At 36.1% G+C, this 72,089-nt stretch overlaps 2 protein-coding genes across 3 annotated transcripts in view; one reads left to right on the top strand and one right to left on the bottom strand.

Moving 5' to 3' along the window:
• The window catches only part of LOC145686694 (uncharacterized), a 37,747-nt gene extending 29,493 nt beyond the window's left edge, over positions 1–8,254 (top strand). Inside the window, exon 7 of the mRNA XM_081760242.1 lies at positions 7,685–8,254. Within this exon, the coding sequence (XP_081616368.1) occupies positions 7,685–7,751 (67 nt within the window). The 3' untranslated portion in view covers positions 7,752–8,254. The remainder of the gene's footprint in view (positions 1–7,684) is intronic.
• Positions 8,255–12,857: 4,603 nt separating this feature from the next.
• Positions 12,858–64,639, bottom strand: LOC145686693 (uncharacterized). Of its 2 annotated transcripts, none has more exons than XM_081760241.1 (10): positions 64,489–64,639; positions 56,738–56,909; positions 49,801–49,986; positions 47,920–48,069; positions 44,189–44,368; positions 36,686–36,895; positions 33,481–33,582; positions 28,672–28,796; positions 25,074–25,255; positions 12,858–16,720 (listed from the first exon to the last, which is right to left on the bottom strand). In XM_081760241.1, the coding sequence occupies exons 2-10, from the start codon at positions 56,879–56,881 to the stop codon at positions 16,383–16,385; spliced, it is 1,617 nt and encodes a 538-aa protein (XP_081616367.1). In that variant the 5' UTR covers positions 56,882–56,909; positions 64,489–64,639; the 3' UTR covers positions 12,858–16,382. The 2 variants fall into 2 exon arrangements, with proteins under 2 accessions (XP_081616367.1, XP_081616366.1); XM_081760240.1 differs by having other exon boundaries at positions 64,403–64,518.
• Between the last annotated feature and the right edge of the window lie 7,450 nt (positions 64,640–72,089).

The raw sequence follows: 72,089 nt of genomic DNA, 5'->3' as shown, positions 1-72,089 counted from the left end.
ACGGCGAGGGAAACATATGGTATGCTAGGGAATCGGAATTATTTAAACACTGTAGTAGCGCAAACAATAGTGAAAAGAATACAAAAACGAAACATTCTGTAACTAGGAAAGTGAAATGCAAACACTGAGTACAGACGATGTTCAATAAAGACGTTTTGATACATTTATCGTGAAATGGAAGGGCACTAAGTTGGCATAATTACCAGTTCTCCCTATCTATTTCTTCCATCATATTATGGAAACAGTTTATATTCATTTTATAAAATTCGGCAGGCTACGACTGGGTCCTTATCTGCACCTGAGTAATCAGCACATCATCATCTAAGCGTTTTTCAAAAATAATTTGATGGAGGGAACGATTTCACGCTAGATAATGTCTCATTCTGTATAATCATCCTTGCAAAAAATCCTGTGGATTTTATCACATGTTTAGAAGTTCACTTGTGGTAATCATTCTGAAAAAAGAGTAAGCAAACAAGGAACCTACACTGTTGACACCGTCAGCATATGCTGATCGTTATGGGTGGGTTTCTGCCGGCTCATACACCAACTTTAACTCTGTCAGCTGATGTCTATGGAACATTAAATATATATTTGTGTCTTTGACTCTATGTAAGACTCGATATATATATATGACATATTATTACAAGATGAGATTTAGCAAAGCTACACATTTGAAAATGAAATGAAACGAAATTTTTTAGTTTTACGGCCCGCGGTTATGCCGATTAGGCTAAAGGAGACGGTGATGATGAGTAATGAATGAAATGGTGGAATGAAGAAAGAGGGAGGAAACGGGAGTACCCCGAGAAAACCCACGCACACGGTAGCTACACATTCGAATCGCTTATGTCAGTATTTTATGACATACGCAGAATAGGGATCTGCCCATGCATAGTTAGTTTCATCTGCAAAATTTGATAATGGGGTGGTTGTCTTTTAAAAGCAGGAACCTGATAACAGTTCTATACCCATTCATTTCATTCTTCTTTCCTACATCCTCGCCCATGTGAGAAACAAATAGGTTCAGAGTTCAGGGAAACAACTGCCACTGTAGTATATTAGAGAAGAGTTTTTACTCATGTGCAATTTCATTATCCTAAGACTACAGAAAGTGGGGCAGTTAAACATTTCCTTGAACGCCACTCGTATTTTACGAGTCATAGAGAACTTTCTGCAGTAAAAAATTCTTTATAATAATATAAATCTACAAAATAGGTTAGATTGAAGTTATTTATGAAGATTTTTTAAAAAATTAAATACACTATTTCTGTAGTTATAATCCAATGAATTATTTATTACTACAAGTTTATTTGTTCTCCTGACATGAACAAACAAATCAACAATCGATGAGTTGAACTACTTTTTCTAGATGTTTAATTATCAAAATTGCGACGTTACATGAATTTAAAATATTGTATAAACTTCTAATTGTTATAATGACTACCTAGATACGGCTCAACAGCTTGGAAGAAAGTTGATGTTGCATCAGATTTTGTAAGTAAGATTTTTTTTTAATTTCATATACTCAATTAATTATTTCTGTGCATTTAAATGTTCAACTATAACAATTGAATACATTAAATAAATATTAATATTTTATAAAGAATGCTAATTACAGAAGGTCGGTCCACATTTATAGAAACGAAGTGGAACGTTCGCCAGGGGCGCTAGAAACGCACAGACAGTAAGCACAGCAGGGCAATCAGAAACCAGTTGTGTGGAGAATTCGGTAGCAGGAAATGAAGTGCTCCGAGTGTAAAATGCCTCCAAAAGTGACCCCATTCTGGGAGGGGTACATCAACTCTCTTTCCAACACTGGATACAGCTACAGTGCAATTGTGAAACAGTGTTCGTTCAACTGTTTCGTCATTTCTAAGAAGGGTATTGCCAATGCACTCAAACGCAACAAAAATGCACAGCCAGAGGAGACGGGTGTGCTCACATTGGCACGAAAATAACACCCCCGTCCCAAACATACAATGGATGTGGTTCGACAAGTGCAGAAGTTGGTGAACCAGGAGAATCCGTCGCCACAAAGAGACATTTCCAGGAGTGTTAGAAGATCCAAATCAACTGTGCAGAGGATAATCAGCCAGGATTTACGCCTGAAAGTGAAGCATAAGCGACGTGTTCACACACTCACAGCCAAACACATCCGGGAACGCAGGGTCCATTACAAACGGTATTTAGGGGGTAACAAATGGAAATATGTGGTCACGTTAGACGAGGCCTGGCTCTATTTGTCAAACTCCACGCGGGTTCGAGCAATTTATTATCATCCCAAGGATGCCAAGGACCAAGAGTTGCACGAAATGTGAAAATTAACGCAGTATACTATCAACAACACGTTCTGGAGCCATTATACCGGCAGCATATTCCGTCGTTGTATGGTGCTGAGCTGTCGAAAGTCTTCATTCATCAAGACAAAGCAGCCAGCCACACGGCTCGAACAACTGTGGCATACATGACCCGCAAAGCGCGTGAAACTGGAATCCATGCTATCCCATATTCAGACATCTCTGTCAAGTCCCCCGACGCTACACCAATGGACTTTCGTGTTTTCGGGTGTTTGAAGCGAGCGATTTCGTTACGTCGCCCACGCACAATGACTGGTTTGTGGAAAGTTTGCAAGGAGGAGTGGTCCAAACTGGATCAGATTTCTCTGAACAGAAGCCTACTCCAATGGAAACTTCGGTGTCGGGCTATAGTTTATAGTCAGGGTCGTTATATCGAGCACAAGCACTTGAAATACGGCTTTACGCCCTAGAGTAGGGGACACAAAATCGTTTCTATAAATGTGGACTAACCTTCTATACAAATAAAATACTTAAAAGCAATTAAATCTGGTGACTTTGTGTGTACTGAATCGAATTAAATCCCAAATCTCCAGTGCTACATATTTCCAGAATCCCAAATTTCCAGCTGACGAAGAAAAAAGTCTATATTCATCACTAGAAATATTCTATATTGTACTTTTCTAATATGTATATGGTGTTACAAAGTTGTGTCACAATATTTTTGGGAACAGATTCCTCATTATCAAAATTAGAAAATAAGTTCATATGGACCTGTGCTCAAAAGTGGATAGTTTCGGAATTATACGGTGCCGAAAACATGAAACAAGTGAACTTTAAAAGTTCATAGCTCCACTATTATGGGACCTATCGTAGTCGGGTCAAGACATCACTGAGGAACTGGTACGTGAACTATCCAAATATTCATGTTTAAGAATGTTCCAGTATTTGCACAATTTTTAGACGTAGGTGGAAGGTGATCAAATACTCCCAAACAGCGTCTCTAAAAATGATTGTGCAAGTACCGGAGTTTCTGAAAGATGGATATTTGGATAATTCATATACTAGTTTCTCAGTAATGTCTTGACCCTACTACGATCGGTCTTATAAAATAGTGGAACTATGGATCTTTAAAGTTCATATTTTTACGTTTTCGACACCCTATAACTACGAACTATGCATTTACGACCACAGGTCCATATAATTTGTTTTTCTTACTTTGATATGAGAAATGTATCCTCAAATATTGTGACACACTTTTGTAATACCCTATACATAGAAAGGTTAAATATCAGTTAACAACTTAACGAGGCATTATTTTATTAAACGCATGTAAATTTAAAATTTTGTAAATTAACGCTTACTTCTGAATTACTAACTTCAAACTATAACAAAATTAATATTAAAGCTAAATGGATAATCGTAAATGTTGAACTAATAATGAATGAACACTAAGAAAATTTCATATGTAATAATTTGGATGTTTTATTTACTGTTCCATAATTTTAGGTAGTAAACGAAATCATTTTTAAAAAGATAGTAAAGTTTTATTGAAGAAAATATGAAATCAACAATCGAGATGTACTGTTTTACACAAATAAGTCTATATTATTTTACTGTCTGGCATTATTATTTCTAACAGAATTCTTTAAAATATTTGTTTTCTAAAATATACTTTGCATTGAAATAATCTTTTCTTTGATATTTCTTCTTTAGTTTCTTAACAATGTTAAATTCGTTTTCCAGTTTTCAGCATTTTCTAACTTAACAAAACTTCATCTTGATAATCTGTTTAAACTCAATATAAGTCCACATTAAAACGTAATTACATGATCTCTCTAAATACGATATCTGGGTAATGAAGTTGTTGCAATTGTGAGCTGTGTTAAGTTACTAGTCCACCTCAAGAACCACATTTCCAGAGTAGCTTTCAAAATAACACGCTGTCACTATTTGTAATAGTTTCTATTATCTTCGTTATGTTTGCCAGTTTTGCTGGACTTACATTAATGCTAATGTAAGTTTCATTTTGTTACAAATACTCTTAAATAATTGTTTAAACACATTTTCTCCAAATATAATTTAACCATTGATCATAAATCTTTTTATTCCTTTAAACGACATGCAAGCGGATGCTTAGTGAACTTTTTTACTTTTTTAAAAAAAAAAATAAGCAACCAGCTACAGCTAAGATTATATCAATCAAGTGGTTAAAGATAATAAGATTACTGATTCTAAATGATGGATATTAAGCCAGATATTGTAAATGAGATCTTTCTGTTCTTCAAAAATTCGCTTCAGATTCTTAGTTGGTCAGTTAAAATTATGCGAAGATTTCTAAAATAGAAGAATTAGTCGAGATTTGCAGTAGTAACATACGTCCACGGTGGCAGCGTGTATGTTACTGACTGAAGCAGTTTCCAAGATTCGCTCGCTAGCAAGCATATACATAGTGGTAATTTATTCTCTGAAAGGTTGTGCACTGTTGAGTTCTGTGTTATTTGACAGCCTCAATGATGGAAATGCAACCAAGTCTAATTTGAGAAGTTTTGCTTTACGAGCTCGAATTAGATTGTGATGCCGCCGAAACAACCCAAAATATTCATTGTGCGAAATGTGAAGAAACAATTGACTGCAACACAGCAACCAGATGTCTCAAGAAATTTCGCTCACCCAAGTCACACAGTCCGAAAACCGTGAATTACGAATTGTGCAAGGCCGAAGCAAATTCTACAATTAACGCTCGGAGGTTATCAAATAAGCTCCGTATCTCATAGTTTACTGTGGTTCATCTTCACATTTTCGCCAAAAACATCCAGAGCTTCCAAATTGTACATCACGAATTAACCTCAGCTCAGGCACACGAAAAAAATAAATAAATAATGGAAAACCGAGTGATCTGCGTTCCCTGGAAAGAGAAATAACGTGCGACGAAAAGTGGATAGTTTTTCGAAATCTAACGTGTCTACGGAGTGGTTAACCAAGAATACAAAAACCTGTCGCAAAACATGGACGTTTCGAACACAAGGTAGTGCTCTACTTCTGGCTGAGTTATGATTGGATAATTCACTATAAGTTCGTCTCAAACGGTGTAACCACAAATGTCAACTTGTATCCCGAACAATTGGAGCGGATATATGTTACTCTGTCCCAAAAATATTCTGCATTGGTGAGCAGAAAGCGAGTTCTTTTGCAAGCACGATAATGCATACCTCTCGAAAACTCTAGGAACGTGAAACAATTGAACCGATGCTCCACTCAGGATACAGAGTGATTATAAATAATTCAGCGGGTTTGAAAAGTTTGTATTAAAAAATAAATAAATAAAATAACGAATGATACATGGAAATATACATATGCTGTCCAAGTTTCATACATATTGTTACAAATGTTCGATCTGGCTTCCATTCGTCATACGGAACACATTTAAGCGATAGCACGTGCTTTAGCGTGTTCTTAACAGCCGTAAATGCAACTGAAATGCAATCCAGGAGCTCACCCAATATTGTTGGTAATTGCAGCATACACATTGTTTTTCACATACCCCCAAAGAAAGAAGAAAAAAACGAACTGTTGGATCGGGAGATCTAGAAGGCCAGGGGAAAGGCGCTAAGTAATCTTTAGCAAATGGCCAATCCAACGGCGTGGGTTTTTCGTTTTTTTATATAGGCGGCCAGTGAATGCCCTTAAACTGTCGATACCGTCTCAGAATGCTTTGCTGATCTGGTGATACAATTGCAAACTGTCTACGGAATGCATGTTGTACCGTAATAACGGAAAAGCAGTTATCATATTCCAAAACACAGAATGCTTTCTGCTGCACAGACATCTTTTCGGACACCAGGTTTTTGCTGCCATCTGTCACCAATATTACAAATACGAGAAATTAAGCTTTTAAATGTTTTCTTTCGTTTCATCATTAGCACAACTGTATTGTATTCATAGTTTTCGACATATTTCACTTTAAAACCGATGAATAATTTTATAATCACTCTGTGTTATCCGTACTTCATAACTTCGGATTATTGCTTGTTCCGATCTGTGACTAACTTTCCGTGCTAGCGATAGTCCAACAACAAAGAGGTGTTGAAACCTTCAGTACAGAATTTCTTCGCCTCGAAGTCAAGAATTGATATCGGATTGGAATCGAAGAATTCATACGGTAATTGACTTTAAGTGTTACGCAGCTTTCGTTGTAACTTGACAACTAAAGCAAGTAAGTGACCGAAATATTACAAAATTTCATTCATCTTGTATTTGAAGTCTTCACAGACGGAACAAACTTTCATGATCAAAACTAGAGAAATATACATCAATATATTACGAGAATGAATAGTTGCTTATTTTCAGGACACACGAAAAATTACGAAATAACAACATAAACTTTATATATATTATAGAAATAAGACAATAGGAAGCACTGATATTTTTATAATTTGTACAAAAGTTGGTGATAATTCTCGTTACATGTTATTCCATTAATATAGTATATTCTTATACACATTTCCTTCTTGTTATGCACTTTACATATATTTTCTGTAATTTCTCGTCCTGGAATGAACACAGATTTTTGCTCTGGTTTCAAAAAATTGACAAGGTTAACCTGCACTGTCGAGAAACATGTTACATCGTCATTACGGAGCCTTTGGTTATTTTATTCGCTACCTACCAGAAAAAAGTTCACTTTTTTGGTTAGGAATAGTTTTGTATTTTTTATTTTTAAAGAGCTTAACGACCACATGATGCTTTGGTTAAAAAAAAAAAAATGCCTAAAGATACTGTTTATATTATTATTTTTCCAATTTTCTTTGAAAACACGAATATATGTAAGTGAATTTACTGATATCATCAATATTTGAAACACGAAATGACCTTGCATTATTTCTCTAATTCTTGGATTACTACAGACGAATTCGAACAATTCCATTGTTTCTTTTATAACAATAATATTTAGTTTCCATGGACTTTGTTGTAAAACAATTGGTGTTTGTTCATAAGCTCATTTCTATAGATAATGAATAACTTAAGAACAAATAGAAAAAGTGTGGGATGAAGTTTAATTTCGTAACGGATTGCATATAGTAACTTCATAACATATGGCAAAGTAGTGCATTATCAAGCATAAGCAACATATTATTATGTGTAAGTTTGTTTTAAGAATATGGATACCTTAAATTTATTTAGCATATTTCAAAAACCTTAATTAGATTTTAAAAAAGCTAAATATCCGATTCCTAGTAATCATTGCCTAAATTGAGAAAATAGAAAGATCACATTTTTTAAAATTACTCATTGTAAGAGCTTATTCTTGCCTTGCACTTCTCTCTGCACTTGCACATTAGTTCATTGGCTATATTGTAAACTTTATTATTACTATTATTTTTCAGAACTACTTTACGCCAGCCAAGTAAACGGACAGGATCAACAGATGCACAAGAAAAGGAAGAAGAATAAAGCATCGTTATACTATAGAAAAAAAAAAAAAAACTGCCAAGATGGTATGGTTGATTTAACCATACCACTCAACGCTTACAATCAAAGGATTATTACCAGGATTAGAAACTTTGACGAATTTTAAAAGGACGAGATTAGAAATATTACTAAATTGAACGAAAACGACTATAGTGTTTCCAGTTTCTTTCAAAGAAAGAAAATTAGGGAACACAAATTACACTTAATTTGACTTGTATATTTATTACATGTATGACTAATATATACGAAGCTTGGGTAGGGCAAAACGGGAGAGTAAATTAATTAGTGTTTGTATTATATAATTTTCCTGCATACCTATTTATAGACAAATTGGTCTACCTTTATTGTCTCAAGATGTATTATTTACAAAGCCTTTCAAAACACCAAAAACGGTTTAGAAGCTGTTGATTCACATGTATGCAAAAGTTACATAAGAATTGTGTATTCCACCGATTCTTGTTGGTTTGAATAAAAACAGAACAAAGTGATAATGTTTCATTTTTAATTAAGAAACCCCACACTTCATTAATTTGGGCATCAGCTGCATTAGGCCTCATATTTATCGAACCAGTAGACATAACCGTATGTTTACGTAATTTAGTCACTTATGTAAGTCAGAATTTTCTGTAAAACCTAGTTTCACTGCGTGTTATATATATATACAGATGGTGATCAGAAAAATGGAAACACCTGAACGAAATTGCAACTTACCAGATTAATATGGTGTCGGGCCACCTTTCGCCTTCAGAACAGCCTTGATGCGACGTGGGATGGAGGCATAGAGGCCGTGAATGGTAGCAAGTGGAATTTTACACCATTCCTCGTGCAGGGCATCGGCCAGTTCTGTGACAGAGGATGGAGGTGGAAATCGTCGCCGGAGTAGTGTTTCCAAGACGGACCACAGATGTTAAATTATGTTGAGATCTGGGGATTGGTGTTGAACTTCATCCCAATGTACCTCAAACCACGCTGCAACAACGCCAGCTGTCTGAATGGGTGCATTATCATCCTGGAAGATGGCGTCATTGTCCGGGAACAACATCCGGACCATAGGATGCAAGTGGTCTTCTAAAATTGCGACATAATCGTTGGCAGTGATTCGTCCGCTAAGTGTGACCACAGGACCCAATGAAAACCATGATATGGCGGCCCACAGCATCACCGAGCCGCCGCCATGTTTCACAGTTGGGCGGAGACACTGCAGATCATAAACTTCTTTGGGCATTCTCCACACATAAACACGGCCCGTGGTTGGGAATAGGGTGAAGGATGACTCATCCAACCATATCACACGTTTCCAGTTCTCAACGGTCCAAGTTGCATGGTCGCGGCACCATTTGCGGCGTGCGAAAGCGTTATGGTCCCTGATGAGCGGTTTGGCCCGTGCAACACGACCCTGTAAGTTCATGTCATGTAATTCGCGGCGGACTGTGATTGTCGAAACAGGGTGGGGTGCTGATTGAGTTCCTCCGTCACTTGCTCCGCAGTGGCACGACGGTTCTGCGTGACAATGCGCTTTAATACCCGGCGTGACCTGTCACTCATGATTTTCTTCCGCCCACTGTTCCGCTTCCCCGATGTGGTTTTCCCGTGTGTTGTGTAGGCCGGCATCACCTTCAGCACTGTCTCACGCGACACAACTAACACAGTAGCCACTGCCGTCACACTCACTCCACATAACCGTGAACCAACAATTTGCCCTCTTTGAAAATCTGAGAGGTCTCCCATTTTACACTAACTCCGTCTGCTGCAGCCACTGGACACTGGTGTTCCACTGCGCCTGACGTAGTATGAAGACCGACCTAACACACCACCACCAGCGGTCCGGCTCTGCGGGCGCCACGACACCACTGCCAACCCATACATCTGACGTGTTGCCAATTACAGGTGTTCCTATTTTTCTGATCACCATCTGTATATATATATATATATATATATAAAACAAGGAAGCATCACCTTTCTAAACATATCTAGGATGTATATTGTAATATCCACGTGATATTGCATATAAACAATACTCTGCGCTTGTGTTTACAAACACCATCACATGGTTTTACGACAGTGTATTATGCATCATGTGGATTTATTATAAACAGCAGACGACGGACCTCTGGCCCCTCCTACGAAGCACATGATGACATCGGAGTAGCAGCGCAACCGCCGCTAGGACGCCTATATAATGAGACGTAACCAGAAGTTCTTTTGTTTTCTGGTGTCCCCTGTATAGACTTGCAGTGGAGTCTAGGAGGTACCTTCCCTATCCTCTTTTTGCTGCTTGCACTGGAGCAGCGGGAGAATCCTTCCTTAGCCCGGCCAGACTTGCAGTGGAGTCTGTGATGTTTATTTTATAGGATGGTAATTTAAGTAAAGCAAACATTACAATAGATAGTTATTAATTGAATCTCAACTCCCCTCAACTTGCAGTGGAGTAGAGCGGTTGCTATAAACCCTCACGTAGCACGCTCCCGTACTTACCCAGACCTTGTCTTAGAAAAAGTATAAATTTAATATTTGTGAATACTATTGTAAATATTAGTGGATTTTACTTAAAAAGTAGTGGAAATCGATTCCGGACACTCATTTAACCAACCTTGCTCTACCTACAACCTATATGGGACAGAGTTTTACAGTATGTAACCTATTGCTATATATCATGAATGAATGCATGCACGTGCTGGCTTAAGCTAGTCAAATATGCATAAACACCAGAAATCTTCAATGTCTCATGATAGTACTCCTTAGGCTAGAAGCAATGGATAAAAAGTTCATAATGAAAACGGAAGTACTGTACTTCATTTCATACTAAAGCATGTTTTAAGAGCTCCAACAACAAAAGTCGTTTAATTTTTCGAAATGCCAGCGGAATAGATGTAGAATAAAACATGAATCAAACATCAAAAAATATATTGCTTCAAATTTATTATTGCTTTCTACAAGTTATTTATTACGAAACAGCAACAACAGTAAAATAGTAAAAAATCAATTGATACAATCCACATGTAGCTATAATACATAGAGTTGTAAACTTTCTTTTCTTTCTTTTTTCTTTTTTTTTTTCACAAGTTCTAAACTAGTATTACAAGAACTGTACCTTTTATGAAACAGACCCTAACTATTTGAAACAGGTCAGTTAAAGGCTTCTACATGAAGCATTAAAATAACAAACAACTTGTTTTTATTAATTGGCTAAGGCATGTAGACAAGTTTTGGCAATGAAGTAAATATAAGAAAAGCAAAATTCATGAGTCTCTGTAAAGAATAAGACTAAGATGGTATTGCGGAAGGAGATTCGGAAAGGACAGTGTTTCGTAAGTGAAAGTTTATTTGGATAACATTGGGCTATAACCTTGGTTAATGAGTACTAGGGGCACGAGTTTTTCGCACTAAGAATTTGAAAATTTCGCGTTTTGTCGCATTTTCCAAATAAAGTTTCACATTTTGTAGCTCTTGTGGAAAAGATATTTCCTAACGTTTTTTACAATTGTTCCTTTTATTTATAGAACACTGCAAAAATAAACTATTAATTGTCGAAGAACAAAATAAACTCAATTTTTCACATTGACATTGTAAATTCCACTTATAGAAATTATATATATTTTTAAATCAAACTGAAGGAAAAACAGTAACTAAACTGACTAACAGTAGAAAAGTTTTGCTGTCTTCTGAAAACATATACGCACAAGTTACAATTAAGCATTAAACATAAGCATGTTACATGTTTCCACATTTTCCTCTTTCAATGTTGTACGTTTGTCACTTATCATCAGTCCATACTTGAAAAAACTCACAATTCGCATTGCTTGTTGGCAGTCACACATATGTAACTGCATTTACAACAAACTTCACACAATCGTCACTTTGAAACTCCCCATCCAGCTGCGACGTTGACAGCTAACGCGCAACACGTTCACTATAGCCGTAACCGAATCACCCACATTCACCGTTCATACCGCGTTCTACCGTTCCGTCAGCGGAAAACTAGCGTTTTTAAATTAATGAAACGTATTTTTAAAATTTTGCATTATCTCGCGTATTCATAGAAATTTCGCGCAAAACTGCCAATTTCGCGTTTTATCGCGCAACGGAAACCAATGAAAATACACACAGAATATCATAAAACGTCAAGAAACTGAAAATTACTTAATTCTGACGCATTTCGTTTTATTGCGCATTGCGAAAAACTTGTGTCTCTAATGATTACTATTGACGTTAACGAAACCAAGCACGACCAACAGCCCTTGCACTCTTGAGGCCGGTCCTAAGCGCAGTGACACGGTAAACCCGAAATTGAGTTCTATCCCTGGCGTTGCCACATTCATTGAATTTCATTAAATTTACAATGATAATGTATAATTTGTATGTACTTACTAAGTATTGTTTATATTTACGGGCAAAAGTGCTATTTTAAAGGCACAAGTAATTAAGAAGAAGAAGAAGAAAAATATAAAGAAATAATTTTAATATTTGTATCATATAGAAATATTTCTTAATTTCGTTGCTATGATAACTTGTTTATCTGTTTGATGTCGTTGTTACGGTAACTAAGAAAGATAGAACGAAGAGCCATCTTGTAAAGACTGAATGTATATTTTAATGTGCCAAACACGATATATGTTAAAAGTGAATATATATATATTCAAAAGTGAATAACTGTGTTATATGATTCATGATAATCTCGTGAACTCTATAAATATTTAATATATACATTTGGAATCAGGGAATGTCATGTAACAGAAGATATATATATATAATTAACGTTACATATTTATATTATAGAGGATATGGTATAAGTTACTTGGTCTAGAACTCATACAATATCTCAGTTAATTGTTATAGGCGTTCGCCAATATACAAACACTGTTGTCCAAATAGGAAGAAGTTGTGGTACAGTCATGTATTCTAAACGGCAGAGCGCCAACTTCCAAGGTGAGTGGTAGCGTAGTAGTGAGCTCACTAACGCGGTAACCCCGAGTTTCGAGTCCCATGTCCGGCTCCAATATAATATTTTTACTTTTGTAGTTTGAATTCGGACCTAGAAAAACAAAAGGGGAGAATCCTCCACTTTTCACATAATATTTAGTTAAAAAAAAAAAAAAAAAAAAAAAAAAAAGTTTCTTAAACATGTCACCTATTTATTAATTGAAATGCTACAATAGCAATTAAGAGCGCCTGAGCTCCAACCTATAACTTTAGCTTTCAAGTCTTTCATTTACGGTTATGTGTGATTTCACGTTTAACAGAGACAAACATTTTAAGTATTTGTACTTTAAATAGTCTAAATTAGTTAACTATATCTTTTACATAAAGTTTATGATACAAAATTATTGTTCAAAGCCTTTGTATTTTAATAAGCCTTCTCTGAAATCAATGCATGTGAATTATGCTTCCATCTTCCGAGTTCTTTTAAACTATATGTTGAGGACGTTTATATGTTTGTGGTCAATCCTTTCCACAGTGAGATCTCGGAAACTACAGGCTCTAGAAAGATGACGTTTTCACTGTTCGATTGGAAATTTTGCGTGGATTGTCCAGTTCTAATTGAATATTTAAAAACATGGCCATTATTTTTTTATTACATTTTTAGGGTACACTGGAAGCGTTTAAAATTAAAAAAAACAAAAAAACTAAAGCATCATATCCTATGCGTTATACATTCGAACACCACATTATTGTATATTGGGGTTGTATATATATCTCAGGGGTTTGTTTCATGGCCAAGTAATAATGAAAAAGGAAGGATAACCATTTCTAGAGTCTAAGCTAAATCTTTATTTTTTGAGTGTTTTGCCCAATGAACACCATATATAAGTTGCTGACATAATTAATTGTATATGTAATGTATTTGCTTATTGCATACTGCATGCAAGAGGAAAGAAAACACTGGTCATACATGAATTAGAAACTCCAACCGGAAGTAGGCTCAAATCTTGCGAACGGTGCGAGATATTGAGAAAAAATAATAGAAAAATCTCCCCTTTATGATACCCCTTGCCGATTTTTTATCAATACGTCTTTCACTTTTGTCTGTAAAGGGACATGTACATATGTTGTGAGGAATGAGGAGGAGATTTATGCTCATATGCGAATGATGTGCTGTGTAGAGAACGCAGGTTAAGCTAGTATATATTAAAATACTAGGTTTATATGTTTGTGGTCAAGAAAAGTTTGTTTTTGGCCAATCCTTTCGACAGTGAGTTCTCAGATACCATAGGCTCTAGAAAGATGCCGTTTACACTGATCGATTGCAAATTTTGTGGAGATTGGTCAGTTCTAATTGAATATTTAAAAAATGGCCGTTATTTCTTTATTACTTTTTTTTTTTTTTTTGATACACTGAGTGTTGAAATTTTTATAAAGTAAAGCATCATATTTTATGAATTACACATTCCTACACCACATAGTTGTATACAGGAATTGTATGTTTCTCAGTTGTTTGTTTCATGGACAAACGATAATGAAAAACGAAGGATAACCATTTGAATCTTTATTATTTGGAGTGTTTTGCCCAATGAACAACATACATCACTGATATTATAATTAATTGTGCGTTTAATGTATTTGCTTATTTCATACCGCATGCAAGAAGAAAACACTGATCATACATGAACTAGAAACTCCAACCGGAAGTTGAGTCAAATCTTGCAAATGGTGTAAGATATTGAAAAAAATCTCTCCTTTATGGTAACCCTTGCCGATTTTTACCACTTGTGTCTATAAAGGGACATGTATAGATGTGAAGAATGACAAAGGAGACTCATGCTCATATGTGAATGATGCGCTGTGTAAAGAGCACATGTTCAGCTAATATCTTCATAAAATGTTAATCTTATTTTCAAAACTAAACATAAGAAAACTTTATATCGATACTGGTAAATGTCATGCAATGATCACAAATCGCCAAAACTCAAAATCCTAGTAGTAAGTTAATTGACCATACTACCATGTTCTACTAGGAAGTTAAGTTCTAGAATATTTTACAACTTAAGTGATTTAACTATTAATTACTTGTACAGACACTTCACAATTTACTTCATGTGTAACACAACTTTTGCACTTTCCATATCTTACATCGTCTTAATTATTAAGACGGCAGAAAGAATAAAGACACTGTCTTCTATTCTTAATGAAATAGGGTATAAAATTGAACATTTCTGCTACCATAAGTATTCCCAAAGATATTAGTCCTTCAAGTTTGCTCTACGAATAAAAATTAATGTACTTGTGTTAAACCAATTATGACTTTCTTTTCCGCACTTTTAAATAAATTTATCTTAATATTAGCAGTGTAGCCAAATATACTTATCAGACATATATTCTGTGATAGTGGTCAAGAAAGAAGAAAAAAAAAATCCTTTAAATCAATAAATGCAGCTAATATCCGAGGTAGAAATAGGTAAATTCCACAACCATTAGTTCATAGGTTTTCATGATAAAAGTTCAATCATTAATGCACCTCTTCTATCATTGAAGCAGTTAGAGGATAAAGGTGGTATGTAACAAATTGTACATGTAGGGAAAATTGACTTTCACAACTATGTCTGTTAACATACACCCTCCATCATTTGTAAATCTCTTCACTGGGATGAGGACTCACTAAATGATGTGTTATGTAGCATGACTAACATATAGCACATGCATGACCCACCAGAATTCAACGTTTCGAAAACCTGTAACATAACACCTTTATCCTCTAAGCGCTTCAATTATTATATAAAAACAGCGTTCTGATCACGAATTACTAATTTTACCTCAAACAACAGACAATAAAACATTTTTACAAACGAAATATAGAAATTCAGCTTCTGTGATTTCAGTTAAGATACAGGAATCACTTTTCTTCGCTAAATTTTGCTCTCCCATTATTCCTTAAAAATGGACTACAATAATCTAAAAATATACATTTATAAAATTCTTGTTGAGTAAATTAAAATAACGCTATCATACAACAGAAGAATGTGAAAAACCTTGAAGACTAATCGAAGCTATTTCTTACCTTCATATGGCACACTATCAAAAATATACATATATTTGTGACTATAAATACAATTGTTACTCTAATAGATTTTTTTATTTTTTTTAATGTAGACATGTTCAAAGGAAATTGAATCTAGCCTAATTTTCCCTATAAAGGCTCTATACTCATATACTCACATCCAGAAATGCAGTTCATTTCAAAACATAACGTCCTCACCACAACCTTCGCAAAAGAAGTGCACTTGTAGAACACTGTTAAATCCTTCAGCTACTGGTAAGAATCGTTTTCTGGCTTTGGTATTTAAACGAAGTGGTAAGAATATGGAATAAATTAATTGTTTCAAATATATATCCTGAAATTAAGAATGCTATGCTTTGAAATCAACTGTCTGATTTGATACAATTCTACATGGGAATATGACAAAAAAAAGCCATTTGGAGGGACTACCAAGCTCCATTTTCGTTTTGGACATGACTCGCGTAGTTACCAAACCACACCAAAATTTAAACTTGCAATAAACTCTACAATCTTTTTAAAGATTTCATACAAGTTATAATAATAGAAAAATATAAAATTACAAATATAGACATTAAGAGAGGCCTCATCTGTTCATTCAATACAGTCAATATTTTTCTCTTCTACACATACTCCGTGCAAACTCCTTCTGACGATACGAACAGCATTGGATACGTTTTCTTTGACCTTTTGCTCCTCTCTTTGCCATCAATATTGATATTGCTGTTACAAATGTTCTCTTTGTTGCTATTTTCAATGCAAATGTTTTCATCATCAGTGGTCTTAGAGTTTAATTTCTGTATGTCAATGTTCGTGTTGGTTTCAGAACGACATGACAAATCTTCCAATACATGAACTTGGACATTGTCATTGATACGCAATTTCTTGGTTCCCTTCCTGAGAATTTGTTCTGATGGTTCACGCTCACGTTTATCCTCACAGTTATTCTCTTCAGCAGCGCCTAAAAACAAAACATACAGTACACTTTAATTTATTTTTTTTAGATGCTTAAAGTATTTATGCGTGTATAAAGTGCTTTTTTTCAGAATAAAAAAACACCTATGGACGGTATGTTATGCACGAAATAATTCTAAACATCCACATAAAATTACGCATGCTTTCGCTATCAAAATACGAGATGCTATCCAAAATATTCGGGACTGATGCTGCCATCTGGTGAAAAATGTACTTTTGGACTAATGACCGCAATCAGCCTCGAAGTAGTTCCCTTCCGCACGAAGACACCGGTCCCAGCGATTTTGTCATTGGCCAAACGTATCCTGGAAGTCCTGTTCTTTGAGAGTGTTTAGCACCGCCAGCGATGCTTGAATGCTCTCAAGTGTGTCGAACCGACGGCCTTTCAATTTGCTTTTCAGTGACAAGAAGGTTGGATGATCAGATGCGGTCTGATAAAGCTCCGTGCAAACTGCCAAATGCTGTGCCTTCTGGCAGCAGTCAAGATCCTTGGCACAAATTTTGCGGCGACACGATGCATGCCCAATTCAAGTCAAAATTCGTTTGCATGTTCCCGTAACTAATTCCCACTTCATCAGCAAGGTCGTGAAGGTTCGACATCAATCCTCACGAACCAATTGTTGAAGTTTGGCAACAATGTCTGGCGTTGTGCGGCTAACGGGTCTTCCAGTGTGGGCATTGTCTTCGATGTCTATACGGCCGGCCCTGAACCGAGCATGCCACTCAAACACACACGAACGTCTCATGCTGTGTTCCCCAAACACTTGTTGAACCATTGCAAAGGTCTCCGTAGCACTTTTCCCGAGATTCGCACAGAATTTGATACACACGCCCTGTTCTATTCTCGGATCCATCGTAAAATCACCACACACAGAATATCATGAAAAGTGCTATGGAAACTCAACACACCAACCCAGCTGCATGAAAGTGTGCACTCTCACTCACGAGATATGCCAGTCTTGCCACGTATCGGTGCAAAGCTCTACTACTACTTTCCAGATGGCAGCACCATTCCCGAAAATTCTGGATAGCACCTAGTAGCATCATAATGCAAATTCGCTCATGGATTTGGTCTGAATCATTTCAAAATATTCCGTCTTCAACAACTTTACGACCAACGACTAAAAACATCATTTCTTGAATCTAAATAGATTAAACACAATAACAAAGCGTAAATATATTATATGAGATGATTGTCCACAAACTGTAGTACATGTGGATGAAGGAAGGTTTTCTTCATTTAATTAATGAAAATTCAAAGTGTGAGACTGGGCCGGACGTCGAACCCGGAAGTCCGACGTGCCGTGTTGGTGTTAATCATCATACTACGCAGTCCGCTTCCTGAACAGGCATACACCATATATACTTGGGAATAATTATAATTTATAGGCATTACAGTTTCTTGAGAATTTAGTCTAATACAGGCCCTGGTCGTAAGACCCGTAAGAATTTCGACGTTTACTAGGTTTCTCTTCACATCCAAGAAAGAGATGTCTAAGCGTTGAAAAATCCTAGGTAGTAATCTTGCAATTCGGGCGTAAGTTGGCAAATTTGAAATTCAATACAGCGTTCACGCAAAAATATAATTTTTTCTGAAACAAGAATTTTTCATTATATAATGATACTGTAAGTAAGAAAAGTTGGTTCTTACACGGTGCTGCCACTTTTAAATATAACAGCCATATTTTTGACATTTCAGTTTTCTTCGCACACTTTTATCATTCCATGGAAAACAACTATGAAACATAACAGATATCGAAAACAAATGTGAAATAGAAGTGATAGATCATAATCAGAGCTATCCAACAATATCAATAGCTTTTCTCTATCTTTAAATTCCACAAAGTTAGTGAAGTTTTAGTAGTTCATGGTCTTACATTCGAGATTAAATTAAGGAAGATGAAGTCAACCTATCGCAATATTTTCTGCATAAATAGTATATCTCAGAAGAACGCTTAAGACATACAGCAACTTACTCATAAATTACAACACGCCACTTCTGTTATACGCGTTCAGTAGTGCAACAAGTCTGCCTTAATTTATTCATCACACCTTTTCTGGACTTCTGTTGTTTAATATGAACTGACGCTGTTTTAGAAATAACGAACGAAATTCCCGTTCAGATGTACCAACGTAAGGGGGTGGAATAATTATGGATTTACACAACATGATGCTGTAGAAAAGTGTAGTAACATTTTGTCTGGGAGGTTGGAAAAATTTGTGAATATACGAGGTGTGGCAATTATATAACGAGACTGCCCACCTCCTGTCGCGCATGATCGGGGGGGGGGGGGAGGGGAGGTAGCTAATGATGTTTTGTTGATTTGAACCTTATGAGCAGCCAAAGTTTGTTTCATGATTCTGCAAGCTTTTCTTTTCTTTGCAGGCTTGCATGAAGAGGACAGTGTTCTGTAGTAGTGCCGGAATCATGGTGAACAGTACAGTTGAGCAGCTCATTAACATCAAATTTCTAGTGGAATTAAACAAAACACCGACATAATGTTGTGCAATGTTAAAAGAGGTGTATGGTGATAATGCTATGTCACGCGCGCGAGTTTTCGAATGGCACAAACGATTTTCAGAAGGTAGGGAAGAAGTTGAAGATGATGAACGATCCGGCCGCCCTTTGAGTTCAAGAACGGATGAAAATGTTCAAAAAATTAATGAACTTTTGCGGAAAGACAGACGTCTGAGCATTCGGATGATCGCAAGCATGACGAACATTAACGAAGAGACAGTAAGACAAATTTTGCATGACAATTTAAACATGACAAAAGTTTGTGCAAAAATTGTCCCGAAAAACCTCTCTCAGAAACAAAAACATATTCGAAAGACCATTTGCTGTGACGTCATGGAACGACTCAAAGCAGAACCAGACTTGCTAACATGTGTCATAACATGTGATGAAACATGGATTTTCCAGTATGACCCCGAGACTAAGCGTCAATCCATGCACTGGAAAACTCCCATATCGTATTAAAAAAGAGCAAGTCGAAAGTGAAAGCAATGCTCATTCTCTTTTTTCGATATCAGGGGTATCATCATGACTGAATGGGTGCCTCAGGGTCAAACGGTGAATCAGACCTACTACAAAGAAGTCCTAATCAAGCTGAGGGAAAGAATAAGGAAGAAGAGACCGGATTTGTGGAAGAACGATGCATGGATCCTCCACCAAGACAATGCGCCTGCTCATAATGCCCTTTCTGTGAAGCAGTTTTTAGTAGTCAAGCGCATTCCTGTGCTCGACCATCCTCCGTATTCCCCAGACCTGGCTCCCTGTGACTTTTATCTATTCCCAAAAGTGAAAAATGCATTGAAGGGAACACATTTTCAGTCTGTGGAAAAGGTGAAACAAGAAACGGCAGAAAAATGAAATGAAATGAAATCTTTTAAGTTTTACGTCCCATGGTTATGCCGGTTAGGCTAAAGGAGACGGTGACAATGAGAAATGAATGAAATGGTGAAATCAAGAAAGTGGGAGGAAACGGGAGAACCCCGAGAAAACCCACGAGCACGGTGTTTTTCCACCACAAAGTCCACACGGCGTGAGCTGGGATCGAACCAGGGACCCCAAGCACCAGAGGTGAATGCTCTACCACTGAGCCACCGCGCCCGAAAAACGGCAGAGTTGTTGAACAGTGTATCGTGCTGTTGAACAGAGTTGTTGAACATCTGATGACCTGCAGCATTGCTTTGAACAATGGAAGACACGTATGCAGCGGTGTATAGATAGAGGAGGGGAGTATATTGAAGGGGATAACAGTCAATTGTTACTTTCTTTGCAATACATCACATTTATGACACCAGTCTCGTTATTTAATTGCCACACCTCGTCTATTTACGAGGATAGTCATAAAAAATATGTTTCTCCCTCAAATGTATATAAAGAATGGGCACAAATTTACTTTCCTCAACATGTTTTAATTATATATGTTTTGCGGAAGTGATTTTGTGCCCACCCTGTATATGTAAGGTAATTATTTAAAGCCTATTGTCCTACAAGGGAGCAATTATGTAGGGCACTCAAAGAAATGTTAATGTCAGCAGATATCATAGAGTGGATTAAGTGGAAAGCATTTTTGGTACTTTTCAAATCGATTTCAAGTTACCTACACGAGTAGCTTACTGCTATGAATCAAACAACAACAGGAGAGGCACAAACCAAGTTTAAAGAGTTGATTTTATTATCAAATGAAGCATTGGAAATCTTAGGTGTTTCACTCAAGAGTAAATTTGGAAATCTGAACAGTGCCAATTCCTTGAGGGGTTCTTATATATAATGAGTATTTTAAACAACTTCATAAAAGCTGACAGGGAGATTGAATTTTTATCTGCAAAGACTAAGCGATATTCTTCCAATGTTTCAAATATTTGATAGAATTACCTATTAGGTTGTCTAAAAAAAATATTGATCTTTTGGGGGTCAAAATTGAGAAGACATTTATTGTTATCTGAAAGTAACATTTTAAAACAACATATACACCATTTTGTCCGATGATCTTCTGCCATTTTTCCGGTAACACCATATTCCCGTCGCTAAAGAACTTCTGCAGTTTCTGGTCAAAAAAATTTTGACACGTGGTTTTGGCAGGATATTTTGAAACTACTTTAACACCAATCAAGGAGTTAGTTTTGGGTCTGAGAGACCAAAACTAATTCCTTCCTTTTCAATTTATCTGGTCCGGGTGTTACTTAGATGCTCCACGGGTGTTGCTCAGATGCAGCCGAACAGAGTAGGAGAGGTGGTATGCAGTCAATCTTGGAATAGACTGGCACTAAGGTGTTCGCTGTTCCTTCTTTTAAGGCGAATTTTTGGGTTTCTTTCAGCACCGGGGCTAGTTTAGATGACGTCTTCTTCGGTGTCATGTGACACCAAGTGAATTATAGTCTACTTTGTTGACATATAGCACATGGTTGGATACCTTACAATATTTAGTGAGGGTTATAAAACCAGGCTCAGAGTCTAAAACATTTGACACACTTCAATTTGAAATTATGAATCTAAGCAGTCTTCATAGCTTACAGGGATTACCTTACACCAGCTTGTCATTACAATGTCAGCTGAAAACTCTTTTTACATGGTATACTCGTACTCTATAGTGATAACACAGAAGAACCTTTCTATCCAACGGATTTTGGATGGACATTCAATGTTGATGACTCATCGTTCACACCGGACAATAGCATTAATGAATTACCAGATCTTATTCTTACCTGTACTGGCAACAGCTGTCCTACAAAGACATTGTTTGGGTCACAACCTTCTGTAAATGCGAAATGATTTGTAATAGCCAGGAACATTTATGAACTGTAATACAATTTATGCAGACGAAAATATGTAACCAAATTTTATCACATTCTTTAATTAGATACTTTCAACAAGACCGAAAAAAATATTTCTTCACACAGGATTGTAAGAAATCCAAAACCAAACAGTCTTGATAAAGTTTTATTTACTATAGATTGTTGCACCATTGAACATCTATGCAGTCCTTAAGAATATAGATCTCACCATTAAGATCTTAGAGTAAAGTATAGATATCACCATTAAAACGTCCCCTGAACAGCAAGAGCAAGTTGGCTTCACCTTCTTTAATTTAGTATCAAACATAACACCTTGAGGTACTAAAACTTTTAATTGCGTTCAATTTAAATACAGAGAAGAGATACTGACACTGTTGTAAAACTCTGATTATGTTCTAAAATGTGGCCGTCATATTTAGAAATGGCTGCACCATGTAAGTACCTTACCAACTTTTCTTACACTATCCATTCTCTTCAATTTTCCATACAAACGAAATTTCTAATATCATTATATGATGAGATATTCCAGTTTCAGAAAAAAATACAACTTTGTTTTCGTGGACGCCATATTGAATTTCAAATTTGCCAACTTATGCTCGAATTCTAAGACATCTACCCAAGGTTTTTCATCGCTTAAACATGTTTTACTTGAATCTGAAGAGAAACCTAGTTCACCTCGAAATTCCTATGGGTCTTATAGTCAGGAACACGACGAGCCATGTTATTGAAGAAATAACATTTACCCACACCCAGAGAATTAAGATTTTATTATTGCTTGCATTCTCAGTACGCATACTAAAGATACGGAGAGTTCTGCTTATTTATTATAATTGAAAACGAAATGCTAGTTCAGTAGTAAAGTGCTCACTCACGATGTTTGGGACGCGTGTTTAATGCCAGCCTACGATAATCTAGGCCAGTCGCCGTTTATTTCCACAATTCTCTCAAATTATATACTTCCTAATCGTCCTCTGTCTTCTTCGGCCTACTTTATTTTCACTTGTTAAAGATCAAGATTTCTCAATCTGTCGTACGCGAGCCGCTGTTACTGGTACGAATGACTTATAGTGCTAATTAATATGCTTTGACAGTACGCCACTGCAAAAGGCTAAGAACCCCTATTCTACATTAAACACTTCAGAATATGAGTTTACTAAATATATATATAACTTATTTGAGCAAATCGCAATGTTCAAATTTGCGGAAAATCGTCTCAATATTTAACTTCGCAATTACTAATTATCGAACTCGATTGAGTCAAGGAAGAGAATGTGTCTTTCTATTACGATTAGCACTATGCTTAGAATTATAATTGGATTTATACTTCATTTATATATACGAGGTGTGTTCAAAAAGTAGTGAACCTAATTTTTCCCGCGTAAATCAATGAAGCTGGGGAGACTTTCTTCAATGTAGATACAGAGGGGACACTCATGCGCAGTCGTGATTTTTTTCCCGGCTGAAAAAATCGTCAGTTGCTGGCAGACGGCGAACGAATGAAGACGTGTAGTGAGAGGTCGTCGGATTTCAGTTTCTTGTAAAATGACAGAAAAACTTGGGCAGCAATATTACATCAAATTTATCCAAAAGCTTGGCGATACCCAAACGGGAAGCCATTCAATCGGATCGGTACATTCAATTTTGAACGTGAATTTGGGCATAAGGAAAGTATCCGGGAAATTTGATTCAGGTTTTTATCCACTGGCGTCTTTGGCATGTAAAATTTAAGAGGGGGGGGGGGGACATCAACGAAAGTGATTTAAATGGAACTACCTAGCCCAACATGTTTATTATCTTCGATTCCATTTGTTACCTTTCTGCTTACCCTCACGGACCCCCTAAGGTATATCAAGAACTCGATTATAATCCTCTCACAGCCTGAATATTATATTCCAAATAAATATAATTATTATTATTTATATGATATTCTGTCGTTAGTAAATAAATTAAATTAGAATAAAATACTGAATATTATGTACTTCAAAATATTGGGGGGACGCGTCCCCCTCGTCCTCCCTCCCGCCAGAGACGCCCGTGCTTTTATCGCCAAACACAACATTCCTGTGTGTTGTCAGGCTTCCTACTCACCTGACATGGCTCCGTGTGACTTTTGATTATTTCCCAAGCTGAAACTGCCACTAAAAGAAACCCGATTTGAATCAAGAGGAGACATCATGCGGTATGCGACGGCACAGTTGCTCACCATTCCAAAAACTGCGTTCCAGAAGTGTTTCCAACAATGGCGGGAGCGCTGGGAGAAGTGTGTGCATTAACAAGGCGATTACTTGAAAGGGGATTAGTTTTTTGAATTTCCAAATCAATAAATGAATTTTTGCCAACCAAAGATGCGATACTTTTTGAACACACCTCGTGTATTTTACCATGTCCAAACACTTTGTTTGCGAAGATAATCACCGAAGCGCTTCTAGTAACACGTAGTAACATAAAAATTATTAAGGCTAAAACACGATGATTAAAAAGGGGTAGGATAGTTAAGAGCTTTCCAATCTTAAACGATGTATTAAATAAAGGACGAAGTACGTCCAAATACAAAAGAGAGAGAGAAAAAAAGGTAAACAATTGAAGTGATAAGTTGGACTGGATATGCGTTAGCGTTTTCAGCAGCGAGATTGTATGAGACGTGGACCTACAGCTTAACATGGGATCCGAGCCACATGAGCTCCGACCGGGAATCGAACCCGGATCTCAAGTGCAAAAGGCACGTACGCTAACCAGATAGCCACGCGGGAGCTTTCAAGTGTTAAATGTTCCTAGGTGTACATTTTAGAGATTTACATCTCGAAAAGTTGTGAACAGGTAAGCATCGACTGGAAATAGGTCCTGGACACTCAAGCTTTATTCCTGGCGAAGACTAAAGGAGACAGTGAAATTAAATTTTTTGTGCTCTTCCACAGGGAAATGAACCCGGGACAACGTGCACCAAAGGCGCACTCGCTAGCCATTAGACCGGCGGGGAGAGCTAATTTACACAAGTGTTTTGTTAATTGTGATTAGAACTACTACAATGTACTTACATATTTTCTCTTGTTCCTTCTTCTCCAACCGGATCTGCAATTTGAGAATTTCTGCGCGCAGGGCATTATTCTCGGCTTTCATTTTCCTTACCGTGCATTCGGCATCGAACAATTTGTCACTTTCCAACAACAATTTCAACCGCTGTTTATGAGCTTCTTCTTGTAATGATTTTATTTCTTTGCTGAGAAATACAAAACACAATTTATGAAATTGCGGGACAAGACAATCAAACAATACATACAAAAGATAATAAAATTTATAACAAATGATAGGTAATAAAATGGCCTCTGAATAGAAAGAAAATTAGTAGTAAAAATATCAACAATATGTGAGTAACTAATTGTTAGAAGTTGTCAAGCATTTGTATACTGGGATATCTACAAGAATAAGATTACATTTAAAAACTTTGAAATTTCTTATTGACATGTTAGGAATATAAAGATTTACAACACCTATTAATGGTAAATTGCCCATCAAAACATTATGAAGAAGTTTCAAATCAAATAAGGTTCTTCGTTCTGATAATTTGAGTACGCCCAATAGGTGTCTAATTTCGTCATGGGATTATTATTATTATTATTATTATTATTATTAATAATAATAATAATAATAATATTAATAATAATAATAAATAGTAGACTTTAAAAACTATTGACAACGGGTATTTTAAACTTTTTCTTGTAGTGTGTGTCCGAAAACTTGCTACCCAATGAATAAGGTTTAAGTATAGTTATAAAACACGGAAAAATATACATGAGCTACTATTGCAGTTTTTGTATGGGATGTGGTGGAAATATTCCCAGATGTCAAAAGACGTTTCTGAAACTTTGTGAATAACGAGGATGGAAGCGGTTCAAATATCACAAGAGTGAATGATATCCATATTCGAAGTGTAGCGTACCTCATCTTAAGCGATAGTTCGTCAAGTAAAAGAGAATATATCCATGAGTATTGGAAATGGATATCCGCGAGGTGGGTTTCGAGACAACTGAGTTATCCTTAACAGAAAGAGAGAGTTCGATTCGTTCAGAACTGTGTGATCATTTTAAACAAGAAAGAAAATTTCTGGTAAAGTCAGTAATGTTCAGTGAGATATGTGCCCATATGTGATGATAGATCCATGTCATAATACAGATTACTAACGTAAAAGGAAAATGAACCTTTCCTTTCAGTTTAATGTACCGCGATTATGCCATTTAGGCTAAGACAAACGGATGATTAGGACAAGTGAATGACGATGGAAAAATTGGTGAATTGAGATTGAGGAAGGAAACGAGAGTACCCCGAGAAAACCCACGGACACTATGTTGTCTTCGACAAACTTACTTGGCCGGGGATCAAACCAGGGACCTCACGCATCAAAGGTAAGCGCTCTACCATTGAGCTACCGTGCCCATCAAGAATTTCATGATTCGCTCAAAGAGATCAAGCATGGAATGGAAGAACAAACGTAAGTAGATAGACTTAAAATACGTATGTGTCACAATGGTCAGGTATCAACACAAATCCGTCTATCTGTTGATATTAACGCATTACAGAGGCTGATCTGTTTTCATCCGAACAACTTGTAGACACTACGGATGGCCGGAATCAGTTTTCGGCTCTGAACGGATCCGGTTCTAGAAGATCCGGTTCCTGAATTGGGTTTTCGGATCCAGGTCTGGAACAGGGTTTTTTGGATCCAGGTCTGGAACCTATTCCTGAACCGGATCTAAAAACCGGGTCTCCAAGAACCGGTTTCTGCCAGAACCGGAACATTGTGGTCATCTCTACGCTAAACCCGAGCTGCTGGCAGGCTCTGAACAGTGTGCTAGAATGATGGAAGCGACAGGCAGGCGGCCGTTTGTCTCATTTGGCTAAACAAACTGGGTAACTAGCAACTAGCAAACTCATTGGCTGAACACGCAAACTGGCAAACTCATTTGGCTAAACACCCACTGGTGGACCAAAAAGGTTTTTCTGGGGGGCACAAGCGTGTGGTCCTCTTTGCAGTGTTTTGAAGATGAACTTTGTGCCTCCTTTACGGGTCTTTGGGGGGCGGGGGCTTTTGAATCCAGGTCTGGAATCGGTTCCGGAACCAAGTCTGGAACCGGTTCTCAAAACCAGATCTCCAAGAGCCGGTTCCGTGAGGAACCGGAACGTTGTGGCCATCATTAGTAGACACTTGTCAAACCGAGTTTCACAGAGAAACAAAACTGCGGGCACTCGTGTATCAGTCTCTCAACTGTTGTGCAGAAGAGACAATACGTTGCTGTGGGCAAAATGTTGCCGTACAAAATCGCTTTTTGGGAGGATGCGTCGTGCAAACTCTGGCATTTCCTGAATAGTAGAACAGTGTCGAAAAGTATGACGGCCATTGTTAGTGTTATAATTAAACATTATGCCTAGTAACCTCCTCCACAACCCTGTCACCAACGAAATCACATCCAAAGAGGGGGTCAGAGTGAAACATACGACCTGTATTTAAGAAGACCCAGGACATGGGGGTCTGTTAAAATCTATTATCTATTATCTAGCGTGTTGTTGCCAAGCATTACATGTGACGCAATCAACAGTAAATTATGCAATCTATCACAAATTGAGGCCGCAAACTCTCTGCGAGGTCAGTATGCATGCATTAACACCAAAGTATATCGCAGAGCGAAAAAGTAAGGACAGAAGCTGTTTAAGCGCCACCCAGCTGCTGACTGCTGAAAATTTGTGACAGTGGAAGTATGGATCTATCTAAGTAACTATGGAAAAATTCAGTCCATCTTCCCTACAGAAGTTTTCATGAAAAAGACCGATGTGAGTCAATGCAAAGAGATTTCTCACAAGCTTATATGGTTATTACTGACTTTTGCTACAGAGAAGAGCTCAAGATTCATAAGATAAAAAAGTAAAAAATCAATGCTAGTTATTACGAAGAACATGTCTTATCCTAAATTTACACAGATGAAATAACAAAGCTTCAAGTCACATAGCAGAAACATCTTGGCCTTCTACCAACATATTGCAGCAGCAACTGATATCCAAGTCGAGGATATTACCGTCAAGAGTCCAAGTATTAGTCCCATGGATTACTCTGCTTTTGAGATTCTCAAACGGTGCTTTCCATATCGTCGGATTCGCACAATAAATGACTTTGGAACACTGTATCCCTGGTACAGTTGCAATGAAAAGTGTTGCAGTGGAAAATGCAATGTCTTGCAATGGTCCACACAGATGGCCATCACATCAAACATGATCAATTGTGGCAAATTGAAGTATCTTAGGTAAGCATCAACTTCAATTTGGAGTTTGGAAACGAATCAGCCTCTTTAGTATTCAGTAGCAATAAAAGACATAATTTAAGTCGAGAAGATTACGATGAAAAATAAATGTTTATTATTAATCAAAACTTTGTCACTTTACTGTTCAAAAATTAAATTTTAGTTTTAAAGTGAACGACCCTCATAGTAGGTACTGTAATCCCAGATTTTATAACGCGACAAACCATTAACCTTCCTCAATCGAAATTTGCACTAAAAAGCCAACTGGTTCATGCACGTTAGCACGGTATTGTTGTAACCTTCAACATACAGCAAATCTCAAGAACATTCAGAAATAAATACTTACTCCGCTTTATCTAACATGGACTGGAACCACATAACTGGCGATGATCTACCAACATCATCGGGAAGTACTGTCTTTCTCGCATTTTCCAACTGGCTTTCCAATTCTTTAACTTTTTCTGTTAATTCCTACGCAAAGCGAGAAAAAATTATATTAATATTTAATTTTTTTTTTAAACATTCTATGATATAACAATATTTTATTTTCCATTCCTTTCTAATTTATTCCATTACTTTTTAATTATCAATGCAAAGTTACGCAAAAAGAAAGATCTATTCACATCTCTTTCCAGTTTTTCCTGTACATTTATTCGTAAGCAGAATCATGTTCAAAAAAATCTATTGCTAGAGCCTGTCTATTTCAGGTGTGTCCTCGGAAAATATGCGAAACATACTTCGGATCCATCCCCGCCTCCTCTGACGGATGAAACCCTCTCTTTGCTTTGGGAAAAGAAGTGAAATGTGTTGCCAATTTGTCATTCAGTCACTTGGTCTTGACGAGTGAAGATCGTAGGCTACTTAGAATGGCTAACAAGACAGAGCACAGCGATGTCCGTGAAATAATTCATTGTGACAACGCTTCCGCATCCAACAATTGAAAGATCTTGGCCGCAGCATTTGTCCCTCCTCTTTCGACAGAGGTACGGGAAAACACACATCGACAGCAGCACCAGAAGGGGGACACTTGAAATAGAAACGCTCTAATCCTTAAATGAAAATATTGTACTAGAGAAAATATTTTGTGATGAGTGCGAAGATGAATGAGACAAAACGCAGACCTAAACACGTGCCTTCATTGTGGGGGCACAAAAAGCACGTATGTGGAATTCTAAGATAAACTAGAAGAATTATGCAAACCAGATGTTCAATGTTTCGAACGCTAACAATGGCATAAATTAATTCTTTTCAAAATTGTTTAATAATGACGACGAACAATATGAATGGAATTAAGAATATGTTTGACTGTGATCTACCACAATAGAATCATCTTAAAGACACTCTAATTGATTAATAAATTTGGAAGAAAATCAAGACCTTGTAATAAAATGAAATTAAAGCTGATACTTCACAAGAAAACGGTGGTTATACGTACCACTAGATATTGCGTATATACTACAACATTAAGTACGTTGTAAAACCTGCATTTATACTATAAGTACAGGTCAGTGTTGGGTAAGTTACTTGTAAAAATGTAACGCGTTACAAGTTACTTTACTTTCTCTTAAAATGTAACGCGTTAGTAACGCGTTACTTGCCCCAAAAAAGTAACTGTTACTTTACTTCGAAAGTAACGCGTTACTAACGCGTTACTTTTAGGTCCGAGACTTTAAAAATGTGAAAAAAAATGACTTCAATTTTCCGTACTAATATTACTACCGCTATTATTATTATTATTATTACTATTATTATTATTATTATTATTATTATTATTATTATTATTATTATTATTATTATTATTATTGCACGTTATGAATCGCTTTATGTAAATGCAAGGACAAATTTTTACTTGATATATGAACATTTTCATATAATGTAACATTGATAAAACGCCATTCTGCGTTACTCGTAGGGATGGACACGAGTGAGTTTTCTTTGACACTCGATTCGACTAGAAACAGACATCTCTGAGCTCAACCCGAGAACTCGACTCGGAAAATTTCCTCCAACTCAACTCGAATTGGAGTCGAGTTTCGAGTCGACTCGAGCCAAATCCGGTGTGTAGTTTCGAGTACATTCTTCAAGTATATGCATAGACAGTATAATTATTATCAATGACACTACTACTACTACAACTTATATTATTAATAATAATAATAATAATAATAATAATAATAATAATAATAATAATAATAATAATAATAATAATAATAATTATTATTATTATTATTATTATTATTATTATTATTATTATTATTATTATTATTATTATTATTATTATTATTATTATAACAACACTGTATATAAAAATGAAAGATAGGCGGTTTGTATTTGAATACTAAAAAACTAGTTGATTGCCAACCTCGGTAGTCGTGAAGTCTAGGAGTCATGGACATTGTTCACGAGCTTCTGAATTTGGTTTGAGGGTCTAGGTTGAGTATTCGGGCTCGAGCCAAACGTTGTTAAAAGTTATAGGGCATTGGCCAAATATCTTCAAAACTGCTCGGCCCCGGTTTAGAATTGTCAAGGACTCGAGCAGCTCGGCTCACAGCTCATTCACTATCGACCCGAACCGAGAAGTGAGCCGAGCCAACAGCTCACTCAATCAACTCGGCTACAGCCCTCGGCTCAGTTGAGCTAAACCGAGCAAATTGCTCATCCCTACCAAGCAAGCTCGAGCCGATGGTTCACCCCAAGTGAGCCCGCTCGAGACACCTTCTCAGATGAGCCGAGCCGAGCTGAGCTTGTTATAAAAAAATCTCTTGTGGTCTCGCTATCGAGACGAGACGAGATGCGAGCAGTGTCCCCTCTCGTAGGCAACACTGAAAGTATTCCATATTGCTGTTTAGCTTACATTTCTCATGGCTTTCGTTTTCCAGTGTAATCAGGCCACGATTTCAAGACGACTTAAAACGAACGAGCTATTTATCAAACTCGACTGGACTCGATACTCGACGCGAAAAACTGAATCGGCTTGGAACTCGACTCGAGGATATTACCCTTGACTTGACTCGAAACTCGACTTGAATTCGAGTCGAGTCGAGTTTTAGCTTGACTCGTGCTCATCCCTATGCGTTAGAAAAAATGGTTGCTTATTAATATTTCTACTAAACTAATTATATAATAATAACAATGTTGTTATGTAAAATTAAAAATAAAGAATATAGATGAACATTACACTACTCTATAATCAACTGGACTGTAGGATAAGCAAACTGATCTGAAAGAACTCCAATATTACATACCATCAGCAAACTATTTTCTAGTAATAAAGTAGACCTGCTCATCAGAACAGAGTTTATTCATATTAACCTCTTATTGTAAATCGTTAATTATGGCACCCTAGTTGTTGATAAATATTTTTTGCCGGGAAACTTCAGACACATTACTTTTAAATTCTGCCCACCATCATCCTCGCTCTTAAGAAAAGTGTTCTTTCAAATGTTCGAACGGTAAAATATTTTCGTTCTCCATCTTTATATAAACACCACCAATCAAAGTAAAATAGACTACCGGTATCATTTCACTCCTAGTTCACTCACTGAATGTATTGATTTTAGCTGTCAAAATCTACGACAAAATCTTCCAGGTGCTTGCAATCAGTACACGTGATTTCCCTAAGGCTGTTCTCATCTTCAAAAAACAGCAAGTGGCACTACGAACATATCTGTTTCTCTGTGTGTCTGTGACTGTCGGTCACTGACATACGCAGTTCATGCTCGATTGTTTCATTCTGAGAAATTCACTTACAGGAAAGAAACATTCGTTTCCGAAAAAAAAAAATATACATACATTATAGTTACTCATCCGAAATGTAACGCGGAAAAAGTAACGCAAACTAGGCACGTTACTCAAAAATTTGTAACGCGTTACCGTTACAGTTACTTTGGAAAAAATGTAACGCGTTACTGGGAAACGTTACTTAAAAAGTAACGCGTTACAAGTAACGCGTTACTTGCGTTACGTTACTTCCCAACACTGGTACAGGTTTAACAAGGAAACAACTGTTTCTTTTATCATAGTCGCTTTAAGCTACTTAAGAAGTAAAGTACTGTAATTTCGCAAGCAATAGATGAAAAAAGATATATATATTCGCAACATCGTTATGCGTTATGTTGAACTTCACCTGTTTGGGAAACGGTATAAAGTGGTCATACGTGAGTAGAATGTGACACGAGAAAATGCATGTGTTTTTCTTTGTCTTGTCTGGGAAAAGATGCTTCTGCGCAAAGGGTTGGCGTGTGATGAGAATTAAGTGTTTTCACGAGACTCCATGATGCTGTCATTACTGGTGGCACCAACCAAAGCCAATGCTGCGTTAACAGAAAGTTCTGCTCTGCATTTGGTGGACTGCTCGGCGTATCGTGAATCACGAACTGCTGCTACCTGGCCAAACGAGCAATGGAACTGGATTCTCGCAGCTTTGGAACGTCTGTATGAAAAACTGAAACCAAGCACCCATTACTTGTGAATCGCAGAGACATGCTTCATAACAACGCGAAGCTATATGCTGAACCCCTGACACTATTATGAGACTTGACTGGGAAAAGCTCATATACCTTCCATTCTGCCCGGATATCACACCATCAGCTTACCATTTGTTTGAGTCATTAAACAACTCTGGAGGGAAGACTTGTTTGACATTTCGGTTGAATTCTACCATCGTGTGTCTATATTCTCCCCGAGTTTTGGAAGAAGTTACATTTGCTTACATGGAGAGCCTTACCCTTTGTAGGAAAAATCCACCAGAACGTTTTGGGGTACCTAATATACAGGGTGTTCCTAAATAACACAGACAATGTTTAGGAGGTGATTCCTGACATCGAGATAAAGCAAAAAAGTGTACGCTAACTTGGATACAGAAATTCTTCCTTTCGGCGCTACGACCAGCTGAAATTGGACGTATGCTAACGCTAACCATATAGCAACGGCTGAGCCATATCACACTCAAGGACACATTTCTTGAGTTGCAGCTCTTGGTTTGTTTACATTCCTGAACCAATGAACTATTGAACTTGCTATTATATGAGATTTTTTGCCTTTCGTATTTTATTTATTTCCTGTCTGTCTTTTCCTCCCTCTTACTCTTGAAGTTTCCGCAACCTCGACATGCAAAATAAAGAGAAATAAATAAAATCTTATTTGGAGTACTTACTGTGACTTCTGTTTTGTAAGTTCTAAGATTTTTATTCCAATGCTCGCTACGGTCTGTTTCCTGTTCTTGTTTCCATTTGCGATAAACTTCCATCTTCTCTGCCTGTAATTTAATATACATTCATATACAACATTACTGACATATTATACAACTAATACAACAAACACTGTTTTTACTGGCCCACTTCCCTTTTAGTGAAAAGTATAAGAATGATAACATGATTAAAAAGCACAACTAATTAACTGACTGAAGACTGACCTCCATATTTAGCACCGCGACTATATGAGATGGTACCTACTGCGCAACGTCGGATTTGAATTACTTCTGTGGTGGCTCAGTGGTAGAGTGTTCACCTCCGGTGTTTAAGGTCCCTGGTTCGATCCCGGCTCGCGCCGTGTGTACTTTGTGGTGGACAAACACCGTGCTCGTGGGTTTTCCCGGGATTCTCCCGATTCCTTCCACTTTCTTCATTCCACCATTTCATTAATTTCTCATCATCATTGTCTCCTTTAGCCTAACCGGCATAACTGTGGGACGTAAAACTCAAAGATTTCATTTCATTTTTTTTAACTACTTCTCTGGAGGGGCACGGTGACTCAATGGTAGAGCTTTTACCTCTAGTGCGTGCGGTCCCTGGTTCGATCCCTGACCAAGTAAATTTGTGGTGGAAAACATTGCGCCCGTGGGTTTTCTCCGAATACTCCCGTTTCTTCTCACTTTCTCATTCCACCAATTCTTCCATCATCATTCACTTGCTTTAATCATCGTCTCCCTTAGCCTAGAGGGCATAAACGTTGGACGTTAAACTGAAAGATTTCATTTCACTTTTAAACTACCCCTCGAGTTCGTACCGAACTAATTCTACTGGATTCGAACAAGAGACTGCGCACAATGGTTACTTCATTACGAAAAGCGACACTTAAAGAGACAGACGCTGTATCAGCTCATAGATAGTCTAACGGCTAGTGCCCTCGCCTTTGGTGCAAATTTCTTCCTTTCACTTTTAACCCCAAAATTGTATCCCTAGTAACCACGAACCAGACCTTTTGTTCCTTAAATCCCTCTTAACTTCTAATTCCAATATCTCACTACTCTACCTAATGTATTTGATCAGGCGAGGATATCTACGTTCAAATTTCAACGACATCTTATTCAAAATTCTGACACACCTATTCTCGCTTTCAACTCTTATCGCTTAGACAAAAAAATCACCACTCTGTCGAACGCATTCAATCATACAAGAATAGCTTTTACGTTGGGAATTCACTGAGACTCAACTCAGTCAAAAGGGTTAAGTTACTTTTCTTGATCACTAACTTATATAATATATCTAGGTATAAGAATCTCATATTTCATGCGGACTACACTTGTTGCATCATTTACTATTCGGCAAGATCCGTCCCATTCGAACGGAATCGTCTACTGAAGCTCTACAAGGAAGAATCCATCTTAAAAAAAAAAAAAAAAAAAAAAAAAAAAAAAATCGCTATTCGTAGCTTACTTAATACAAGCTTTCGCAAACGAGTCTTGCAACTCCCAAACCTGACTTTCAAATATACCCACTTCTTGAAGGAAAGGATAAATTCGCCATTTGATAAAAATTACGAAAGTACGAGTAAAAGGACGAGTAAAGTATGTCCTTTTAACTATGTCCATTCAAGAGTTTAGCTAGCAAGTTTCATATTTAAAAATACAAACATACTTTATCCTAGTATCCCTGCATTTAATATTTTTAGCATCAGCCGTTTCAAAGCTTGTGTCTTTTTAAATATTATATATGCATCCTATAACATCTATTAGTAAATATACCAAATTTCAGTTAGTGAAATAGTTTTTTAGCTGGACGGACAACTTTACGTAGCTAATATTAGTGTTTCATACTCACTTTGGGGGGCCACATGAAAATAACTGTGATAATATATAGTTACCTGATTCTCTGACTATTAAAAATTATGGCCTTTAATACATTAGCAGTTTCTTAAATAATGTTCAACCTAAGACATTTTCCTGACTTTCCACTACACTCACTGTTTTGCATAAATTGTCCCTACTCCCATAATTGCACATCTGTGCACATCTAATAGTTAAATATTAAATTCTTTTGACTACGGAGCAAGCGAAAGTCTCTGATCTTAATTTGTGAAATGAATCTTCCACAAAAATATTCAAAAGTGAAAGCCTACAATAGACAAAGAGATAATAACTCATTAATTAAAATTCCTACCCATTAATTAAGCTTTAAATTTACATAATTCATTCCCATATCCTAAGGATAAAAAAGGAGTGGAAATGTAGCTTAAGTTTCACTTTTGAGCCCTTGTTTGTTAGATTTCTTTTATATCTCTGCCTTTAATTACAGTTAACGTTTGTTCCCTTGCTGTGACTGCGAAAGAACTAGAAAATTCCTTATGATTACCACTGGTAAGGATAGAACCGAAGACACGAATATTACATGGTAACCTTCTGATATAATAACTAAGTAAAATCATATTATAGTGGAGGAGGAAAATACTTGTAGGCAGCCTTCTCGAGTTTTCCAGTCCAGATATTTCATGGTACATATCACGTACACGAATTTGTTTCCCATAATCTTCTTTCTTTCTTCACGTGTTTCCAAAATGGTGCTGTATGTACCAGAGATGCTAAACTCCCAAGTCCGCATCAAGCTCAATAACGAAGCACGAGTAGCAGAGAATAATAGCTCTCTAAATGGATAGTGATCCAGAGCCTAAGCCCGCGCGAGCCTACATGTGAGCCCCATTAAGAATAGTAATTCCGAGCCGATAGCGAGCTCGAACCCAATAGCGTAAGAGGTTATGAGATTGACCTATCTCAAATCTCGTAGAAAATAGAGTGTCTGAAATTTTGAGCCCTGAATGAAAAACTGCTATCTCCAGTATGTACAGAAAGCACAGAGGGCATCATAGCACCTCAGTGAATATCAGTAGACACTTGTCATTCTGCGTTTACGCTAGACGCCAACCTAAACAAGGTTCAAATTTTAGACGTCAAAGTTATGTTTTTGAATAAGAGCACGTTTTGAATAATTCACTATGACAAGTATTAGAACTTTTTCTATCATTTCTCCTTAGCATTAACATGATTCATAAAGTAAAAAAAAAAAACACTTGTCCAACATGTTCTGTCTCCCACTCATCTACAATCAATTATAATATTAAGTAATACTTCTTAAAATTGCATTTACCTTTAATCTTGCCACTTCAGAGCATTTGGCGTTGTATTGTCTTTGAAGTTCGGCATATTTTGCTTTGAGCTTGTCCACAGTTTTCTGTAACTGTTGTCTCTTGTCTTCCACTTCAGCAAAGAGGGAATTCCCCTTCCTGTGTTCATCAGCCCCTGTCGTTTTCAAGTTTTCCAACTCAGCACGGAGAACAACAATCTCTTCCTGAGCACTCTGCAGTTCAAAGATAATAAAAAATGAATTATAAAATTTAAAGAAACAAATCAAACTCTTCAATAAGTAGCGGTGGAAGAAATTTAATAAATTATTACTTAGATATCTACCCAAAAAAATCTGAACCAATTTCGACTTTTCCCTGGAGTCTTGGTCACGCAGGTTAAAAACAGGAAGAAGAAGAACAGAAATATCAAGGAATAAAAATGGAACGGACTTACCAAGCGAAGAGCTGTGCTGTACAAAAAACACGTTGTCTAGTGTGTCAACGATCTCCAAACGAGGTGAAGCGAACAAAAATATGGCGAAGTCAGTTTGCGCACCTTTTTTGTTCCTTGTTGGAAGGTTGCCAATTCATGTTTATTATCATGGCAATGCTGTAAAAATTTTGTAATTACCGTCTCCCATTTGTCATTCAACCATCCCTTATCAAGATTTATTTATTTATTTTTATTTATTATTATTATTATTATTATTATTATTATTATTATTATTATTATTATTATTATTATTATTTTGATGAACAAGTAAATTTTCAAAAAATAGTCTCTCTACTTCATTTCTAGTTCCAAATAAAATGCTGAATCTTCTACGCTGTGTTGCGTTTCTTTTAAATGTTTTGATAAACGTGACACCAGATTTTCCGCTTTTGAATTTTTATATGTTCTTTTAATCGTATTTTTAAATTTCTCTTCTCTTGCCAACTGTATTTTATTTCGTAAATACCCGATTTTTTATTGTGATTCGTGTAATAACTCTTAAATTGTGTGATGTTCTTTTCTAAAGTTTTGGGAAGTTTTAAGGCTGTACGAAAACCTATTGTACATAATTCTATTTAATGCAGTTGTCAATCAGGAAAAAATAGGTGATCCAATCCATTTATATATATATATATATATCCTTTATGTCGGTTTCAGGTTTATCGGAACTTAAATTCCTCTTAACCTGATTGTACTATTTATTTAATAATGAAGCTGGGTACCCACTCAAACTACCCAGTTTCATCAGGTATTCAATTTCTGTCTGTAAATCTGTTTTTAAGGAAGTAAGACGTATGGTACGTACAAAGAAATTCTTCCAACTGTTTGCTTTGGAGTCTGGTGAATGTGCAGATTTGTAATGAATGTATTGTGTATCAGCTGCTGGCTTGTGGTCGAAAGCTTGGAACTATAAAAATTCAGGAATTATAGAATGATAGAATGTAGTAAGTAGATTGATAGAATTACTGAGCGTGGTTTTGCAAAGTCTGTCAACATAGTTTATGACGCACACATTCTTACTGAATTAGAATTACGGAAATGTAAACGTTTTTCTTTCTTGTTTTTCCTTTCATTGGAGTGATCTTAAGAATTAAAGTCTTATAACAGCGAAAAACTAGAAAATCTCACGGTTTAGACAATTTACAAGTTGCAAGACCCAAATATATAGAATAAAGTTTACTCTGCCTTCGAGAGAACATGTGTGGCTAGACTACTATGTTGGTATGCCTAGCATATTGGTTTCCGGCACGGTAAGTCGATCTTCTGCCTAGTTGCACATTTGTTTCAAATTCAATACAATTTTACAAAGATTGGGTGTTGTTGATTCATGTCTTCCTGAAGGCATCAAGTTTCTTCTTACGCACTACAAGTGTTCACTATACACACTACAAATGTTAAATACGTGACCCACGCTTAAAAGGGAAAACAAGGTGCCTTCATTTAAGTTACTATCATGCTCTCCCAGATCAAAAACGGAAAAAAAAAGGAAAGAATTCCCTGACTTTTCTCGGTTTTCGGACTAAAAAAAAAAGTTTTCCTATGTTCACGGAAAACAAGACCAAGGAAACATGACAACGATAGTACATAAGTAATATATTTTCCCCTAATCAACTATAACAATGAATAACATAAAAACAAATACAACGTATTTTATTATGAAATTACAGATTTCCCTGAAAATTTAATCTGTAACGTTAGTCACATGAAGAAAGTTTCGTCACACACGAAAGAAAAAGCGTATGATACAAGAAAAAAGGACGGAAATTAGTGTTTTTTTTATTATTATTATTGATAATAGTAAACATGGATGTATTTTGCCATGGCGGATGTTACGGCGGAAAGGAACATATTGAGGACATGGGGAATATCTGTGAGGTTATAGTGATTAATTAACATCGTATAATAACGTGATGCCTCTTCGGGGCTCCAATGCAGTAAATTAGTTGCATTTGTGCTCTTTAGTGGTAACTAGCACAAGTTGGTTTGTTTTTCGCATAGTAGTTTTTGTAGTATATCACCATGTTGAAAAGCTGGTAGGTGTTAATGGAAAAAATGGCAATATATATTACATTAAAGCACAATGTACACTTTGATATCTATAGACGTACCCCATAGTTAAAGAACAAGAGTCCGATGATATTAGTCCGGCTACCCACTGAGTATTGACCCAATGTGTACGCTGATGTGCAACTTCAAGAGCTAGTTTCGGAAAATCATAAGCACTTCCGAAATAAACCTCTTTGCGAATTAAAATAAATTATAATGAAAACACCGAAGCTAAAATACGAGTAACCGTATTCCAAAATCCTTTGATTTGCGTGATTAACTACTTTCACTTAATGCAGGACACGAAACGTCGATAAAATCACAACTAATGGGAACGAAAATTAGCTGGAAAATTGAAAAAGGCTGGAATTATCCGTGCATCGAATATGAATTAAGCATTGGATCGTTGATCCAACTACAATGATTTACCAATATTATATCTCACTGCGCAAGGGAAAGCAAAATATAATGCGAACAACTACAAAACGTAAGTTTGTTACACATCATTAGTGGAAAACACATATAAGTTTCTAAGTTTGAAGTTAGCAATTAAATAACAAGCACTCAACCATATCCAAAATTATCTTAGAATTTTCATTTTAAATGTTAATAAAATCTAACTCTCTGCGAGGGATGCAGCCAGGTCTCTACCCGTGGCAGAAATTGTTCTGTGCCTACCTGTTGCTGTGAAGGATTAAATACGAGTAAATGTCAATATGAAACACGAATAATGTAGCTGCAAAACACAATGGATGTAAATACTGAGTAATCTTCAAGCAACATACACGATTATAGACCTCAGCGTACTGTCTGTTCGAGGACCTTCGCTATTAAAGCAACAAACAATTAAAACACTCTCTGTGGTTCATAAATAGAATATTTTTACGATTCTAGAACTTATTACATATGTCCAAAAGTATTAATAATTTCATCTCCTTCTATTAAGAATAATTAATGTTAAATTCTCAACTCTGGAAAATTATCAATCTTCATTTCTGTTGATATTCGGTTGCACAAAAACAGTCTGTAAATGTACTTGATGATGAAAGTTAAATTGAGACGACTTCTGTCAATGTAAGCATTTTGTAACTGTATATATTGATGTAAACAAGCACACATTTCATCGGACAGCATATGTAAGTTATGCAAAATTGTGAGTGATGACATGATGCTCAACCTAAAAAAAGAATTAGTTTCTTTAAAAAAAAAAAAAATCATACGCACGTATAATGATTTTGTCCCAAATTTTAAAAGCCATAAACTGCAATGCGAGCACTTTTTGCTGTATAAATGCTTAAGTTTACTTCGTAATCAGTGGGACTCAGTAGTAGTTAGTAAAAGAGTCAGTGATAGTCAAAATTAGGCAGTAAAACCGAGTCACCAAAAGTGAAAGAGACTTAAAAACCACGCATTCGCAAAGTTCATCAGCTAAACTAAATGTGTGTACATTAAAGGTAAATGCACTCAACTAGTAGACTTCCTGAGTTTTAGACGATATCATAAACTACGTTAAGGTTAACTTTTCCTCTTTTAGCCTGAAAAAATGTCATTTCCTTTAAAATAACATAACATATATCTGCTACACAAACACACACATATATACACAATAATTATAAAACAAAATACATGTTAAATACATTTGCCGTCTCAAAACAGTGGTGAAAATTCCTATAGTACTTCATAGCACGTACAGGCGCATATTCTCAACATTAACAATAGAGGTACTTCAAGATGTACTTTGAGCTAATGTTACCAATCTAAGATTACTCAAAATGCTCTATGTTAGATAAAACTATATTTCAAATTCAATTTTAGAAAAGTAGCAACCCAGGTTGATACATAAATAACCAACACTTTCTGACCAGAGCCAATATATTTTTATTTTATGAAATGAAATCTTTCAGTATAACGTCCCACGATTATGTTCTTTCTACTAAGGGAGACGATGATTAAGGCAAGTAAATAATGGTGGAATGAAAATGTCGAAGGAAACGAAACGAGAGTACCCCAGAAAACCTACGGACACGATGCTGTTCAACCCAAACTGACTTGGCCGAGGATCGAATCAGGGACCCCCCCACTGAACGACCTAACCCCTCCCACATTTTATTTTAGTTTTAATAAATAAGTGTACTACTCTGGTCAAAAAGTGTTAGTTGTTTAAAAATATTTTTGATTCTATGACGCATTCAAGAGAATTATGTAAGCAACATCGAAGAGTGTAGAGAATAAGCTCAACTACTCTCCATAAAATAGTTCATATCATATCATAGCTAGTACGCGATAAACCGTTGAATGACAATATCCACAGAAACGATAAGAGAAATACTACCTGAATAGGATAGTTTCCACAAAAAGATATTCCATATACGATATATGCACTGACGATCGATATGAAAACAATTATTATGCCCTTATTAATATATAGCTTTATCGCACTTCACTATTGAACAAACATAACATTGTATTGATCCCTTTGGAGGAAAGCGGAGGAAAAACAAGTAAGACTTCTATATTCTATGACTCCGACAAAGATATTTCACCATAAGAAATGCTGCTGATTGCTCCGTGTAGAGATTGTGATGTAACAGTAGTTGGTACTTTATACATAACTTTCACTGATTACGACGGTCAAGAGAAAATGTCTGCAGCGACTTCACATTTTTATTAAAAATCTTCAATCCACTGCTTTAGTGTTTTCTTACTTTAGAATCGAATATTCAATGCAAACTCACTGTTATAATAATATATGGTATTAAAATATAGAAAACTACGTAATTAGGAGCGCGAGTAGTAACTATAACGAGTTATTTTTACCGAATATAAGTATATACTAATTTAAAAACTAGAGGCGTTCACCGTGTTGGGTTTAGCTTGACTTACCACAAGGAAAATTTCCCGGATCGTTCAAGGGATTGCCAGACAATTTTATGAATAAAAGTAGACGAACATTCACGTATGTTCATAGAATGATTGCACTGGGTTAACTTACACAGTTCTGGTAACGTCAGTATAGATAATAATTAAGTCTTTCTTGGGAGAATACGAAACAGTCCGAAAACAACATTTCCAACTACCTTTAATTTAAGATGGAGTAAAATTATTGTAGGTCAATATGTTCGTAAATAAAACACTTCGGTAATTCTGAAGAAGTGATTGATTATCTGGTTTTCTCAGACATGCGCTTCACATTATCAAAAGCATTATTGTTTTTTTTTTCAGTCCGACTGGCGACAGTAAGTCGGCAAAACACTTGTATCGTAAACAAATACAACACGGTATTGATGCAGTTAGTAAAAAGAAAATTCACTCTTTTTAATGTTCTTGTATTTTTAGTCTTTTGAAGCATAGAAAAATTATATTAGTTAAGTGTTCACTAAAATGTCTTGTATATTTGTGGTAAAAAGTAAATTAGGGCCAAGAATCGGTTATAATTTCATTCTTCGAAATTCCCTGACTTTCCCAGACCTTCTCAAATTCCCTGACTTTTCCTAGTTTTTCAAGTTTGTCGCCACCATATAGTGATCTTTATTATGAACTAATTTTGAGGATTCATTTTATTTTATGCATTGAACTTAAAGAAGTGTATTTCATTTCATTTCTGCATTTTCTTTTATTTTACGTCAGAATGCACTCTTTGTTCACGTTTAATCCTTACCAGTGGGAAAAGAGCTGATACCGTGCTTCCACAGACTCTGCTAATACGTCATGATAAAGCTCCAGCCTATGAGAGTACATGTGCAGACGAAACGAATAAAAATTCGTATGTTATGAGGGGTTGGAGACTTCATTTTGCACCTGGGTTCTAGACCTATGGGCCGCGCTTCGTCAGAGAAGTAGGAAGAGTGACAGACTATTCAGAAAGATGACTGCGTAACGTCTAGACCCGCGTGTGAGAACTGTGCTTTTTCTTTTAAACTGTTTGTGTAAGTATGTAGAAAGCTAAGAACATGCATAATATAAATAAATTGGACCATGTGTGTATTTAATTCAGGATTTTTCCTCTGCGCATATTGTGTGCGTATGCACAGGTGCTAAACGGATTCCAAGTTCGATTCCAGAACCTAGTTATCATGTTGGTTTCTTTGCTACCACAGTAATCATTACAACCATGTCTCCTTAGAATGTTTCGATCAGTTGCTGCGAAAGCTGAAATGATCCACACCAGTGTCGAAGTATATGGTAAAAAACACCTTTACTGATACCCTACAAAAAGAAATTGCAAAGGATGTTTTTTGGGGACAGATGGCCAACGCACCAGTTCCTGATCTGTATAGCTGCACGGCCAACCTAACATTAAAAATTAAGATAGTCTATCGAAGAGCAGCCCCGTATGTCGCTATGGAAATACAATGACGTATCATCCTATCGAAAGATTAAGTTAATACTGTCTTCATTGAGTGTCGAGAAAAGCCGTTGTATCAGCATGTTCAAATACATAGTACCCACCACAATATCGATGGGAAATGATACAATAATAATAATAATAATAATAATAATAATAATAATAATAATAATAATAATAATAATAATAATAATAATAATAATAATAATAAATAAATAAATAAATAAATAAATAAATAAATAAATAAATAAATAAATAAAAAATAAAACTTAATTTCAGAGAAATCAAGTTCGAGTTGCAAAATTGTACGGGGATTTCAAGCAACAATTGAGTGAAAACCCTGTATTTAAATGCGAATAAAGTCCAAATTTCTGTACAATATTTGTATACAATGGGACTTTAATGAAATTGTACGGTATCACTAGCTGTATTCATTGTACACGAGGTTCTACACAAGGTAAGGCAAGTAATACTACTCTATTTCAAAGTTCACGGAACTGTCAAATTGTTACTGAAGGCGGATTTGAGCTGAATATAGGTTCCATTAAACAGTGTTTGATTGTATTAGATTTTTAAAAAGATTAGAACAGAAACGTTCTACATATAACCCGCGCAAAATAAACGTAAAATAAAGGCACTTACCTCAAGAGATTGTGAGCATGAAGAACTTTCACTTTCTTTCACTTGTAAAATGTTCTGTAATTCCTCTAGTTGTTCCTTAAGGGCCTGTACCTCATTTCTGAACGCAACATTTTCTTCTGAAACTTCCATCATTTTCATTTGCCCATCCTTCAATTCTTGGACCAAATTCTCATTTTCAAGCTGTTAAGTAACGATATGTATTTAGTATAATTTAGTCATCATTGTAAAAGAAAATGAACAAATATATTTTAAACATATTAAACAATTAATTTACTGAAGAGGAAAAAAAGTAAATAAAAAGAATTAAATTCATTGAGTTCGTCTCAATATTGCAATTTAATATTGATATATAACCGTTGTAAGAAATGTTCCAGGACTGGACGTAAAAAATAACATTCTAAATTTACTAACTAATGCTTCTTGGTATCTTTGAAGGTGATTTCCTCTGTAATCTATACACAGCCTACACAGAGTTTTTGGAAGTTTCAGAAGCATATAGAAAAGCCTTTTCTGATATTGTAATCAACATAACGTAACAGCCTATTTCTGAAACATTTCTTTCTCGCTCGTTCTTTTTCAACGAAAATGTTCACATAAGAAAGTGAAAAAACAATCGCATAATCATAAATCAGGCCTGTACGGAGGACGTAGAGGAACAGGGTACGGGTTTGACCAGATATTCCTGTGTGAATCAACTTTTTTTTTTTTTAACGTTCTACGTTAAAACTCGAGACCAAGGAAGGCGGTGATAATGAGATGAATGCTAAAGTAAATTGAAGAAAGTGAAAGGAATTGAGGGAACCTCGAGAAAACCAACGAACATGGCGTTTGTCCATCACAAAGCCCACTTGGCGAGAGCTGGCTACAATAGTATTGAGCCTTCATTACTGTGCAAGAGGAAACATTATTCACATGCCCACGAATCTGGTTGGCGGAACTGAAATACCTGATGCGTATGTTTTATACCTGAATGTAAAAGTCGAGGTTCATTATCTATCCTGAAGGCAGAAATTCATGACGCACCATACCTCGCCTTCAACAGATCCGTTTTATTTATTTACTAGCTTTGCCTAGCTGGGAGCTTCGCCCCAGACCCCAGAGTTTGCTCGGACTACGGCCTTGCGTCTCTTACATATGTTCAGCCTTTCCATCAACAGTGAATTTCATGCATTTACTCTTTAAGATTTCCTTAATATGGCCAGCTGGGGGATTCGCCCCCAGACCCTCGCATTTACTCGGCCTACGGCCTCGCACCTCTTAAACTCACAATTCAAGTTTCTTATCGCATTTCAACTATCTAAAAGATAAGATTTTGTATCGCAAGAAAACGCCTATTTAAATAACATGGGAATTTCTTCAGCTCCCTTTAGACTCCTTAAAAACTAAAAATATTCAGTTTTGGCAATTTTATTGTGGGTTAGTCCCGGAAGGCTACAATCATGCCAAATTTCATCATTCTAACCCTGCCGGGAGCGCCTAAACATTTTCGGATGGAGATGTCCCACATAAATAACATGGGAAAGGCTTTTCAGTTCCGCACAAAACCATTCTAAAGTTGAAAATTTTCATTTTTGGTGATTTACTTGTGTAACGCTAACGAAAACGTACAAGCATACCGAATTTCAAGTTTTTATTGCAATTCCAAGTACCTAAAACATGATATTATAGACCCAAAAAAGACCCATTTAAACAACATGAGAAATTTCTTCATCCCCGTTTAGACACCCTAAAAGTTAAAAATATTCAGTTTTGGGAATTTTCCTGTGGGTTAGTCCCAGAAAACTATAATCATGCCAAATTTCAACATTCCACGTGAACCGGAAGTACCCGTTTCAGGTGTATGTACTGTTAAGACTACCCTGATTGCAAATAGTCTTCCACCCTCCATGCTCTCCCGAAATTTTTATGTCATCTACACACATCCCCTTCCTATAATGTCAAATCACTAAAGGTTTGCTGTATCATGTTCTCCATGTTCCGCAGGTGTTGTCCCTATGTTAACAGAGAGCTTAATATGAACATTCCTGTAACTCCATATCACTTAAGGGGCCGCGGTGGCTCAGTGGCAGAGCGTTCACCTCTGGTGCTTGGGGTCCCGGGTTCGATCCCAGCCCCCGCCAAGTGAACTTGGTGGTGGACAAACACCGTGTGCGTGGGTTTTCTAGGGGTTCTCCCGTTTCCTCCCACTTTCTTCATTCCACCATTTCATTCATTATTCATCATCACCGTCTCCTTTAGCCTAACCGGCATAACCGTGGGACGTAAAACTCAAAGATTTCATTTTCCATATCACTTAAATGAGCAAACAAATCCAACAGTGTGTTGCTGGGCACAGTGCTACCACCTGTTGGATTTGCATGAAACCACTTCCAAGGATATGTATTGACAATACGTATCAGATAATTCAAAAGCACCCAATTCGCTTGATCCAATATCAGGGCGTCTACTAAAATTCCAAAATGAAATTTCGTGACTTTGGCGTGACCTTTTCTTTACCAAATCATAAAATTTCCTAACATTTTCAAGAGGGAATTTGGGTGCGAATTACGCCGAATTTTCATCCATGCAATAGAAACGTACTTTGCTTGCGATTTGGTAGCGTCTAAAACCGACCATAGACATTTTAGGTGGTGAATTTTGACGTTTTATAGAACAAAATTTTCCAATCTGTACTTACATTTATACAGTTAAAGAAAAAAAAATCGTGACCCAAAAGCTAAATTTCCTGACTTTTTTTTGTGATTTTCATGACCGTTTTCTGATTTCGTGACTTTTTCGTGACATTCGTGACCGATAGACACCCTGAATATCAGTTTGAGGATATCAGTCCTAGAATTTTTCTGAGAAAGTTTAAGCTCGATGAATTCAAGTCAATTTTCTGATAAACGAAAATAAATAAATACAAATAAATAAACAAATACAACAACTATGTGTTAGTTAGGAGTCTAAACATTGTAAAATAATTGATATTCACTATTTTCCAATGAACAGATATTATATGTGATTTTGTTTAGTATATCATCTTAAATGAACACAAAACAAAAATTGCGATATTCTCAAAAACAACTCTATAATGTGATAGGGTTGTTAATAAGATTTCTCTGGGAAAAATCCAGAAGAAGCAGTGTACTTTTGGGGTTGAGCATTTTCGGACGATTTTCTCAAAAATGACCCGGAAGCAGAAGGTAATTTTGTTTATATTTCATAAATAAATGTTTAGAATTGACAACTTAATAATACGGCATAATTCATTTGTCCTGAAAAAATCCACAAGGGGTACTTCTGGAGGTGAGTTTTGCTAGGGCTAAGTTTTCTTAAAAATGTCTTCAAATTTTGTTCGTATTTTACAAATACATGTTTCGGTAATAACTATGGCATGATTTACTTTAAGAAACTGGAGCGATAGTTTAGCGCGATGGCCCGTACCTTTTATTCTATTATTAACTGTCATAGAAATACTTTAAACGTTTTTATTGAGCAAAGAAAATCCAATTTTATTTAAACCACTGCATAGCTTGACTTCTTCCAGTCGACCAATTAAATATTTGCAGAACTTTAATTTACTATAATCAATTGCTTTACGCTATTGAGTTTAGGCTATTCGAATCTACGACTATCTCAATTTGAAACTTTGACCCTAGATGTTAGCCCATTGATCACAAAACATGCTTCCACTCATGTAGTGTTGGCAATTAGATTATCTTCCAGCAAGAAATACCAGAAACTCTTACCTTAGCCATATCAAGCTCCTCTTTCAAGTTGTTATAACTTTCGAACTCTTTCTGTCTAGCCGTGGATTTATTAAGCTCATTCCGCACTCTATCAAGCTCTGATTTGTACTCCAATGATTGGCTTTCTAGAGTTCTTTCCAAATACTCAATCTAGAAAAGAAAATATTCTAAAGTTACATACATTACATGTGTCTCAAGAAATAACGTCCAGATTACAGGTTACCTATGTTGAGAATTAGATATTATTGTACCTAGTAGAGAGGATTAGAAAAGCCAAATGGATTGATATATGACGAAACTAGAGGAGCTCCCACTAGTTAGTGAGTTGGTTGTTTCTAAGATGAATTAAAACGTTGGGTCTTATATGATGATATAGCAGTCTCATAATGTTGATTATGTTCTGTCTCTCTCAAGCCTAAGAACTCGAGTTAGTAAATTAATATTGTAATGTACTGCGTGCTTATGTATACAAACAATACCGTGTGCTTTTGTTTATAAACATCACCATAGGGATTTACTACTTATTACGCGGGATTACTACGAGCAGCAGACGACACGGACCACTGGCACCTCCTACGAAGTACTTGACGAAAGGACAGCAGCAGCACCACCGACACTATGGAGGCCTTTAAATTCGACAGTAACCAGCGGACCAGTACCAGTTCTCTGGTGTCACTCCCACTGCTTGTTTCGGAGCATCAGGAGAACCTAACCCCAAAGCCTCTAGCCTGCTTCGGGACTCTTGGCTATTCCTTTCCTCCTGGCTTAGCCTACTACGGGGCTCTGTTGGGAATCTTACCTCAGTTGCTTAGCCTGCTTCGGGGCTCTGTGACCTCTAAACCCCTTACTGCTTGCTTCGGAGCATTGGGGTTTCCTTTGTCACTTTGCTTAGCCTGCTTCGGAGCTCTGTAGAGATCCTGTCCGCGACCTTACGGTCAAGGACTACCTTATTTCTACCAGACAAATAAAGAGAAAGCACTTCAAAAAGCTCAAACTTTATCACTGCTCGCACTTCCCACGCGGTGGGAGCTGGAATAGGAACGTCCATCTTCAACCACTGCCACGACGCTACTCAGAGCACTAGGGAAGTTTTGCTGGATCATGCGCCATGCTAGGACCTTACTCTCTCACGTGCACGCAGTCGCTTCACGCCACATAGGTTTCCTAGCTATGGGATGCGTGGAAAAGTTAGTTTCTGGATGCGTCTTGTACAAATATTTTTATATGGGTGTTCTCATGTACTCACCTGCTTTCCCAAATCTGAATCATCAGTTTCACCTTCCGAACTCGAATCTAAACTGCACTCTTCTAAAATCTTTGATATTTTTTCTACATTCATTTTACTTGCTTCAAACAAGACAACTTCTATAAAAATGAAATAGTTTTCAAAACAAAATATTCCACTATTTTATCGAACGTGGTGCAGTCAAACGCAGAAAGTTGATCACAACAATCAACCTGCAAAAGCTAATGTACTCTTTGCTGGATGTCAGGTGAACAGTATTTCTTCAAGGACTGAGTCTCAGTAAGTATTTAACACAGCCGACAACCGACCGCAACCCATAATAATTTACATAGGGGCTATTATGTAAAAAGAGTTAGACTCGGGCCCCAGCGTTTCAGAATAAACATACAACCCGAGTTTGACTTAGGCTTAGGATCGAAAGTGTTAAACTGAAGATTTTAACTTTAAAAATAGTTAAGTTAAAGGTAATAGAATTAGTATTAAAAGTGAGTTAAAATTAGTAACTACTCGGGAAATCATAGTAGGATACAAAATACAACTCACACACGCTTCAAGAGCTAATATAATTTAGCTTAGGTACATTAAAATAAGGTGTGAAAATGTTTTACAGAGAAAGAACAGTACAAAACAAGTACCTGTTGTTTTAAGTGTTTTTCCTTTTCAATAAACTGCGATTCCATTCTACTAATAACTTTCTTCACTTCTTCTTGTTGTTTAGCTAAGTCATCCTGCAAGGTCTCAATCTCAGCCTTTTGGTGTTCCTCCGTCGCAATTTTTGCATTTAATTTTAGTCTCAAAGAGTACACCTCCTGAGTAAGATCCTGAAAAAGATGCTTTTAAATTAATATTCTACCTTTACAGGCCGTTCTCCCCATCTCTGACGAATGAAGAAAAAAGATCTGCAGTACTGGTTGAACTTGGAACGGCCTTTGATTTCACGTTTGCAACTCATCATATCATACTCAATGCTAAATATAAATACATCTGTAACTTCCATTTTAACTCCCTAAGATCGTACTCCTTTTGTTCACCCCACGATGAATTGTGGTTGGGCAGACGGTTTTTAGTTGGGTATGTATGGTCAAAGAACTTCAACGCCAATATATTGACTTTCTATCTATACTTCACGCAAGCATCTCTCCAAACGCCTTATGTTGGTCAACACCAAGTGAAAAGTGTGCAAAAAATACCGACGTTGAAACAGTGTCATCCAGGGATTTATTCTGGAACCGAGGTTTTAATTATTTAATTACTTTTATTTATTTATTTTAAGAAGTCGAAATTAAACATTATTAACTGAAATAACTGTTCTTCATATTGGAAGCAAGATTTCTGGAAAATATTTGAACCATCACCTTCTCGTTTAGAATACGCATTTTAATTAAGATTGAAAAGAAAAACGGTTTAAATAAATCAGAACACCCCCATCTCATTTACATAGTATGAGGACTGTTCAGAAACTAACAGACGTGTTAAAATAAAAAAGTAACAGAATGATCATACCAAATTGTATTCTATACATTTGAAAGGTACACTCTTAAACTATTTTTCCACATAATCGCCATGCAAATTAAGGCACTTATCATACCGTGATAAGTTTTTCAAATACCGTCACTCTGGAAATCTACCGTCTGCGATTTCAACCACTGCTTACACCAGCATGCAGTTCGACGTCAGTATCAAAGCGTTGGGTAGTGAGCCATGTCTTCATCGGGCAACGACGATTTGCACGAAGTTTGTCGTCGATTTACCTCACAGTTCTTCAGACACAAGGCTAGGTCTACTACTGCGATCTTCATCGTGAACATTGGAAAGACCATTTTAAAATCAATGCTCCAATGCCTCACTCGGCCTCCACTCATTATTCCATGTCCCTGTACTTCACACAGTTGGCTATGGATTTCAATTGGCTTGTGGCTTTTTGCCAACAAAACCTAATCACGGAACGCAGCTCACAAGAAGTTGGATTTTCTATTGCAACACACATTGTAACCCATTTCATAGAAATCACAGAAGAGCGTCACAGTCTTCAGAACACCACAGCTGGATGCGTACTGAATGCGGCAACGTTCTGACACCAAGATGGCGACTTTACCCCCGCCCACTGCCGCGATAGGCCAAAACGTCTGAGACACTCTGGACAGCCCTCAAATAATAAAATGATATTTACTCCTTTGCTTTTCTGTGAGAAAATACCTTTTCTTATGCATTTTGAAGGCACATAAAATAACAATAGAAAGATTTCTCTCAGAACAGATCAACGTCATATCAAGTAAGCCACGCTTAGTTAATACCACGTCCGCTAGTGGCACTATTCTCGCAACATAACAGTCAATCAAGTCAACTGGTATGACGCTGGCTATCAATTTCTTGACAATTACATGTTTAATTTTAACAATGAGAATGTTAAACACAAATTCAGAAATTACGGGACAATTCTGCTTTCCAAAACAATTTTGTCGAAATGTAACCTCGTAATAATGCACAATTCCGTAAAATACGGGACGTGTACGATCAATAATTTTAATGAAAGTAATATGATTATTAAAAAGAAAAGTCTGGTATCAAGTGCTATTTTCCGAAAATTCATTTCAAACGGTTCAGTCCTTTTTCCATGACGAGCCCAACTGTATCCAAAAAATTAAATTAATTTTCCCTTTCCTCCAGTTTGAAAGTGAGATTTTGAAAAAGGCTGGGCCACATGACCATTTGTTTTTAATAAGGTGTTTATATAACCTAATTTCATTCCTCTTACATGAGAAGCTCCCGAGATACTCTACTTTTGGCATAAATTTTAAATCTTCCTCCTTCCACTTACGACTCACATTTAAATAAAAGTGACATGACAAAAACTCAACCGAGCCAAGTGCTATGTTCAAAAATCCATTTCAAACGATTTAGCCATTTTCTCATAATGATGAAATAGACAATGCTGATTTGAATGTGAAAAAAATACATAAATAACCCATTTCCTCCACCCTTAAAAGCGGAATTTGAAAAATTGCAGGGACAGGGATCCGTTTATTTTTAATTAGAAGTCTATATGCCGAGTTTCATTTCCCAAACTTGAGGAGCTCGTGAAATGACTATTTTAATATAAATTTTGAACCTTCTTTCCCTTTAGGATACCTACTTAATTCAGACATGATAAAAGAAAGGAAGGAAAATAAAGTTCAAAAATTAATTTCAAACGGTTCAACTGTTTTCCCGTCATGACGTGACAGATAACATCGATTTTACTTTTATAATACACGTATAGAGATGAAGCGAAAATACAGAAAATAGGGAAGGTATTATCAAACGCCTTATAAAAGGTACACTATAAATACATTCGTATGCTTCGTCAAATAGGGAAGAGAAGAAGTGGGAAGAAAGAAAAAAACTATACAACATAAAGTAGCTGTGAAGCGTCCTTGTATTGAAGAGTTCGTAATAGTGCAGGAAAGTGAAGAAATAAATATAAATGTATACATTAAACATTAATGTAATTTTGTTTTGTGATCACACCATAGCTGAACAGCTGAATCTATTGACACAAAATTTTACACTAAGTTAGTACTTATCTCGAACTGGGTTCTTATCTCATCATTTTCATTAAAATGTGTATCCTAAGGGAGAAGCGAGAGTACAAAACTCATGGCAAAAACAACAATGAACTCATTCAGCATTTAAATACTATCCATTTTTCATTATTATATGTCATAAAATATTTTCCATTATATCTAATGTAACTTCTAAACATAAGCCATACCAGGCCAGCGAGGAAACGAACAAATTAGGAAGGAGACCCTAGCACGCTACGGCCAACGACAGATTTAAAACAGCAGCAGAAAAAAAAAAATATGGAACTGATTGAACAAAATGAACATATTTAACACTTGGTTCAAGCTGGGTTCTCACTATTCCATTTCGATTGAAATACACATCCTAGGAGGGAGGGGGCAGTTCATACACACCTTTCAAAAATTCCCACGAATTTGTCTTTCCCGTGCGAAGAAATATATATGAATAACTTTGAAGATAAAAATTATATTGTATAATAGGGGAAAAAATGAAAATATGTAAATTAATTAAGATATTTACAAAAAATAAATAACGTTGAAAAATAATGAATTACGACAATAATGAATGATAATATAGAATGAGAAATGGATAGGAAAGATGACGTAAAAAGTAAAGAAATAACCAAAGACTGAAAACAGTATGTGGGAACTGAAGTGAGTGTGGTGAGGTAGGGTAGGAAGTCTGGAAGTGTATTTACAGGATGTAAATGAGGTTGGAACTATCTCAAGTGTCGCAGTGGTGGAAAGTGTATGTTATCTGTGATAGGGTGTTGTAACGCCAAATTGGTACCCAGAACAGGAAATTGGTATACAGAACAAGTTTTACACTTGGGTTTACAGAATTGTTTTCGTAGTCGTACCGGGTCTTACAATGCTAATGATCCTGTGGAGACCTAAGGGTCTTCGGTGGATAATTTTAGTAAGGGTTTTGAAAGTATTTTCTGGTTTAAATGATGTGCTGAGCATGTGATACGTAAGATTCATTAGTTTTTATACGAAATGGAGGCTGCGATGGTATTAGGTATGGAAGTACGAAATAGCAGATTCTAGTCTGTTCTCATTAAGCATGGTTTTATGCATGACTGAATTGCTTGCTGATAATGTTGAGGGGGTATAATTAGTTGGAGAGTGTTGACGAGAAGATCTTGGGGTGGACGGTGTATTGGAACATATACAGATTCCCTGAATGCTCAAGGAATACGGTAGGGTATACCGAGGTTATGAAGGTGTGAGCTATTACATATTGTTGATAGATTTAACGTGTACGTCAATCTCGAGACTCTATTCTCAGCCTGATGTTTACATCAAGGTGAGTAAATGGCTGAAAAAGGGTTAGGTGAATTTGAATGGACACTTGTTCGGAGACTGTGAGAATAGTTCCAGTGTTAGTTGGTCGTAGGTCTATAATATGAAAATGTAGCCCATGAATTGAGGTTAGAGGGAAAATATAAGTGGTAATGAGCGTATATATATATATATATATATATATATATATATATATATATATTGTTTCAGGAGTCCCATTAGTAAGTTGGAGTATAAAGAATTGTGTGTGCCCATGATTTGAAGGTGGTGCTTATTTTTAAATGTGAAATTGTTCATTGTTAGGATAAACTGCAGGTTGGACCTTCCATTTTAACTAATGACAGGGTGATCACCAATCATGATTTTTTAAATTCCATTTTTTAAACCAATTTTTCCAATTTAAATATATGACAGATTTTCACAGTGAATATATTATGATCATACATTAATAGTGATCCTGTACGTCATACTTTTCATATCATGGCGTATGTATGACTGTTTATGTTCTCATAAGTCCAGAGCTTACTGCTATAAAGCACACTATTTTAAAAAATTAACTAAATTGAGCTTGTTATTGAGATGATAGAATTGACATTGGTACTTACCTAAGTCTCTTCTATATCCCTCAGAAAAAAATAATAATGAGGAAACATGTCACAATCCTATGAGCTAACTACCCCCTGGTTTCAACAGTCTACATCGCCATACGTCACTACATTATTTCCATTTGCCATACATTTCTTTCTATCATTATTATTGCTACATAGTTTTCATTTCATGCCTTATATCCTACTACTGTCATTATTATTATTATAAATAATTTGTTATTTTCAAATTTGTTCATCTTTTATCAATTTTTCCATTAGTATTCTTTCTTTAGTATTACGCCGCTCTTCAACACTCATTCTTTAGTTTTATCTTCTACTATTGAATTCTCGCTAATTTCACCCTGCATTCCAACATAGCCTCGCCCATGTGGACGCAGCATTACATTTTCCTTTTTCTCTGTTCTTGAACTTTAAAAGGAAACCTTAGTTCATTCTCTCCTATCTGAAGAGCCGTTTTAGCGGATGAGATCATAGCGTACAGTTTTAGCGTGTGTCAGATCACGCTTTCACTATTTTCTTCATTCATTCTTATTCTCTTTTCTGGATTCTCTTGTTTCAACCATCTTGTTAAGTGTTCCATTCTGCTACACTTTATTCGCTCCAGTAAACCTACTTTTATCTTTTCGATAATTTCCCTACATAGTTTTATTCTGCATCCTAACATAGTAAAACCTGTCAACTTGGCCTGGTTCGTCTTGAACCTGCATTTTCCCATTAGACAGTCGTTATTTATTACTCTAAGTTGGTCACCTGTCTATCTTGGAAGTTGGTCGCATTGAAGCGGTGTTTACCCTATCATGATAATGATAAATTTACCTGCGTATCTTCGTCACGCAAAATATCGGGTTTGTTATTTTTCTTAATTCTTTCGTATTCCCACAATTTGTTCTTGGAGGTCAATGATCAGACCCCTACCTTGATAAAGGGGTGGTGAAGGAAGATGTGAATAAGAAAAAGCACATACAGGAATTTAGGAAATGGATGTACGTATTTGTTTACCCTGTCTGTTTTGGTAGAACCATTAGCTATATTAGCTTCTTTCATCAGTGGGGAGCTTTAGTAATTCCGGAAAATTCAAGGCTAAAGCTAAGCATCTTAATTGTCAACTATTGGCGCCTGACGGCTTGCCGAAAGCTAGCGGAGGTTTTGAAATATGAATTCCCTTAAGATTTTTTCAAAACATCTTTTGTTCCGAGGGAAACATTTGTGGTTCATAGTTAACTACAAAATTAGAATGTACGTATGTGCCAAAAAGAATAAATACTCTAAATACATTATTTAAAGTAGCTGTCGTGCCATTGCTTATTAAAATTTTACAATCAAGTAATACTGGAATTCCTACTCTAAAAATACACCAATGACACTTATTTTCTGTAAGTTGACCACTTTTCAATGGAAGCGATGGTGGCCAACATTGACAGATTTTACTGTATTAGTGTTTTTATTATTTAATTTTTGTTAATTTCTTCATTCGTCTATATTTCTCTCTTGATTTATTATTTTTATCGCATTCTTGTAATACAGAATAGATTGGACATTAAAAAAAAAAATTTAAAAAAATTATATGATTATGCACTGAGGCCAAGCGAGACAGTAATGATGAGATGAATGGTAATGGTAGGATGCCAAAACTGGGGAGAACCTTGAGGAAACTCACATGACCTAGAATCGAACCAATAACCCTTTGTACAAAGGCGAACGCAATACCACTGAAACACAGCGACCCTTTATTTTTTTAACTCTTAGTACACGGAGTGTGAAGCCCGGTGGCTCATTGGCAAAGCGGTTACCTTCAGTGCGAGGGGTATTAAGTTCGATTCTACGTCATGAAAGTTTGTGGTCAACATCGTGTCCAAGGTTTCTCTCTTTTCCTCCCACTTTATCATTTCACCAGCTCTTGATAATCATTCTTCTCCTTTGGCCTAAAGGACATACACTTGGATAAAATTGAAAGAGTTCATTTCTTTTTCCTAATACGCACAATGATCACACTGCTCACCCGTTACATATTTGAGAATACAACAAAGTTGAAGCAACAAATCAAGAAATCTACCGGTTAAAGAAGCTACACTTTTTAGAGCTAAGTTCACGTTTACCTCTATAACTTTCTCTTTTTTATAAAGCGTAGTTTCCAATTCATCAGTGTTTGGCAATATAAGACTGCTCTGAAGCTCTCCAGTAAATGATTTTGGTTCCTCTTCATCCCTCATAGTCATTTCCGTCACTTGCATAAACGCCATTTTGCTCTTCACTGTGTAATACTAATGTCTGTAAATTGGAAGAATCTATTAATCATTACACATTTTTAAATAACATTCGCGTACACAATGAGATGTTCAATCCAGAAATTCTTAGAATATATATGCAATATGAATAAAAATTGCTACTGGGGTAGGAGGCAATCCAAATGAAATCGACCAATTTTCAGGTCAAAGGTTGCTGACAATTTTTTTTACCTAAGATTCTACCACATTGAAAACGGGTTTTCATTTATTTTTTACCCGCGCAGGGTTTGTTTGTAGCGGCCATTTTGTATAAGCGCATGTGTGTATTTTGCACTTTTCAGAGGATTCCGTTAAACGCTGTAACTTCTTAGATTTCAAAGATAATGAGTTCAAACCAAAACCATATGAAAGGTAATGGAACGGACAACATTCTATGTTCTGTGTACACTGAGATGTCCTTTAGAATGTCGCAAAAACAGCTTTGAACAATGAGGATGGAAACCTAGAAATGGCCATTTTGGAATGTACATTTTGAAACGAAATAAATGAGACTTACCTTCAATTTTTTGTCTACACAGAGACTAGATAATAGACCACGTCCTAAACAAGTTTCAGATCTGAGAACCATATACAGTGAAACCTCTCCTAACGGACACCTCTGTAAAGCGGACACCTCTCATAACGGACATATTTTGTAATCCCCAAACACTGTAATAGGAAAAACCATGTTGACAAACCTCTCTAAAGGGGACACTCCCTAGTACGGACACGGACAGTCTTTTCTGTCTCTTATAGGTATTATTTACCTCCATATTACGGACACTTTCTCTAGAAACAAGTTGAAAAGTACAGAAAGAATACATTTTCAGAAATGCATACATGTTTCACCAAGGAAGCATTGTAATAACACTTTTCCTCGTCAACTGGCTGTTCAGAAACTCAGACGAAGCGCTTTTGTTTAACAACACCCTCATATCCTTTGCTTGCATTCCACTCCCACTCAACCTGTTTTAGAATCAAAAGTAATTGACAGTTGCCTGCCATTTGGGATGTCATGTCATTCTACTGTTCCGCTGGAATCAAGCAGAAGACGTTTGGTGTTTTTTGTCCGTGTATACGCATATTTTTTTAGTGCCTCTCTTTGTAGAAGGAAATCTTTTCTATGTCATTCTGCATCCAATAAGCAATACGGTGTAAGTTGTTGTAAGCTTTCGAAATGCCACGAAAAGCGCTAATGTTAAAATCGAATTGATTGAATTTTCGAAGAATACTGAAATGTGCGAAGGATAGCTGAAAATTTTTGTATCGGTAAAACACAAGCACCTGAGATAATATAAAACCAAGACAAATCAACAAAGTTGTGGTGTGAAAATGACAATGAAAATAGTGTATCATTGCTTTGAACAAAGTTTTTGTGCAACTGAATGGTTTTGTAGAGTACGGAATGAAAAAAAAATCCTTTGTTATGGTCGATGCTAAAAGCTAAGAATTTGGAGGTAGCAACAGAAGTGGATGTTTCAGATTTCAAGGTCTCGAACGAGTGGTTAGAGAAGTTTCAGATTAGACACAAAATTTCTTTCAAAGCGATTTGTGGAAAATCCGCAGATGTCGACATGCCCACAGTCATAGAACGGTTTGATAAATTACCTTCAATAGTTTGTAATTACATATCACCTTGTTTACTAATTTACGTAAGAAAATATCGAAACCTCTCTAAGGCGGACACCTCTCTATAGCGGACAATTTTTGATTCCCCACGGCTGTCCGCTTTAGAGAGGTTTCACTGTACTTGATTTCTTGGAATTTTTCGAACATTGCGACTTTTCGAAAATCGAGTATTTTGACCATCATATATTTCAGGAATGACACAAGTGAAAAATCCCAAACTTGCACGAAATAGACGATAGTTGTGCAGTAACAAGTGGGGAAAATTGCATCGCTGAGACTTGAGTAGTTTCTGAGTTATAAGTCGTTGCAATGATTTTGAAATTCGCAATTTTAACAGCTGAACAGATGTACAGGTTTTGTATTGTTAGTATCTCATGCATACAATTTATCTATCTTTCATCAGAAGAAGTGCAGTCAAACAGCAAGAAATTCGAGATTTGCTACTTGTAAAACAATTATCAATATCAGATTATATCATAGATTTGTACCTTTGACGCAAACACAAATCAGATGTTAAGAATACTCACAATGAGACGAATTTACTGATTGCAGTACTTCAGTACTTCCAGAACATAGCATGTTGTCATTTTCACCTAAAGATACCATAGCCTGTATTTACGCCGAGAAATGGTGAACTGGGAGAATTGAAGACATCAGTCAGGAAATAACGATCTTCTCGTTCGTTTTTTTCCATCACCAATACCCAAGAACCTCTTTTAAATTATCCACGAATGACAAAGTGTGGGTGCCAATCACTAAGGTTCTCCGGAAACTCACACTCACAGAGTTCACATCTCCTAAAGGTCAATATCAGTGCCAAACTCTACACAAATTAGTCAACTGTTTGCCTATGCTATAGGCAGAAAAGAAATAGCACACGCGTTTCGTTTTTTGTACAAGATATTATTCATAAATTATGCACACTTTATCCATTTAAAATTACTGTCTTGTTATTTTGGCTTTTGCTACAAACTTTATATCCACGCCTCATGGCCCCTTATGATATTAAGTCCCAGTAAAGAAAAAACTTATAACTTAGAAACTACTCACCTCTCAGTGATGCAATTGTACCGACTTGTTACTGCACAACTATCGTCTATTATGTGCAAATTTGAGATTTTTCACTTGTGTTCTTCCTGAGATATTTGATGGTGAAAATATGCGATTCGAAAATTCGCTATGTTTAAAAATTTCCAAGAAATCAAGTATATGGTTCTCAGATCTGAAACTTGTTTGAGACATTGTCTATTATCTAGTCTCTGTGTAGACAAAAAATTGAAGGTAAGTCTCATTTATTTCGTTTCAAAATGTACATTCCAAAATGGTCATTTCTACGTTCCCAACCTCAATGTTCAGAGCTTTTTTTTTTATTTATTTATTTTTTTTTTTTTTCCTTCTTTCTTCGACGTTCTAAAGTACGTCTCAATGTGCACAGAACACAGAATGTTGTCCATTCCATTATCTTTCATATGGTTCTGATTTGAACTCATTATCTTTAAAACCTAAAAAGTTACAGCATTTAACGGAATCCTCTGAAAAGTTCAAAATACACTCAGGCCGCTACCACAAACCCTGCGAGGCTAAAAAATAAATGAATATTCGTTTTCAACTTCCTGATTGTGGTACAAGCTTAGATAAAAAGTTAATTTAAAAAAACAAACTAACATTTGTCAGCAACATCATTGGTCGATTTCATTTGGATTGCCCCGTAGATGATGTATGTAATCTACATATCTACCCTAACGGCAGTTTTCAATCATTCCGAAGTGAAGTAATTTATTTATGTAATGTTGCATTCTTCCTGTTGTTAGTTGATAATCTTATCAATATCTTAGTTTTGCGGGAATGCTGAAATCATTATGCACAGTATCACAAAATGAAAGCAGTGTGCTAATTCACAACGCACGACAGATTGCGTACGCGTACACTGCCTCGTGTATAAATATTCAATATATATTGAAGGGCAGTTGGAAGAGGAAAGGCATTAGGAAGTGACAGACTACTGAAGTGGATAAAGCGTAGGTGGTTCGAAATATCTCCCAACTATGAAAGAAAGGGCATACATATTTATTTATTTATTGAACAAATTCCCAGATACAGCATAACTTTGCCATTTTACACAGGGACATGCTAACAAAAGAAAGAAAAAACAAGACAACAATAACAACAACATAGAAAAAAGAGTGTAAAAGTAAAACTATTCCGTCCAAGCTCGTTTAATTGCTCTTTCAAACACTGGGTAGCTCGAAAAAATGTCCACATCAGTTGTTACTTGATTATAACAGTTTGGTATTCTATAAAAAAGAGACCTCTGTATAACAGCCAACCTAGGACGGGCAAGATGGAATAGGTGGGTATTCCGGGTGATGCGGGAAGGGACACGTAAGGATAGTTCCTGAAGTAATATTTCCGATCTTAAGCTTCCATTAACTATTTTATGTAGATATTTCAGGTCAGAGATAATTCTGCGTACTTCAGGAGTCTGAATATTAAGATGTCGCAAGAGCTCCTTCTTAGATAATATTCGAAGTGCAGGAACACGAAAACGGACTATAGCGATGAAGAAATTGAGAACAGAATCAAGTCTGGAGAGATGTGTAGGTGCTGCCATGGCCCATATGGGAGAGCAGTATTCGATCTTGGGCGCTATTAAAGTCTTATAAAAAGTTGCTAATGAGGAAACAGTGCGTAGTTCGGTGAATCGATAAAGAAGTCCCAACATGCGCATTGAATTCTTTAGTATTGAGGATATGTGGTCAGAGAAGGTGAGTTTTGAATCAAAGATGACACCAAGATCGTTATGACTAGCAGAATGTGTGATAGGGGAATCGTTGATATGGTATGTGGAGGGGACAGGAGACTTTTTCAAAGTAATAGTAATACTGTCACATTTCTTACTGTTGAGTTTCAAGTGCCACATTTCACACCAGCCTGTAAGGTAATTTATGTCTTCCTGTAGAGCAATTGTGTCATGGAGACACGATATTTCTCTGTATTTAATTTTAACATATTTAACTTAATAACAATCTAGTACAGGTTGGCACGTGTTTTTCGTACGTCTTCGTTTACGTGTATACAACCGTCGCTTTGCACCTACTTCCTACAGGTATATCCCCTCACGGGATTACGAGTTTCAACCTGCTCTGAACTGGAATAGAAGTTTACGTGCTTCTAGTGATCATCTGGGACAGATTGTCGCATATTTTTAGTACTCGTCGTTTTTCGACATGATTTATGGCATACATATGATCAATATGTATGTAATTAGTGGGTAGAAATGCAAAACAATTTTTCACGGAATTTGCGTGAATTCTACCAAGAAATAGTTGTGTACAAACACAGCTTCAACAGTGAATCATCCTAAACTTAATCTGCACCAAGAAACCCAATGCCGCCTATAAAATACGATTCACACAGGTATAGAGTTCATTTTGTCTGCCGTCAATTGGCCAGAAGTGAGTGTTCTTTTTTAGTGCCGGTGCTATATGAGACGTGAACCTACAGATTAAGGTTAGGGTGAACTCCCGCACACGGCGGCCCTCAAATACAAAATTTAAGGAAAAATGAACAGAATTAGACGAAATGCCAGCACGAGAGTAACAAAAAAAAAATTATAAAGATCATCAATGTAGGGTGATTAATTAGGAAAAAAAAACTATTAAATTCTGGACTGTTGCGATATTAGATACACAGACAATACAGTATATTATGGCAGTGTTTCAAACCTGCTGTTTTATTAACTTAAAACGTATATGCTACAATAATTGAAGGAAATATAGAAATCTAGTGGAAACTAATAAGAAGGGAGTTGCATCTGTGGTAGAACAGGGCAAAATGTGGGTACTATCTCATTTTATAGGGCATAAATGTGTAAAATCCAAGGAGTACGTTACTTGATTTCACAATAGGATTGTACAAGTAATCAAAGTATATCCGGATCTTACCTCTTAAATGTATAATACGGTAGAAATAAGAAATAGAAAGTGCACTCTTTACCACGTAGTATCATGTAAGAGATGATAAAGCGAAGTGCTATAATAAGGTAGTGTACAAAGTGATAATAAAACTGTCCCAAGTGATCATATGTGTTTTATGCCATATGAACTGTTTTTCCAGTATCGTCATTTACCGCTCAGACTCCTCTGCTGCGCTCCTGCTCTGACTGTTAGACAGCATTCATGCATTTTAGTGGACACCTAGCAGAAGTTGGTTTGTGATTTTAAAGTTATTCGAGTTTTATGCAATGCAGTTTTTATGCCATATGTGCACACGCTGTAAAGTCATTCTGCATCTATTGTTGCAATTTCTCCCTTAATTAACACTTTCTAAGCAAGAGTGCATTTCCTGCTAAGAGAAATTATATTTCATAAATATAAGTACCGTATCTCCTTCTGTAGCAATCTAATACAAGAAAAACGTGGGTAAACTTTACAATACACAACCGAGCTGCAAATCAATAAGTAAGGCCGCTTTAAAAGGGTATAGTAGACTAGAGTAAAATAAGGATAAGTAGGGTAGGGGTAGGAACAGATTAACATTAGGGAAGGTTTAAGCCATTTTTATAAAATTAATAGAGTGTAAAGTCTCGTTTCTGAGTAAGTATACCATCTGGAGCGGGCATTGTAAATTTAAAACAAAAACAAAAAAATACTTTTGTATGCGTTTTGTAATTTTTTATGTCACAGGGACATGCATTTGATAGGGAGATTCGATCCCAAAACCCTACTCTAAAAGTATTTTCATAATACTGTAGTAGGGTGATATTTATAGTACTGGTTGAAAACATGAGAGAGAAAGAATTTATTGTTCTCGTTATATCTGAATAGTGTGCACTTTGCAACACTTAAGAGTTAGTAGGTACGAGTTAAGTTCCAAAGTTGGGCGTTTGTTTCCAGCAAAATTTTTAAAATTTACAGGAAAGACATGGATAATTTGATCGTTTGTGTGCTTGATAATATATGAGTCTCGAAAAAGTTGTTTGTTTGTTATATATAAGCGCTATAAACATGGGACTATACGGCGAGCGGAGGGAACTACTTGGCGCAAGGTAACCGAACAGCTGCATTGTGGGAAAGAAACGAGCACAATGTTATCAACATGGTGAATGTACGAGGGCATGAACTAGCAGTTTTAAGATTTGTGAAGCAGTAGCAAAAAAAAAAAAAAAAAAAAAAATGGCGAAAGCGGACGCCCAACTTCGGAATAAATGCCATAGGTACTAACATTGCGCAGTAATACAACACATATCTAGTGACGAGGAAAGAAAGCATGAAAATAAAGAAATATTTGTGATTAACAGTTGAGAGGAGTAATTAGTAAAGTATATTAAAATAACTATAGTAATAAAACGTTGAAAACAGGTCCATGTGGGTCTAATCCAGGGTGAGATCTGCAGAAGATTAGCATTATGGTAGAATTAAAATCACAGTAATGCGTGTAACTTTCTAGGCTTTACAACCAGAAGAATCGATTTTGTGAAAAAAAAAAAAAAAACAGGTAGATGAAATTTTAGTAGGACCTCTATTGCAAATATGTACCATTATATCTTTGTGAAGTAATGACTTCACAATATTTGTATGTGTCCTGGGTTAATCTAAAACTAAACGAAAAGCATGCTGTGCCACATATCGATGTACTGTATTGCATACTCATAGCCTGCATGTTCTGGTTATATTTTGACTAGATACTTAAGGTCTATTACAAATTAAATTAATTAGGAACAATGATTTAATTTGAACAAGTGGAAAATCTGATGCTGTTATTCATGACGAAGAAGTCGGGTTGCGAAATTCTGCACCTTCACTACATTTATGTATGACAACATAATAATAGTAATCCAATATAAAATACAGACAACAAACATTTTACCTTAGCAATAGTTTTCACCAACACCAACACTCATTTGTACAGTGAAATCAATTATAATTTGTTTTACTTGAGTTTAAATTACCCACCTCTTCACTTTACATAAATTCACAACAAACAAAACCAATATTACCAGTATCTATCTAAAATGATATTTCCCGAGTAGAGATTTTTGTTAAGTAGATCTCGGAAAATTCGCTGCAGAAGCACAAGAATTGTATCTCATTGCCAAAAGTATATGGTATCAACTATTCCAAACTAAAAGGCTAGTTTTAAACAGAAACATTTATCGTAGCATTTCTTGTAGCAGATGTGCTCCCAAAAATCTCGTATAATATTCTATGACATCAAAAGTATATGGTGCTTTTACATGGTAGCATTTTGATAAGCATCTTGTCGTGACGTAGCAAACAAGTCACGGGAGAAGAGCGCAATTATGGCCCCGAAACTAAAGCGTTAGGTATCTAAAGCTATAGTGGTTGTAACAACAGTTCTCGCCGGTTATATTGAAAAACAAAAACTACAAAAAAGTATATGGGGAAAAGGCATCCCTACTCCAACTCATTTTTCTTTACTACAATTCAATTTTTCACACAAAATAAAGAGCATGGATATTTGGCACATAATCTTTCACTTTATTTTATCACACCACGGCGCTGCAATCGGACCAGAAATGCTGGGGGGAAAATGCAACGAAATAGAACAGGTTCTATCGACAAGAAATGCCATAGGATATGCCATGGCATGGGAAATTGCATTTGTTACTTTACACGGTAGAATATCGATAATACGATTTTTCCTACGATAAATGCTTCCGTCCAAAACTAGCCCAACACAAACCGATACGGAAAGATATACCAGTTCATCTATATAGAGCAAATAAGATTGGGCGTAGACAATAAGACTACACAAGTAGGTAGTTACCATTTAGTAAAGCAAGTTCCTATTATATATTCATGACATGTAGCTAGCTGCTTTATTTTCTTGCATTTTAAAATCAAACTTGACATTGATGAATAGCTTTTAATTATATATTTTACTTTACTTTTCCTCATTCCTGTTGCATGTGAATGAGTTGTACATCCGTTGCACGTGTTCTTTAGATATGACACACATTAGGTTATTCAACACGTTGAATTATGATATTAGAATGAAAACAAAAGAAGCTGCTCTGTTAGATACTGAATTTAGTTCATATTTTTTTCTGTGTAGATTCTTAGCATATATTAAGAAGGGTTGCCATTGTTTTGTGAAGAATGAATAATATATTTAACGTATAATGAATGTTTTCCGTTTTTCTCTCTTTTGAAAAGCTAATTTGACAAACGGAATATAAAAAGAGTTTAGAAATGAAATATGCCGATCACACACGTATAAGAAGTTAATATATTTTTGTTGAATTTATATGCATGACGTCTCGCATCGCTTTCTCAGTATGGCTGAGGCCGTTGGAATGGGGCAAAGAAGATTACGGAATTTTCGAGATTGCTTTCAAGGTTAGTAGAGTTTCATAAATACCGATTCATTTGCGTGATCTGTATACGCACGAACAGCACTAAACATTTTGCTTAACAGACTTTGTTACTTATATGTAGCTATAAATTGTTTAAGATGTAGAACAGGTATTTATAAAGTGTGTGTTAAGAAGGAAGTTATATCGGACAGGAAGCCATGACGCTACCGGGAATCGAAGCAGGAATGTTTCACGTGGAAAACTGTACGGTAATTGTTTTTATGCTCGCATTGTGGACTTTTCAGTTATATGTAATTATAAATGGTATAAACTTCACTGTATAAGAACAAACTTATATTGAACAGGGAGTCAGCAGAATCCGCGCCGGGAATCGAATTTGTGTGTTTACATGCATTTCGTAGTGCTATCTTGAACACAGGTTACTTCTCATCTGCGTAAAAGGAAGTCCGTACTTCCCAATAGACATACTTTCTCGTTACAACCTATAGTAATGGCTCAATTTCCACTTTAAACAACAGCTCTCCCCAATCAATTAAAGAACCAACGAGACAGTAACTAAAAATTTCCAGAAAAAAATAAGTTCAGTATTTCGATCCGATACAATTGCAATGGGTAAAAAACCACAACAGTTCGTCTTAAATTACCAAATTTAATTCAATAAGTGCAAACTGTACACTATAATTTCTTTAATGTTTAGGAGGATCTAATTTCGTGAGTACAACACGTCTGATCTGATATAACGGTATGTAATGTGTTCACTCACAAATATATCTATACTGTATATGCAGATAACTAAAACATTAAAATACTATTTCCTTAGGGATTTGTACAAATTACAATAAAGTTTAAAATTGTCGAAATTCAGAAAAGTTTTTATTATTAAAGTTTAAAGTGACAGATACCTATTTTAAATGAAGAAGAACATGTCAGCTATTACCAGTAATAGAAGGTATTAAATTATTTCGCATCTAGCAGTCGTAACACCATTAAGCCTTTTAAATTATGTCTTCTTTGAGGTATTTTGTAGACTTTCACTCAATCATCTATTGCGGCAAGACTATTTATCGTAGGTTCATGGTTCATACCCCGTTTTGTTTCTAGTAAAGCAGTGTTTCCAACTGAGTCCGTAAAATTTCCCTAAAGTGTACCAAATCCGAGAGATTTCCCGCTCAAAGTGGGAAAAAGGATTTACTTTTTAAAAAATCCCTTTTTATCGCGAATATCTCCCCTTTGGTATAGGATACGATCATGCTAGAGCTACTAAAAAATTTGCTTTATGGTGAAGAGAATGAGATACAGAGTGGCCCTGAAATGAATAGTTTTGATGCTATAGTCGATTTACATGTTTTCCCTTAATAATACTTTTTAGTGAATTTTTATACTATCATCATAATCATCAAAACTGTTCATTGTGGGAACATAAATTGTACCTCGTTTTCTTTGCCATGAACCAGTCTTTCAAACGGTATCACTCGCAAGTCTCTAGTATGTACCATAGTTGAGAAAATTTGCGAAAAAGGAAAATTTGTGTAAAAAATCCCTTATCCCCGATTTTGGGCCCCTCTGGCCGGCCCCTGTGTCAACCCACACAGCCCCATAAATCTCAAACATACTACATACTATGTGTAATAACTGTACGAAGTTTCAATCTTATATCTTGAAAATTAAGAGTGGAAAAAATATTGCCTCATGTGCAAACAGTATCAGCTTTCCCCTATGTGAGCAATGGATAACCCATTTTTATATAAAAATTTCCTGACTCATCCCTAATTATCATAGAGACATTATTGATACACCGTTTTGTTTGGCCAAAACCAGTATTTCAAACGGTAGATACCACTCGCATGTCTCTAGCATGTACCATAGTGGAAGAAATTCGCGAAAAAGAAAATTTTTTGTCAAAAAACCCCTTTTCTCCCGATTTCCCTTTTTTGCGAGTTTTCACCACTATGGTACATGCTAGAGACATGGAGTTGTTCCGTTTGAAAGACTGGTTCATGTCAAAGAAAACGAGGTACGTATCATGACTTTAGAATAAATAGTGATAATACTGTAGATACTTTACTAAAGTAATTGACTGAAAATGTGTAAAAAATAAAAAAGTAAAGAAATCGAGATTTTTGACACACGTCTGTTGACTCTAGCAACATGAGTCATACCTCATTTTCTTCAGCGTAAGGTAGCCTTTCAAATGGTACCACTCAAATTTCGCTATCGTGTACCTGTGAAGAGAAAAATGGAAAAAAGGAATTTTTTTCTTTTAAAATCCCCTTTTTCCATTTTGGACGAGATTTTCCCGCTTCTGGTACACGATAAGGAAATTTGAGTAATATATTTCGAAAGCCTGTCTTATAACGAAACCAACGAGGTACAAACTATGTTTCTAGGGTAAATAGTAATGTGTCAGAATGTTTTGAAAAACTTCTCTAATATACCCTTTTTTAAACCCATCGTCCATGTTTGTGACGTCACAGCCCCCAGACAGAGCACGTGAGGCTGCAAAATGCCCATAAAATATGTTCTATGATACTTCCATATTTAAATGAATGCAAAAACCCCGGTCTAAAATGCTTTACGAGAGACTTATAAAGCAAATTTCGAAGGTCGACGCCATGGCACAGGTGTTGTGCCATCATAATTTAAAAGGGTTGAAAGAATATTTTCTTGTTTTTCTAACTTAGAAACAACATCTATAAATAATATACCGTTTTAGTTCAAACATACATTCATTACACTTCAAGTAAAATACAAAATCGTATCAGGCTGTCTGTAAATATCATATGCAATCCTCAAAACATTTTTAAATTGTCGGTTGCATAATCTTCTAGGTGCCAAAGTCAAATATTCATACTCATTATTATATACTCAAAACGTACCGGTCTCTCCGACAGGCTAATTCCCATAGTTCAAGTCATGCTAATAGTTGTCGCCAATTGTGCTGCTGCTTGCCTTCTACCTAACGCTGTAAAACAATGTAACTAAGCTATAGTGTTCCGAATGGTATCCCTTATTATAAATCAAATGTTTCAATTTGTTTATAAAGCTAATCCTAACAAAAACAAACACTATTAATGTCGCTACCTACAGTGTTTAGATGATACCAAAATTATTCTAAAGTGCATTACCTGGTATTATATATCTCCTTTACTAATCTACTATTTTTATACGCATAGTCGCTACTAAACTCTTAGAGGAAAACAATTGAAGGTTTTCAGTATTAAAAGTAATACCCTTCAGTCCAGCAATCAACTTCATTAATATAACACCACTTATTATTATTTTCAATTCATTTGCTTCAACCTAACGTATTTTGTATGCAATTAGATAAAAAAAATGTAATTCCATATTCAGAATTTCATCCGGAGTTCTTCTATAACTAATTGAGCGACTATGGTGGTATTTAATATTAAAAAATTAATTCCATATTCAGAATTTCATCCGTTAACTATATCATATTGCGCTTACAATATTATTTACCTACAATACGTTTCTCTCCTTATAAAATGTTGGGTACGAAATCTTCGTAAAGAGTAAATAGCGCTATCCATAAAATAAGTCACTTCTGAAACGAAATGCTTTCGTTCATTCAGAGTGTATTTCTAGTACAAAACATTCTGTCCGGAGTTCTCCCGTTTCCTCATACATTCTCGTTCCACCAAATCATAATTGCGTACTTTATTCATCCGTCTTATTTATCCGATAAATATAAATGTGAGACAATAAACTTAGAAACACAAACACACACATAAGTTTCCGTCCGCAAACTAAATTTGTTTTCATTTAACTGTACGTAAACTCACAACTAACTAGTTAATAAGGAATATATTTTAATCATAGCATCCCAACTACCTAGCCTCATATATAACATATTATGTTTCCTTAAAAAACGAAGAAAAATATTCAACTTAAAGATCCTTTGTGCGAGAATTCTGAAGATCAAACACACACACATACACATACACACAGAAACAGAAATAAGACCCTTGCTACCTGTTACAGAAAACACAATTAGCAGTCCCTGCTATTATATCATGGTTTTCTTAATATATATAACTAAGTGACTATGGTGGTACAACAACATGAATATATATAAATTACATTCTGCAGATATTTCAAAGATGTAAGTTCCTCTCAAACAATACAAAACAAGGAAAATTAACATAAAACCCTCGGCGACCTTATTCAGTTGCGTCAAAGAAAGTAAAAGTGATCTTTCAATTTTTTAAAGTATGTCAACCGTCTACAGAATAGAAGACTCAATTCATTCATGTTTCTTTCTTCTAACAAAGAAAGGCAAACTACTATGTTGTATCACGTTATAGTTGAGTATTGTGTTAAATATGTATAATTCTTCACAAATACTACATGTAGTTAAAGCGCTGTCATTTCACGCAAAAAATAAATCTGAAATTCCGCAAAGAGCATACAAAATCTGCTAATTCCTACCAAAGAATTACAAAACTATAACTCCTTCTCCACTAATGTACTTAAACTATATAAAACTTCGTATTCATACGAAAATGTATCCCAACTAATATATATGTTCCCAGTGCCTTCGGTTGCGCGGTTACCACCGGCAAACATAACTTCTCTGTTCCCTCAGTAAATAATTCCAATGCTTCCAATATGGACTGTAAAAAACGGTTTCCAGTAGCAAAGATTTCTGGGGTCACCTCCAGTAGTGTCGTCACGAGACGAGACATTTCTCGTGTCCCGTCTCGTCTCGTTTACGAGACGAGACAGAACCCCTTTAGACGAGTCACGAGACGAGACAGACTACTTGTCCCGTCTCGAAAACGAGACGAGACGGGACGTCTCGTGTCTCGAAAATGAAAACGCTGGCGGGAATGGCCAAGATTGAAATTGCCAGTGGTCATATAGATTGCAAAAGGAAAATCCCCTTTGTGAGAAAACATGTTGAAAAGCCTTCACAGAGCTTCCAGGAATATCATCCTTAATGTCTTGTCCCCAATTCCCCTTGCTGTAAACTGAGGAATTCTCATTTTTTCATTTCTGGCTGGAATGATGACAAACAAAATCAAAGACTGAAGATTTTTACAAGGTCAAGAAACCGAGTCACCACCATCTATTCAATTTGAAAACTGGGTAAGGTCTACACTCATTACAGGCTGTAGTTGAAAGTTCTGGCTGAGATGGCGTAAGAGAACACAACAGACTACACTTGTCTTTATTCTCTGGTGGCGCTGTTCTTTTTGCTATATGAACCGAAAACGGCAATTGAAGTATGTCATCTTGCAACTAAAATTTTGTCTTCTCTCTCTCTCTCTCTCTCTCTCTCTCTCACACACACACACACACACACACATACACATAAAAACACACTTTTACCATTTTACCAATCGGTCGCTTATTATACAGCAGTCATGTTGTAAAATTCACCTCTTCGTTTAGAAGGCGGGCGAAAGACAAAGAAAGCAAAGATATTATCGACGAACCCTTCAAATTGTTTGCTTTCAGCAAATTTATGATACTAATAATAACACTTTAGGCGAAGAGGTTGTACAGGGGGATCTTCGTTTTGTTACGCGGAAATATTTGATCTGACCAGAGTGCGAAATTGCCCTCTGCTTCCATGTTGAGAGTAGGGGAATACTTCCCTTTCCTAGTGATTAATATTCATTAGGACCTGAATTATCTTCAGAAATGGTTTCTTGCAGAGTGTAAAGAACATTTGGTATAATATTCATGGAACTCCGTTGAAAGCAGAAAATATCATGAGAATGACCAAAATTCGAACATTGAAGAACATAATTAAGAGAAAAGAAATAGGATACCCAAACCATATTTTTAAACCTGCTATTAAATGTATATCCTATATTTTTACTAATTCCTTACTCCCATATGAAATTATCCTGGGGAGGATATTCTCTCCAATTTTTTCAGACTGAAATCCTTTTATCCCGTACGATTTCCCCCCTGACACAATACGAAAAAACAAATGCTGTTAAAATCCATACACCTGACCCTTCCGGGACTCAACCCGGGGACTTCAAGCCGATGGTCTATCGCCGCAGACCGCTCGGATTGGTATGAAGATGTACGTTGAATGATTGCGAATGGATCACAATATAAGAAACTTTAATCCAAAATGGCCACCCAAAAATCAACTTTTTTTAGAGCACTAGCTAATTTGGGTGTACTGTCATGAGTTTGTTACACAAACGGTGCAACCACCACATAGTAGCACACACCCCG

This window comes from Thermobia domestica, chromosome 5, assembly GCF_964235325.1.
Source record: "Thermobia domestica chromosome 5, izTheDome1.hap1.1, whole genome shotgun sequence".
Classification (NCBI taxonomy): Eukaryota; Metazoa; Arthropoda; class Insecta; order Zygentoma; family Lepismatidae; genus Thermobia; species Thermobia domestica.
Note: the sequence above shows the minus strand (reverse complement) of the source record. Positions and strands in the feature narration are given on the sequence as shown.

Bases quoted from the DNA above. Each gene is read 5' to 3' on its own strand.
- LOC145686693 (XM_081760241.1), bottom strand. From the start codon at position 56,881: ATGGCGTTTATGCAAGTGACGGAAATGACTATGAGGGATGAAGAGGAA. The intron at 44,369-47,919 runs GTAAGAGTTTCT...GTTACTTAACAG, and splicing joins AGGAGCTTGATATGGCTAAG to CTTGAAAATGAGAATTTGGT. The intron at 28,797-33,480 runs GTAAGTACTCCA...CGCTTTGCGTAG, and splicing joins CTTACAAAACAGAAGTCACA to GAATTAACAGAAAAAGTTAA.